The sequence below is a fragment of the Mustela nivalis genome, assembly GCF_964662115.1.
Source record: "Mustela nivalis genome assembly, chromosome: 3".
NCBI classification, from domain to species: Eukaryota; Metazoa; Chordata; class Mammalia; order Carnivora; family Mustelidae; genus Mustela; species Mustela nivalis.
In genome coordinates, this window is record NC_139022.1 from 53,330,838 (window position 1) to 53,402,926 (window position 72,089).

A 72,089-nucleotide genomic window follows, 5' to 3' on the forward strand; every position below is an offset into this window, starting at 1 on the left:
TGAAAATAAATCCAGGGATCACATAATAGCACTCTCACTTATTCACTGGTTCACTTCATTTGTAGGTCTTAATTAATTAACTTTATTTATATAATAAATATAAATACCCTTGTATTCCAATTAGATAGTAAACTTTTTGTCTTTTATTATAACTGGGTACTACTACAAAGATAATAATTTCTAATCCTTTATATCTAACATAAGAAAAATACTTAGGTACAGAATGCCTATGTAACTTGTAGGTGGCCAAGGTTCTTCAGTGACCAAATCAGGGTACAACTCAGCAGGGCAGACTCTAGGCTAGTTCTCCTTTTACTGAAAAATACAGATGCTGGCTTAAAAAAAAAAAAAAAAAAAAGATAAGCTTCACTTATTTAGGCAACATAATTTTGCAGTTCAGTTCAAGACAGAATTGATGAGAAATTAAATCATATTCAAAACAATTTGAGTAAAAATTAATATGCACTATTAAAATATATCCAGTATTAATATTGTCATCAGAGAAAATGTACTAATGACACAATTCATGAAGCTTATGCTAGCAAGAGAAAACTCTTTGGTTTGTCATCTAATCACATGCTTAGAGTGTGATTGATAGAAAACTCAATATACATTTACTCTACAGGTGACATTTGCTTGAACCATCTGCTCTGATTATTCACACATTGGCCAGGAAACCATTCATAAATAGTAACTAGAACGTACTTTAGATTCACACAAACCTTGATTAGAATGTTGGCCACTTCATGTACAATTTGTGTGACCTTGGCCAAATTACATAAATAAGGCCTCAATTTCTTAGCCTTTGAAATAGAGATAATATTGTACATGATAGTTGCTCTCAGTTTAATACATAAATTGCATAACACTCTCTGACTCATAGCACATAATTTAATAATATTATTTTATTGTCTTTGTTGTTGGTCTTAAGTACTCAATAAACAAATGTACTGCAAATTTTTCTCAGGAATGTACTACAGAATTTAAATCAACAGGCAAAGTACTTTTTCCTTCTAGTTGTATAGGTAGTCTTTTGCGGGAGAAGGTTGTGAAGAAAGTGGAATTAGTATAAAGAATCCTGAGTAAACAGTTAAAACTAGAAATTTGAAGTACTCTGGGGAGGTATAAGACTAGAAAATGTGTAAGTTTTCATTCAAGGTATTATGAAATAAGTGTATGTGGGAAATACAAAACATTACAAGAAAAACTGCTAACAAATAAAATTTCTAAAAACTTTCAAAATAAATGCTAAGAGACGTTGTAAGCAAGACAATCAAGTCTGAAGGTAGATCACTTAGAATAGTTTTATGCAGAAGTGATTTGTAAGCAAAATGTAAGCAAAGATGCAATGAGTAGAGTAGGATAGAATGGACTTTCCAAATATAAGAAAGGGCTTTTGAGGACACTTACAATTGTGAGCTGACAAATTCATGACTCACTATAAACTGCCTTTAACTGAAATGGAAACTCTTGCCTAGGGGTTAGAGAATGTAAGAGCAGGACCAATGGTTTTAAAAAAATCTCTTATTTTTTCTTCAATGACTGGAAATATTGAACGAACACACAGCAATAGGATCTCTAATGTCTTTTAAATTTTGGACAGAGAGCCCACTGATAGAGGTAGTAACAATGCCAATGTTGCACAATTTAAAGATTTTATTTATTTTAGAGGGAGACAGAGAGAAAGAGCGTGAGCAGAAGGCACAGAGGGAGAAAGAGAATCCCAAGCAGACTCTGTGCCCAGCTTGAAGACTGACATGGAGCTCAATCTCATGACTCCAAGATCATGACCTGAGCCCAAATCAAGAATCGGATGCTCAACCAACTAAGCTACCCAAACTGCACCCCGCATACTTCATTATTTAAAATATAATTTTATTTACGGAATATCTTATAGACTTAAATCAGATCTGCCATTCAGTTGTTAACCTTTGTGCTAATAGTTGAGATGATTTTGGTGGCCAATATTGGCTTCTTCTGTGCCTAAGATGCTTACTTTTATATACCATAAATGAGGTTTTGGGTTTATGTTTTCTACCAAAGGCATATTATGTTTTAGCTTATAAATTTGTTTGGCAGTCCAATTCATAAGAAGCAAAAGTAAATTCTTGTTTATACAACTCTAATTTCATTTATGAAACAATTTTATAGTGACAAATTATCATTTAAATAAGGTAAACATTTTAGAGGCCCATAAACCACTGATTCACTGATGAGTATTTCCCAGTTTATCCCAAGAGGTAAAATATGGAATGACTTTCAAATTAATCAGAATATATAAGATACAGAGGTACCTAACTAGGGATTTCTATAATTCTCCTCTAAGGAATGTCTCTAATTGTTAGCCAGTACTGCTCTGAGCAGTGCTAACCTTTACTACTATGGTCATGCGTTTGTCCTTGTCCCTGCAAGACATGGTTGAGCACAGTTCAGGCAGACTTTCATCCTTCTCCTTCTTACTTCACAAACTAAATATGCATTGAAAATATTTCAAAGGCAATCATTTAGTAGAAATTTTATTTTATTTTATTTTATTTTATTTTTTTAAAGATTTTATTTATTTATTTGACAGAGAGAGATCACAGTAGACAGAGAGGCAAGCAGAGAGAGAGAGAGAGGGAAGCAGGCTCCCTGCTGAGCAGAGAGCCCGATGCGGGACTCGATCCCAGGACCCTGAGATCATGACCTGAGCCAAAGGCAGCGGCTTAACCCACTGAGCCACCCAGGCACCCTAGTAGAAATTTTAATTGGCACTATAGGCAGAAGTTGTCAGTGATCACATTGCATTGTATATACTGGGCAAACAACACTTTCTTTTGAAACAGAAAGGATGGAAATTTTTTTCCAATGAAAATTCTTTCAGAATTGCTTTATTGAGTTATAATTATTTATGCCTACCATTATGTGTATTTATTAATGAACTTCATAGAATGGTACAATTTGTAGGCAATACAGTACTGTGAATGGACTTTATAATCAAACAGGCAATGGTTCAAATCCTGCCTTTAAATAACATTTTCAATACATGAATCTACATATGAATCTAGAATTATTTACACTACCCAAACTGTTTTTCCCCTCATCTGTAAAATGGAGACCGACAGAAATACCACTTTATTGAAAGCTCTCCATATGGTAGTTACTGTCATTATTATTACTGTTGTATATTCTACGTGTATCCCTCACTATTCCACAGCATCTTGTTATAGCTCTAGCTTAATTCTTATTATATTGCTATGTCTGTCTCTTCTCTCTGAAATAAACACAGAACATAATGTAGCTGCATTCAGATTTTTGTTCAAGGAATAAGATGATGTGAGATAATATAAATCTATATACATATATATCAAATAGGGAACACATATAAATCAAGTAGTGAATATTAGTCATTCTTATTTTGACTATAAAGGAACAAATAAAAACAAAAACTTTCTATATTTGAATATATATTTTTATTTAAAAGAACTCTAAAACTGGCAGGCTAACAACAAACAGCATTCAGATGTAGTACTGCCATATTGTTATATTTTAATTAAGTATGTTTAGAATCATATGTAAAATGATTCACTGTGCTATTTGATAACTTTAAGCATTTTAAAACATGAAAGAAATTGCTTTTTTAAAAATTAGTCAGTAAAAATGCTTATGTGCAGACAGCTGGATAAAGTACAGAGAAAAAGATCACTAAAGTAAGAATGACTTGGATTCATGTCAAATTTTCTAACTTTGACATATACGTGAATGAAGATGGAGTACAGAAGACAGGCATAATAAGAAACAATAAGGGAAGGTTGATGCAAGAACATGAATTGTAAAAAGGAAACAAAAATGGGAAGAAAATACTAATAAGGGAGATCAAGTATGGGTGGGATTGAGCTGAAGATATGGGCAGTGAAACAGTAGAAAAACAGTAAAATAAGAGGAAATATATTTTTCGTATTTTATCCAGAACTACTGTAGGCAACTAGCCTTTGGAAGGAGAGATACAAAATTCAAATCCAAGGGGAAATCAATTTATGTTGCTTTTGTTCCTTCTTGGAAATTGACAGTGAGATACAAGAGAATGACATTTGGATTTTTTTGTGCTAAACAGTAGGTTTGGGAGTCATTGTTTCTCTTATTTTGGCAGAGATATTAGAATATGGCAAAGGAGGTCTAGAAATTGCATGAGAGCAAGAAAAACTGAAGGGAGAGGAAGAGATCCTGAGGCAGGGAGAGAATTGAGCCGTGTGTCCATGTAAACACCCTCTATTGCACTAAAACATAGGTTATATATGTCTACACGTGTGTAAGTGTGGTTTGCGAGGGGAACTCAGAAGACACGAGCTAAGATACACATCTAGAATGATGTGGTAGAGTATCATACCAGCAGGGTAAGGACTGTGTGATGGTCCATAAATGAGCATATATAATCAGCAGTGATTTTGAAAAACACTTTCCCACCTCAGATAGGATAAGCTTCCAGTCAATCATACTGAACAAATCTAAGTGAGACTGGACACCAGAGTTGACATCCAGCTTAAAGGGATTGGAGGTTGGTACACATATTAAGGCTCAAATGGTGTGAGTCAACTTTTTCTAGAGATGAATCATTCATTCAAACAAAGGAAACCTGATTTCTTAAAGGAGTTAATCCTAATTTTGTTTCTCGCCATTTGGCAGCAGTTATCAGTAACATAGTTACCTCTAGAAATTTTTTAATCAGTTCATCTTTTCCACTCCCTTTCTTGCTCAAGAACCCTGCTTTAGTGACTGCAAGAAGGCAATGAGGATGACCCACTCCTATCCTATGGAGAGTGTCAGCAGAGACCACCTTGACTCTCAGCAAACAACTCTTACTCCAATCTCTCAGGGAGTTGGGCTCACTAGAGAATTCAGTTTTCAGAGGCAATTCACCTTTGGCTGTTTTTCTAAAGGGCTGTGTTAACAGACAGGGGCTTTCAGTGTAACTGATTTTGTTTGTTCGTTTGCTTTTAAAGATTTTTAAAATTTATTTTAAAGAGAGGGGCGCCTGGGTGGCTCAGTGGGTTAGGCCGCTGCCTTCGGCTCAGGTCATGATCTCAGGGTCCTGGGATCGAGTCCCGCATCGGGCTCTCTGCTCAGCAGGGAGCCTGCTTCCTTCTCTCTCTTTCTCTGCCTGCCTCTCAGTGTACTTGTAATTTCTCTCTGTCAAATAAATAAATAAAATCATAAAAAATTTATAAAAAAAATTTATTTTAAAGAGAGAGAGAGAGAAAGCATGGATGGGAAGAGTAGAGGAAGAGGGAGAGAATCTCAAGACGACTCCCCGCTGAGTATGGAACCCGGTCCGAGGGGGTCAGGGGGCGGCTCAATCCCAGGGCCCTGAGTTCATGCCACCTGAGCCAAAACCAAGAGTCAAGAGTCAGATGTGCAACTGACTGCACAACCCAGATGCCCCCAGTGTATTTGATTTTGAAATTTCATGTGACCTTACATCTACAGATGGTATTTGGATACATTCTGTCCTAGGTATGTTTACCTGGTGTTTGCTCTTAAAACAGACTGGATATAGTGGCAGGAAATTCTTCTATACATCAGTATTCATTCAGTATGGACAAAACCTGAATGATAATAAAATCATTTTTCTAAAACCTAACCTTTAAAATACCTTTCACTGTCCCGAAAATCTCAAGTGATCTGATTTAAATGAAATGGTTAACACATTTCCATTCTTAATAAGAAACATTTTTTGGGAGTATATCATGTACACCAAAAATGCAGAGATCAAAATTATCACAAAATGAAGTGACTCACTTCTCTTCTCTCCCTTTCTGTATCTATCTATCTTTCCTTCTATATAATACTAGTATGTATCTGGTATATAAAACCATTCTCTCTTGTAGGATACAATAAAAATGTAACTTTGTATTTTCTACCATAAACAATTAAAATGTATTTGGTGTGGGAAATTAAAGATTTTCCCTTGTTCCCTGATGAAACCTAGACTCTGGCTGAGCTTCTCCACAATCTTTTTTTTTTTCCTTTTTAAGATTTTATTTATTTATTTATTTGAGAGAGAGAAAGAGAGAACCCAAGCAAGGGGAGCTGCAGACAGAGGGAGAAGGAGAAGCAGACTCCCCGCTGAGCAGAGAGCCCAATGTGGGGCTCAATCCCAGGACCCTAGCTTCATGACCTAAGCTGAAGGCAGACGTTTAACCGAATGAGCCACCCAGGTGCCCCAACTCTCCACAATCTTATCTTTCTGATTATTCCTTGATATTAAAATACCATCCATCACTTTTAACTATAAAAGAATACAGTCTTAATTTAGTAGTTCTAATTTTATAGTCCCAGAAAATAATCAAAACTGTGAACTAGTTTCAGCATTTGAATTTCTCCCCTCCCCACGGCCAGAGACACAGTGGGGAGAGTGCTTCCCTGTTTTGTTTGGCATTTAGTATGTCATTCTCTGTACTGCTCCATAACTGCTTGGTTCTCACCTTATCAGATGATCAGGTTTAAGCTCAGGGTATCAGAAGTGGAGCAAAAGGTATGATCTTCATGGCAGTGGACATATGTGATTTCTGACTTGGTCGTTCATAGTATTTCCTGGATCCTTCAGAGACTGCTTGCCCACTCCTCCCACAACTCTGCACAGCTGTGATGTTGCTCTTCTAGGTAGTCCTAGCTGTTCCTGTAAACTATGTCCCACAGAAACTTCCACGTAGTCTTCAGGGGCAGTCTTTACAATTGCTCTAGACTCTCTTTCCCATATATTTTCAAGTCTGAGTTGGGAGGGCTTATTCCCAAACATCCTCTTCCTGCCTCACTGCCTCAGGGCAGTAGCCATGTCTCCTGTTCTTCTTATCCTTTTGGCATGTTCCAGAGAGCAGCTGTATGTGCTCTCTTAAATACTGGGGATGAATCTCAAGCTACCTGATGAACCTTTTCAGAGCTCCTGTGAATGGACTTGAGGTAATGGGCAGGAATTTAAACAAAACCAAACCAAGCCCTCTCCACAAACTTTCTTTTTAATTCACTGAATCTGATTCTAACTTTTATCTCTGTCAGGAGAGCCAATAAGAAAGGTCGTCCTGCCATTAAACAATTCTCGAATGTTTATTTTGAAACTTTTCATTTTGTTCTGTCATCTTACTTCCTTGAAACCTCTATTGTATCATGAGTCCTTGAAACATTATTCTGTTGGATAGATATGAGTGTGTTTAACAGTTATAAATAAGATTTTTATACAGTTTCTATTCTTTTTCACTTCCCTAAATATATATTATGATTATTTCCCCCATGTTAATAAATACTTTTCTTTCATAAAAATTTAATGGCTGTAGATTATTCCTTTCTATGAGCACACCATATTTTTTATAAAATATTGTCTTCTCTGGACAAACTGCCTATGGTTATTTCTCCCCAATTTTTACAACTGTTAACAAAGTACTACTAACAAACTCTTCATGGGAACATTCACATTTATTTCCTCAAGATAAATTCTTAGAAAGAATTGCTGAGTCAAATGTATGCACGTTTTTAAGAGTTTTAGTATATATTGCCAAATTGTCCTCTGGAAAGTTTTGTCTCAGCAGCAGTGTATAAAAGTTCCTGTTTAATTTACACTTGGCAATAATGCATATGTAATTTCTTCAGTCTTTCTCACTTGATGAATAAAAATTAAATCTCACTGAGAATTCGTTTTTATTTCTAGTGTGTTTGAAATTATTTATATATATATATATATATATATATATATATATATATACATGTATTAGACACTTTTATTTGATAGAAAACTGCTCATTCTTTACCTATTTTATTGGCACATTAATTTTTTATTTATTTATTTTCAAATATTAAGGACATAAAAACTCTGGCTTTCAGTATCAGTCAGAACCCAGTCAAAAAATAGAAACCACACTGGCTATTTCAAACAGAGAATTTAATACCTGACACAGGGTGTAAAGTTTTGGAAGCTATGAAGGAACCAAGAGGAGAGGGGACTGTTAGAGGAATTAAAAGGATGATAGAATATTACCCTGAGATGAGAAAGGCATAAATGCCCCTGAGCAGAAGCCATGAGCCTGCACCTGCTGCTGCTTGGTTGTAGGTACAGCTGCAGCAGCTGCAGCAGCTCCAGCTCCAAAGTGGCACTGACATCACTGGAGAGAAATCTTCAGAGAGGGCATTCTTATGTAGGCTGGTGCTTTCATGGCTGCTAGAGGCCATGATTATCTCCCTGCCACTATCACTAGTGCCAAGGCCACCAACTGCTGCCACTTTCAGAGCCAGACAATGAACTTGCATTTTCTTTCTCCCTACCTTTTAATATCTATTCTCGATCTTTCACTGACAAAAATTAATTTAAAAAAAACCAGTTATGGAGTCTGGGGAAATGAGTTTAAGTGTCCGGCTATAGAAATACAAAGCAGTGTATAGAACGTGAGGACCAATGTGAGACCAGGAGACAAATGACAAATAATTTGTATAATGTTTATAAATTATAATATTTTTCCAGGTTGTCACTCACTTATCTTTTTGTATTATAATGTCTTGGGAAGATGTAGAAGTTTTCAGTTTTATTTATTAAAAATTTTTATTATTTTCTTCTGTTTTCTATCATTGGCATTTTGATTAAATATATTATATGTATAATTAAACAGGCAAGTATAAACATATATATATATTTCCCCTAATATAAGATTTGCATATGTTTATAAATTTATATTTAAATTTTAATCCTTCTGAGTATTTATTTGTACATTCCTTCTTTCTGTCTTCCTTCTATTTTATTTTTTTTCTGTAAGTGCAAACTAATTGTTTAAGCATTCTTTATTCAATAATTAAAATCTTTCTCCAACAATGATAAATTCTTATCTCCAGAGAATTGCCTAATCTGCTGGCTCTACTTTCTTACAATTCTTTTACTACCCTCTAATCAAGCTTTGGCTGATCTTTCAAAGCCACTAACTTTTTAACATGAACACGAACCCTATTTACCTTACTTATAAATTTCAATTCTCAGTTCTCCTCTTACCTGCTGCAACACCATTGTTTGTAACACTGATTACTCTTTCTCCCTTTCTCTTAGCTCACCAGCTGTGCCCTCTCAGGCTCCTTGACTTCTTTCTTATCTCCCACACTTTTTTTTTTTTTTTTAAGATTTATTTATTTGACAGAGACTACAAATAAGCAGAGAGGCAGCCGAAGAGAGAGACTGAGGAAGCAGGCTCCCTGCTGAGCAGAGAGCCCGATGCGGGGCGCGATCCCAGGACCCTGAGATCATGACCTGAGCCAAAGGTAGAGGCTTTAACCCACCGAACCACCCAGGCGCCCTCTCCCACACTTCTTAATGTTTACACTTCTAGGTTCCAAGAGCTCACCTCTTAGACCTCTTCTCTTCTGTTTCTACATTTACTTCGTTGATGATTTTGTCCAGTCTTTGGTTTAAATACATCTACACAGAGATTTATAATCCCATCACAGAACTTTCCCTTATATTTCAAAATTATATATTCAGATACCTATTTGATGTCATCCTCTGCTATCTAAGGAACATCACCAGTCTAATAAAATAAAGCCAAAATACCTTATCTTTGGTTCTAAATAGGCTTTTCCTATAATCCTACTAATCTTCATAAACAGTAATTACATTGGGTTGCTTAAGACTAATGCCCAGGATTCATCTTAGCTCCCCTCGTTCTCTGAGAGCCCACATCTAGTCAATGATAATATACCATCAGTTTTACACTCAAAATTTATCAAAAACTCACCACTTCTACTGCCACCATCCTAATCAAAGCCACCAGCACCTTTTTTTTTTTTTTTAAGATTTATTTAACAGACAGAGAGAGATCACAAGTAGGCAGAGAGGCAGGCAAAGAGAGAGCAGGAAGCTGGCTCCCCGCTGAGCAGAGAGCTTGACGTGAGGCTCGATCCCAGGACCCTGAGATCATGACCTGAGCCGAAGGCAGAGGCTTAACCCACTGAGCTACCCAGGCGCACTCCACCAGCACCTTTTATTTGGATTATTTCTAAGGCCTCTTAATACATCTCTCCGATCTCACTATATTCCCTCCACATTCAATTCTCAGCACAATAACCAAATCACAGCTTTAACTATACAGATTGAGCTTTGCACTGCCTCTGTTCAAAGCCATCTAAAAGCTCATTCTGAGGAAAATTTCTAGAATCCTTATGATATTCCTCAAGAACATTCACTGTGTCACCACCTTGGTTTTACAGCCATTAAGTACTGGCTTTCTCTTCTTTTGTTTTAGTCACAATGGTCCACTTGCCTGTCTTCAAATCTGCCAAGCATAGGTAATCATTTCGGGGACTTTCACTTTCCTTCTGTATGAAATGATCCTTCCTATTGCTCACTCCTTCACCTTTCTCAGTTTTTTTTCTCAAATTTTATTACCTGAAAGTTAGGCCTTTTTGACCTTTCTATTTAAAATTGCCACCCCAGGGTGCCTGGGTGGCTCAGTGGGTTAAGCCTCTGCCTTCAGTTCTGGTCGTGATCCCAGGGTCCTGGGATAGAGGCCCGAATTAGGCTCTCTGCTCACCAGGGAGCCTGCTTCCCTGCCCATCTCTGCCTGCCTCTCTGCCTACTTTCGATCTCTGTCAAATAAATAAATAAATAAAATCTTAAGAAATAAAAAAATAAAATTGACAACCCAGGTCTGGCCATTTATTTGTAAGTCTCCTTGCCATTTATTTTTATTCAATGTACTTAACAATACCTGAAATACATCATATTTTACTTACTTGTTTATTGCCTACCTATTCAACTAGAAAGTGAGTTTAATAAGGACTTTTTGTGAGGGGATGTAGGTAGGGGAGATATAGTTTGCTCAATGCTTTATATTCATTGCTCAGAATGGTGCCTGGCACTTACATGATTCTTAATAAATATCTATTTAATTAATGATTTAAAAGCTTAGTATATAACTGTAGATGTCTTTCTAGACTGTGTTCCAAAATGTAATTTATTTGTCCAAATTTGTACCAGTGTTACATTCTAGAAATGATTACATCTTTATAGTAAACTTTAAAGTTTGACACTTCAAACATCCTTTAAAAAAAAATCAGCCTTTATTTTAGAATAATTTTAGATTTACAAAACAATTGTAAAGATAGTGGACAGGGTCCTAATACTCTAATACCCTACACCCAGTTATTAACAGCTTATGTTAGTACATTACCTTTGTTACAGTTAATGAATTGTTCTTCATATATTATTAATTAAATTGTTCTTTATATATTATTAATTAAAATCCACACTTTATTCAGATATCTTTAGTTTTTATCTAATGGCTTTTTTTGTGGAGGGGATTCAAGAATCCCTCCAGGATACCACATTACATTTTAGTAATCTTGTCTCCTTAGGCTCTTCTTGACTGTAAACGTTACTGAGACTTTTTCTGCTTTTGATGACTACGGTGGACTGAATGTTTATGTTCCTGCAGAATTCATACATTGAAATCCTAACCTCCAATTTGATAGTATTATGAGGTGGGACCTACTGGAGGTGGTTGTCATGAAAATACAGCCCTCATAAATGAGATTAGTGCCCTCATGAAAGAGACCTGAGAGAAATCCCTCACCCCTTCTGCTTCTGCACATATTAGTCTATGAACCAGGGTATGTGTTCTATCAGACATCAAACTGATGGCATCTTGATCTTGTACTTCCCAGCCTTCAGAACTGTGAGAAATTTCTGTTGTTTACAGACCATCCAGTATATGGTATTTTTGTTACAGCAACCAGGAGGGACTAAGACAACAAACTTGACAGTTTTGAAGAGTACTAGTCAGATATTTTGTAGACTTCATCTTTATTGAAATTCTTCTGATTTCTTTTCAAGATTAAATTAGGGTTACAGGTTTTTGGAAGGAATGGCACAGAGGAAAAGTGCCCTTTTCATATTATCCTATCAAGGGAACAAATTATCAACATGACTTATTTTTGTTAATCTTGATCACCTGGCTCAGGTAGTGTTTTTCAGGTGTCTCCAATGCAAAGAAACTCCCCCCAACCCTCTCCATGCTACATGCTGTAGAATGAAGTCACTCTATGTAGTTCACATTTAAGAAGTAGAGAGTTATGCTCATTCCATTTGAGGGTGGAATATGTATATAAACGGTTTGAAATTCTTCTGCATGGGAAATTTTCTTATTCTCTCCCAATTATTTATTTATTCATTTATTTATATAAAGATGAATGTATGGATATTTATTTCATACTATTTTATTTTGTTGCTTAAATTGTAGTGAGGGCCATTTGAGCTCTTCTATTGGTTCCTGCTTCCTTTTGATATATGACATGTATGTGATTTTATTATTTTTTTTGAGCACTAGTTTTCTGACACTGAAGGATGTTCTAGGCTCTCTCATATATTCCTGCCATAGTCCTGGAATAGCCATTTATGCAAGGGAACCCTACTTCCTTTAATCCAATAATGGCTTTTAAAAACCAAGATCTGGGCATTTGGACTCAAATATCATTCATTGATTCATTCATCAATCTTTTCTTGTCCACTTCTGCCTAAACATTCCAGATGAATGTTAACATTATTACCTCAAATTTTTTTAAAAAATCTGTTGGGGTGCCTGGGTGGCTCACTGGGTTAAAGCCTCTGCCTTCGGCTCCAGTCATGATCCCAGGGTTCTGGGATAGAGCCCCACATTGGGCTCTCTGCTCAGCAGGGAGCCTGCTTCCTCCTCTCTCTCTCTGCCTGCCTCTCTGCCTACTTGTGATCTCTATCTGTTAAATAAATAAATTTAAAAAATAAAATAAAATAAAATAAATCTGTTAAAGTTTTCATTATAATTACTTATTATATACATATTTATATATATTTTTTAATTACTCAGTATTATAAATATATAATTGCTCAGTATTATACATATATTAATGTAAGTCAAGTCTATATATATATTAATATATTTATAAATACAATATATTTATATATTATTATATATATTATATAATATATATTATATATATTATATAAATACAATATATTTATATTATATAAATTATATGAATATATATTATATAAATATATTTATAGTCTTATATATATAAGTGAAGTCTATATATATAGACTTCACTTACATTAATATATTAATATTAATGTATTAATATATATATTAATGTATTTATATATAATGTATAATATTAATATATTAATATATTTATAAATATAATATATATATATATATATAGACTTGACTTACATTAATATATGTATAATACTGAGTAATTTCCTTCAGGACCAAAATTTGTCTCTATTTACTGAAGTCTTTTTCACTTTTCTTTCATATTCACTCTGATTTTTCCTTGTTAAGTTTGTACTCATTTAAAAAATTATATTGCTACTGTGAATGAGTTTTTTTTGTGATTGTTATTATATTTATTTCATAAATGAAACTTTGTTAAAATTACATATTCTAAAAGCCTTTCAGGTTATTCTTTGAATAAAGAATAATAATGTTGTAAACTATTTTAGCTTTAATTTCCTGCTTTCTAATACAGTTATCATTTCTTCATAGTGATAAAAATTCCAAGAAATATACAATATAATAGTGAGAGTCTTTTCTTCTTATTTGTGTTTCTGTTTTACTAAAAAGAAGATACAAAAATGAAAGCATACTCTGATTCGATAATAGAATCCTGTTGGTCTATGTTAAAAAAAATGAGACTTACACAGTGATGGACACTTCAGATGTAATTCTGGTAATATGTTAGCAATTTTAAGAAATCACCTAGAGAAGAAATGTCAAAATGCCATAGGACCTACTCCAGATAAGCTGGTATCACAAAAACTTTATCACAGTCATTATAATTCTAAACCACACATCACTTTTCATTAGGATGTTACTAATGTAACTATACATTTCTTTATATTTAAAACTATGTATAATCATTAGGTTTATAGCTACTCTTTAATTTAAAGAGAAATTGTGGCTTTCATAAAATATAGTGATAAAGGTAATGAAAGGTATCAGATAAGTTTACCACAGATTTAAAATGGAGTCGTATCATTTTTGATAAGTTTTCCTAAAAACATAGTTAAGTGCACACCTGCTTACAACAATTTTAAATTTATTTTACTTTACTTTGACTGCTATTAGTACATATATTTCTTCAAAAAAGATTACCAAGTACTTTGTTTTTATTTAAAAAAATGCATTTGTATTCTTCATTTGTTTGTTTTTCCTTAAAACAGAGGCAATTAAAGGCCTGATGATCCTAGAGATTATTATGGAAGATGTCTATTCCTTTCCAGAGATATTATAGTTCCTAATCCTTTAAACATGCAGAAAAATGGATAGTCTCAATAATATACACTGGAAAGAAAGCTACTAGTTATTGTTGATTTGCTCATTATGGTACTGAATAATAATCTTTGGTTTGTAATTATCGCCTGACAAAAGGAGGATTTACCAATAAAATTAGTTTATGCTTAATGGAAACGTTGAATCTTGAGAGAAGTAGTATCTGAAGTAGGAATGGAAAGGATTGGAAAAGATTTTCTTTCGAGTTGTTAATTTGTTTGACAATACAGACTTACCAAAATTAAGTGCTACTTCATTTGATAAAGTACAATATCCATTCATGATAAAAACTCTCAACAAAGTAGGTTTAGGGGGAACATACCTCAATATAATAAAGACTATATATGAAAAACCCACAGTATCAATCTCCCTTGTTTCCAGAAACAAGACAGGGATGTCCACTCTCACTACTATTATTTAACATAGTACCGGAAGTCCTACCCAGAGCAACTGGACAACAAAAAGAAATAAAAGGCATCCAAATCAGCAAGACAGAAGTAAAACTTTCACTATTTGCAGATGATATGATACTCTATATAAAAAACACTAACGACACCACCAAAAAACTGTTAGAACTGAGCAGGGTGCCCAGTGTGGAGGGCTCAATCACAGGACCCCAGGAGCATGACCTGAGCCAAAGGCAGATTCTTAACCCACTGAGCCACCCAGGTGCCCCCAGAAATTAAGGAATTAATCCTTACACCACTGCACCAAAAACAATAAGATACATCTTCATTTTTTTTTCAATTTTTAAAGATTTTATTTATTTATTTATTCCCGAGAGACAGAGAGAGAGAGAGAGAGAGAGGCAGAGGGAAAAGCAGACCCCGCTGAGCAGTGAGCCTGATGCAGGGCTTGATCCCAGGTCCTGGGATTAAGCTGGAGGCAGATGCTTAACCTACTGAACCACCCAGACATCCAAACAATAACCTCTTTAACATTGGCCATAGCAACTTCTTAATAGGTAAGTCTCCAGAGGCAAAGGAATTAAAAGCAAAATGAACGATTGTAACTTCAAGATAAAAAGCTTCTGCACAGTGCAGGAAACAATCAACAAAATTAAAAGGCAATGTTCAGAATGAGAAAAGATTATCTGCAAATGACCTTTCTGATAAAGGGTTAGTAACCAAAATCTATAAAGAATTTACAGAACTCAATACCCAAAAATGAATAATCCAATTGAAAAATGGGAAGATGATGTGAATAGACATTTTCTTCATCTGGATAAAGACACAGAGATAACCAACAGACATGTGAAAAGATGCTGAATATCACTCATCATCAGAGAAATGCAAATCAAAACTATAATGAGATATTACCTCATACCTGTCAGAATGGTTAAAATCAGCAACACAAGAAAACAACAGGTATTGATGAGGCTATGGAAGAAGAAGAACCCTCTTGCATTGTCATGGAAATGCAAACTGAAGCAGCCACTCTGGAAAACAGTATGAAGTTTCCTCAAAATGATAATAATAGAACTACCCTATGATCCAGCAATTGCACTACTACATATTTACCCAAAGAACACAAAAATACAAATCTAAAGGGAGGCATGCCCCCTAATGTTTACAGTAACATTATCTACAATAGCCATATTACGGAAACAGCACAAATTTCCACTGACTGATGAATGGATAAAGAAATGGTATACACACACACACAGACACACACATACACACTGGAATATTACTCAGCCATTAAAAAAATAAAATAAGACAAAATCAGAGAGGAGACAAACCGTAAGAGATTCTTAATCATTAGGAAACAAGCTGAAGGTTGCTGGAGGGGAGACAGGTGCAGGGAGGGGTAACTGGGTGATGGACATTTTGGAGGGCACATGATGAAATGAGCACTCGTTATTATATAAGACCGATGAATCACTGAGCTCTACCTCTGAAAATAATACTATACTATATGTTAATTAATTGAATTTAAATAAAAAGTGTAAAATCTTTCCATAAGCAACAATATGAATAGAACTAGAGAGTATTATGCTAAGCAAAATAAGTCAGAGAAGATAAACACTGTATGATTTCACTCATACGTAGAATTTAAGAAATGAAACAAAAAAGCAAAGGGGAAGGAAAAAGAGAGGCAAACCAAGAAACAGACTCTATATTATAGAGAGCAAACATGACTACCAGAGGAGAGATGGGTGGAGGGATGGGGAAAACAGATGAAGGGGATTAAGAGTTCACTTGCTGTGATGAGCACCCGGTAATATATGGCAGTGTTGAATCACTTTATTGTGTACATTGGAAACTAATATTACACTGTACGTTAACTAACTAGAATTTAAATTTTAAAAAATTAAAATAAAAAAATTAAGTGCTTCTTAATTCTACCTTTAATGCTGATCCCTGAATAAACTTTAAAAGCTCATCTTCTCTAAAAAAAAAAAAAAAAAAGCTCATCTACTCTCAATGTAACAAAGACTATTTTAAAGCTTGTATATACACTGTGATATATTCAATAAGAAGGCTTATAAGTAATAAAGTAATATTAATGCCAAGAGGTATACGTAATCAAAGGAATATCCTTGAAACTCCCATTATTTCTACACTTCTTCAAGAATTTAAAATTCATCCTCATTTTAACAATTCCCCATCAACCTAAGGATTATCAAGAGCCAAGATATATTCAGGAAGAAGTTTACTTCTTTATGGAAACAGTAACTCTGTCACCTTTCCAAAAATTATCCATTGCATTTTTGTCTGAAGCTAGTGTGTCACTGGGGGATTTGTTCAGGTTGTCTTAATCTCTCCAGGCAATGAAGGGAAGATAGGAGTAATGAAAAAGTTATGCTGTAAACCAGAGACTGGCAAACTTTTCTGTAAGGAGACAGAATATAAATATTTTAGGGTTTGTAGGCCATATCATCTGTCACAAGTACTGAACTTGGCCACTGTAGCATGAAAGAAGGCAGAGACACTACATAAAGAATAACCATAGCTATCTTCATCAAAACATTTTTAGGTTCTGAAATTTGAATTTCATATAATTCTTATGGGTCATGAAATATTATCGGCTTCTGAATTTTTTAAACCTTTTAAAAATGTAAAAACCATGGGGTGCCTAGATGGCTCAGTCGGTTAAGAGTCTGTCTTTGGTTCAGGTCGTGAACTCAAAGTTCTGGGATGAAGCCCTGTGTCAGGCTCCCTGCTCAGCAGTGAGTCTGTTTCTCTCTCTCCCTCTGCCCTTCTGCCCACTTGTGCTCTCTCTCTCTCTATCTCTCTCAAATAAATAGATAAATAAAAATGTAAAAACCATTCTCACCTTATAAGCTATACATAAACATGAGGCAAGATGAATTTGTTTTCTTAGCCATTTGTTTCCATCGACCACTGTTTACTGACAATTGATAAAAACCCATGAATACTGCCTCTGAGAATAGAATTAACCCTGTAATTTAGCAACTGATGGTAACAGACCATCATGTCTTTCAAGAGACACTATCAGTCTGGTTCTGTGCAAGTGTCACAATATTGATCTTCCAAAATGCTTTTTGCCTTCATTTGGAAATAACTTTAAAGACTGTGGGTTAGATCAGAGCAGCAAAGGCATTATTTCTAGAATTCTGAACAAAGTGTGTTACCTTTGTGTTGGTGAGGGAAAAACCCTAATGTGTAACAAGGATATCTCTTGTCCGCCCCCCCCCCCTTACTAGGGATCAATTTTCTACCTTGAAAGGTACAAAGAGCATCTCCTTGAGCAGATGAGGTAAATATATATAAAATACAGTGAAAAAGAAGTTACAATATAATTCAAGGTGACATGTCCAAGCATGTCCTCCCTTCCTCTGCCTAAATTGTATGTCATTAAAGCTTTACCTTAAGAGCAGTTTGAGGTAAGCTAGAAGATGACTAGTTTCAGGAAGCTAGGGAGCTGCATGAAAGCATCAGGGCACATCTACTTTGAGGTAGATATGAATATGATAGAGGAAGAAGAGGTAGAGAGACAAACTGATTTTAAAACTTTTGTATACTGATTCCTTAAAAATACTCTAGATGAGCACAACCTTCTATATACAGTTGACCCTTGAACAACATGGATTTGAACTATGCAGGTCCACTTAGACATGGATTTTTTATAGCACAGAACTGTAAATATATTTTTGCTTAGAATTTTCTTTGTAAGATTTTCTTTACTCTAGCTTACCTTATTTGAAGAATACAATGTACAATACATATAAGATAAAAATATGTGTTAATTTTTTGTTATCAGTAAGGCTTCTGGGCAATAGTAAGCTAATAGTAGTTAACTTTGGGGAGAGTCTAAAGTTATGCACATATTTTCTTTCTTTCTTATTTTTTTAAAGATTTTATTTATTTATTTGACAGAGAGAGACACAGCAAGGGTGGGAATACAAGCAGGGGGAGTCGAAGAGGGAGAACCAGGCTTCCTGCCAAGCAGGTGGCCCTAAGCAGGGCTCAATCCCAGGACCTGTGATCATGACCTGAGCCAAAGGCAGACACTTAACAACTGATCTACCCAGGGGCCCCAATGTACACATTTTCAACTACATGGGGGTCAATGTCCCTAAACTCTGCATTCAAGGGTCAACTGTTGAAGTTAAAGTATAATATTTAGGACAGAATGAATTCTACTGACGGTCAGTCTTCCCTTTTGGTCTTTGAGTAATGCAAGATTTGAAAGCTTAAGCCTAAAAAGAAAAAGTGAGTTACTACTTCAGCTGGAAAAAGAAAAAGAATGATGAGTAGAAATACAAATTCATTTTGAGTAACTTAAAAGTTATTAAAAGTTTTCTATACATATGATACATAGATCCAAAGCACTGATAAGACCCTGTAGTAACTGAAAATAACCTATCTTACGAAAGTTATAATGATATATAAATTTTAAAATGCAATTTTAAATTGTATGTCTGGCATTGGCCATTGTAAAGGAGGAAAGATTTAAATATTGGCAAGAGAGTATGCTGTTACATGTATTTTATCTTGATTTATAGCATGAAATGTACATCCTGAATATTCAGGCACAATGCATGTAGTATAATAAAATAAAATAAAATATGAACAATTTCCCATTGGTTAAAGAATTATTTTACAGATTTAATATAGTTTTGACTTGTTTAACAATATGCCTGCAGCTTAGGCTGAGTATTTTTAATGTATTTGAATAATATGTATTTTACTGTGTATATACATTGAATAAAATCAGTAACATGTCTAAAATATATAATGCCATGCAAAATCCATGACTCAATATAACTGACCTGAAAATAATAATTCCACATTTATCTCCCAAGCTGGTTAGCAGAGGACAGGATAAAAATGTCTATGGAAATGTTTTAATCAGTGTGCATTCTCCACCCAAAATTATAGTTGGATAAAGTCCAGAATGAGTTTCTTTGTCTTCCTCATATTTATTGAATGCTGAAGTAAAATAAAAGAGCAAAAAAATTGACTTGTCATAAATGGAAAACCTTAAAATTAACTATTTTTGTCATTCTGAGGTTTTTCTAAGACCTCACATTTGGCTACAGAAAAGCAAGGTGGTTTCCATCTTTTCAAGACACAATGCAGTACGTTGTTCATTGGAACAGTTGGCCTGCCAAAATTCCTTGGCAAAGGGAAGCCTCTGGCCAGCTAACTGTGATATAATAAATGATCTGACCAGATTGTCAATGAATTGAGATCTGAAGTTAGAGCCGCTTTGGGGATGGGGAAATTAGTTACTTCTCTTTGACTCTTGCCCCTACAAATATGAAAACTCTGAAAAGTGTACCACAAATCTCTGGAGAATTAATACTGTAGCAAGTAGTGGTGTGTTTCCCATTTGTCTAATATTATGAATCATTTATTTATTTACAAGGGAATTTTCATTATTAAATATTTATTATATCTGATTTTAAATATAACACATGTTCATTTGGATAATATGGCAAAGTTCAAAGAAAAAAGTAACAGCCATCAATAATTTCACTACCCACACATATCCGTTGTTAAAATTTGATAAACTAATAGCTGTTTTTTCTCTACATTTGTGGACTGCATTATATATTGTGTGTGTTACTTTGCATTCTACTTTTAATAGCATCATATTATAGCATAAGCACAAATACTATTTAAATATTTCTAAGTATTTAGTCATAACAATTTTGGGTTATTTAATGTATCTACATACCAATATCTTTACACTACAATATAAATTGTTTTAATATCTTGATTCGTTCACAAATACTGCTTTAGTCTTCCACACTTATATTCTAAGATTACATAAACTAAAATCCTGATATGTATGTTAAGTTGTTGCCATTTTTAGTTTTTGTATTTGCTGCCCTGGCAAATTTATTTTTAAAAAGTTCAGAAATCTTTAACAGGGATAAACTTTGATGATCTCCACTGAGAATGTGCATAGAACAAGCGGAGGCTCAGCCAGCATATGAGGCATCTGAGTCTGTTTTTGCGTTCTTTATGATATCTGATGTGAAATTCCTCTGCTTCAGTATGGTTGTTTCATATACTCTCTTCAGTAGAATGTTCTTTAGTTCTACTCTGCCTTGGGTAAGAAAGTTATTAGATAAATTAAATTATATAAATGTCTAGTAATTTTTGGATGGTATTCTGTAAAGATGTGATATGAGCTAACCACTCCTCCCTCTACTGTTCTCATACTATCTTCAGTCATATGCTATGTTTTTAACCGCAGTCCCCAGTTCTCAGTTTTCCATAATTTTAAAACATCTCTACTAGAACTCTAATCTAGGAAAAACATAAATATATTAATTCATTCCCCAGGGGTACAGGTCTGTGAATCACCAGGTTTACACACTTCACAGCACTCACCAAAGCACATACCCTCCCCAATGTCCATAATCCCACCCCCTTCTCCCAAACCCCCTCCCCCCAGCAACCCTCAGTTCATTCAACAAAAGTTTAACAAATACCTAACAAATGACTCTGAAATTTGTAGACAATGAGAATACAGCAGTGCACATGACATCAAAACCTCTTTCCTCATGGAGCTATTAACATGTAGGGAGGGAAGGGAGAAGACTTTGGATTAAAAAAAATAAAAGCTGACCTGTACCCCTGGGGATAAAAATATATGTTTATAAAAAAATAAAAAATAAAAAATTAAAATTAAAATAAAAGCTGAAAAAAACAGATAGTGTCACGTACTATTGATAAATTTGACAAGATGACTACTTATGGTTGTATGTTCAGAGAAGGCACCAATGAAAAAGTGACATTTAGTCTGTGATCTCAGTATCATAGAGGAGCCAGCCTTCTGAAGACCAGAAGGACCAGTCTTTCAGATAGAAGAAACAACTAGTGCAAAATTTTTAAGGCAGCTAGTAGCCTCCTATGTTCAAAGAGTGTAAAGAGATACTGTATGGTGACTAACATAACATAATTTTAAAAAATGAGATTTGTATGACAAGCTTGGTAAATTAGGGAACAAATATGGAAAATAGATAATAGCGGAAAAAGAGGGATAAGATATGATATGAAATATAAGCTATGTTGAGAATTTAGATTTCATTCCATTTGTATGAAGAATCCCACTAGAAGGTTTTAGACAGATCCATCATATGATATGAGAGCTAGCAATACAATTTTGTTTTCTTCATTATGGATGACTTATAGGACATTAAGAGTAGAGCCAGGGGATTAAAAGGTACAAACTTCCAGTTATAAAATAAATAGTTCATGAGGATAAAGAGTACAGCATGGGGAATATAGTCAATAATATTGGAATAACTTTATGTGGAGACATGACACCATGATAAGCATTTCATATGGTACAAAATAATCAAGTCACTATGTTGTAATATGCCAACTATACTTTAATTAAAAATTTTGGAAAATGATACAAAGCACACTCAAAAAGTAGAGAAAGAAAAGACTATTTACCAGTTGTAGTAGACAACAAACACAAAAAAAAGAGGATGGAGGATGGCTTAGACTTATGTTGCAACAGTGGGAATGGAGAGAAAAGAACAGATATGAGACATGTATTTGAAGACAGAAGATAAATTAATGGATTTGACCTAGATGAAGGACATTTTTTGGCCAGAAATACTGCTGATTTGTGTGCTTTTTATTGGAATGGAAAAGATGGAGGGTAGAGCAGGTTTGGAGATATAAATTGAAGAGCCTACTTTGGACATTCCATTCTAACTTCTAGATGTCAATATGCTATCCAAATGGGAGATGTTGAGGTAGCTTAATAAAGAACTCTGAAAAACTGAGGACAGGGAAACACAGGAAATACTGGAAATAAAGACTTTGAAATTATCTTCTGATAAATAACATATGAATACATGAAGTAAGATATGTTATCTACTGTAATCAAACCTAGTTCAAAATATTCCTTTAACTCCCAGTTTATGCCTTTGTGTTTGGTTTGTTCAGTATTCACAGAGACAACACATCCAACTCCTTATCTTCAGATATTTGGCCTTTTCAATACCAAAGACCTTTACCTTACTCTACTTTGTCACTTATTCTCACAGCTTTATCCTGAACTTTAGCCCAGGCATGACTCATCATTTTAACACTCTTACACTTCTAACCTTCCTCCATTACTCCCAGCTCAATCTCAAATCTACTCTCTGTTCTTCTTTGAAATGCCAGCTAAATACTATTCCCATAAAACAACTTGGAAGTATGCTTAAAACTTCCCTCCCCTGTGTTTCAGAGATATTTTTTAATGGATCATTTAGAATTATGTGGCTATAAGTAACAACAAAAAAACTCCACCTTGAAATAAAATGTCATAAATGAAAATTGTTAAAATTTTAATCATTATGACCCTGGAATGAGGAGTCTCTTGGAATTGGTTCAACAAACCAATGACACCACAATCAATGTTCTTAAAATTCTTTTGCACTTTGTCCATGGCTACAGAAAACAGCTCCATCTCCAACCTTTGCATTAACATTCAAGGAAAAAGGATGTGGAGAATGTGAAGAGGCTGCACCAGCTATGCTTGTCCCTGAATCTTAAAGCAGAAGCTTTCTCTTCATCTCTACTCTACTTTTTAGCATTAGAAAATTATTTTCCCTCCTATTTTTCAAAGCAAACACCTCCACAGTAGTTCTTGAATCCATTTTCTCCACTATCATTTTTCTCCATCATCCTTCCTCTCCTCTTCCTCTGCCACCATTAAGCTTCAAGCCTCTATTTCTCTACTCACTTTTCTTCAAAATTTAGCTCAATGCATATAGCCAGGTGTTTTATAATAAAAATGTCTTTCCATTGACCTTTCATCCTTCATAACTATAAACACTGTTTCTCTGACTTATGCTCCATTCAATCAATTCTCAGCTGACCGTGGTCTTTTCTCTCCCTCACCATTTCAAAAACAATGTCTTTTCAAAGGTCCCTGATGACCTCTATAATGTCAAGAGCAAGATCTTGTTTTACTGCCTTCCAACTAACTCAACCCTGTTAATTAATGTTTATCTTTCTTATAAGTGTTTATTTAAAAGTGTTTTGAATTCCATATAAATATTGTCTCTGGCCTCTGAGTGCTTCTAGAACTACTCGTTGATGGTCTTCTTTGCAGATGTCTCTCTGGCACATCAGTATACTCAAATTTCAAATTTGGTTTATTGGTATTTATTTCCTCCGAAGACCTGCCAAATGGGATCTGAACCACTGTCATTGTCTCCACAAAATAGTAAAGGTAGCTGATATAACACTTATCTGCATAACACCTTATTTAAATGTGCCACTATCGAATTCATCGTGTCCAAAGTTAATGTAAGATATTTTCTATCCTTTGCCTTTATATTCCTCTGATCACCCTAAGAAAGAAAACTGGCAAACATATTGGTTGCCTCATTACAGTGCAACCCATAATGCTATCATCAGTATGAATCCTAAATATTTCTTCTCACTTATTGATACCTATGACATCCACTTTAAATTCAGGCTTCATGGGCGCCTGGGTGGCTCAGTGGGTTAAGCCGCTGCCTTCGGCTCAGGTCATGATCTCAGGGTCCTGGGATCGAGTCCCGCATCGGGCTCTCTGCTCAGTGGGGAGCCTGCTTCCTCCTCTCTCTCTCTCTGCCTGCCTCTCTGCCTACTTGTGATCTCTGTCAAATAAATAAATAAAATCTTTAAAAAAAATAAAAAAAAATTCAGGCTTCATTCAGTTCTTACCTGTACTATCTCGATAATAACCTAATAAGGAAAGTCACATGGCTTCAACCCATCTCTCACACTAAAAAAAAATCATCTGCCACCTATAACTATAGCTGAAAATCCTTCTATTGTCCTCTATCACTTATATAATACTTCAGTGTTCCCCATTATTCACAGGATAATGTACGAGAGGCATTTCATGGCAGTGGAAAACATCTCTGCTCTAGTACTTCCTGAAACATGATCCTTACGTGACTACAAAACTTCATCTCTCTTTACTGCTTTTCTCATGCTTTATATGTTGGTAATACCAGAGTGTGTAGAGCTCCTGGAACACACTGCCATGCTGTACAACTCTTACCTCTCCTTGCATTTCTCTGTCCTCTGAGACTATCCTTCCTAGCTTGCTGTCTTGATCCATTAAAATATTGCCAATTCTTGAAAACTTAGTTTGGTACTACTTCTTTCAGATACTTCATATCTGGCTTTTATGTCTCTCCAAATTTTTAGGTTTCTCCAGTTTCTGTACCACCCTCCCTCCAGAAATATCAAAGTAATTTCTCCCAAATGCTATGATCTTTTCACTTCTAGACTTTTGCATAAACTCTTCAGTCTGGTATTTCCTCTTCTTTCCCTTTACCTCACCCTCTTAGCTTCCAACAGCTATCTCTAACACATCTCCATCTGTACCATAGATATTACTTCCTCCGAGGAGACTTCCTGAGCATCAAAGTGTTGATTTGATCCCTTTGGTGTGGTGTCATAGCACAATGACAATATCAAACCCATATAGTATTTAACATGTGCCAGACATTCTTCTAAGCACTTTGTATATATTATTTAAGAATCACAATAATGCTGTAAGTTAAGCATAGTTATTATCCACATTCTAGAGATGAGGAAAATGAGGTATTGGGACATTAATTACCTTATCCATGCTGAACATTGGCAAGTGAAAGAGACAGTTTGCACCTACGCAAGCTGTCTTTACTATAATTCTGCATGCCATTCTTCTATCGTACATACTGCTTACTTGCTGTTATCATTCACCAGATTATAAACTCTATGAATAAACTTACTCATTATTAATTCCCTACAATCCATCCAAAAGCTTTTGAACATATCTGGTGCTCAAAAAAATTGTGATAAATGACAGAGACATAACTATGTGTTTCTCTTCTTCCCATAGCACTGTGGGAATATCTATGCTTTTGCTGACTCTGTGCCATTATTTACTTATAACCCTCTTGGTCTTATTGAATTGTAAACCCCTCTAGGACAGAAAACTTTACTTATCCATCAATGTGTCCCAAGTGAAACACAGGTGCTCAATAAATGTTTGTTGAACAAATCTGTAAATAATACCAGTGGAAGAAATGCATGTAAATTTTTTTGATAGATCTCAACAGTCCCTTTCTATCTGTATGTCTATGTGGCTGTAGGAAAATACTTATGTAATACTCACACTAATCATCTATTTTTGAGACCTCTTTCTATTCTATTGTAAGTAAGGATGATTCTGAAATAAATCTTTCTCCCCTAGAGTCCTAAAACATTTATGATCTTAATTCTCTCCAAGTATTATTACATGAATATCCAAAAACACAGCAAAATACATCTTAACAGTCCTCTAACTGTTGCACAAGGAGTTAAAAAGAAGCAGAAGGTGTATTTCTTGCCCAAAGGGCAATGTAATACAGAAGTTGGCTCCAGCATAAATAAATCTCTGCAAACATAAATGACAGAGTCATGTATATGCTCCTATTGACATGGCAAGATACACACAGGTGCAAGAATATCTGGAAATGACCGAACCCAGATGGATTTAGTCTGACAAGTTTTCTAAGAATTGAATCAAGTGGAAACTTGAAGGAGGGTGATGTGGTTTTATGCATTTAAGAAAGGTGTGCGACCCAGAAAGGGCAGTGAAAACATACTATAATAGCTCATGGAGAATAATTTGAAATATTTTCATTTTTTTCAAAGTATTTATAACAAGTCATAAGGTTGTATATAATAACTTGACCTCCTACCCAGAGATGAACTCATAAACGTCTGCTTTCTTTGACAAATAGTCCAGGCATAGGCTTAATTTTTATTTTTTATTGCCCCACTGTGCTTGTATTTCCACATATCCTCAGCAGAATCCCACATATCTTTCTACCTCTGTTCCTTGAGATTTCTTCCCTTTTCTTTTATCCTCTTTCTTATTTTAACAGAATATTTTTGGCTTTTTATTCCATGGAGAGCAACTTCAGGAACTTTCAGCAATCACCTCCTGCATTTCCAGTACCTTATTAGTTCAACTCACTTAAAAACCTTCTTGAAGCAAGGAAGTAGGTCTCAGTGCTTTGTATCATAAGTATTTTGACATTTAATATTAAATTATATAAGTATGGATATTTTATAAATGTGAAATATATATATATATTCACTATATTTTCACATAATTGGACTAATTTTAAGTGCATATCATATAGCATAGCTAGAAAGGAATAATTTGAATGTGAAAAGGTGATTAATTTCAAAATATGGTAGCTATTTTTAACAGCATTTTTTTATTTGAATCTTTCCCAGGGGCCATTATGAACTTGATTTGAATAAACCAAAATTTTCCCTAAAGAAACCCCAATTTTCTACTTTGTTGATAAGTTTCACTTACATAGTCTCGTAAAGTATTACCTTCAAGCTGAGCATGATGGTTGAGTAGCACTGCCTAACATTCACAATACCTTTTTATTGGATTTGAAATACTGAAACCATGTCTCTAGTGCATGCCTTTACATATAGCAGTCCATAAGAAATGGAATAAAGTCTACAGACGCAGCCTGCAGTATAAAATGAAGAGGAAAAAAAGTCACCCTGTTTGCTTCCACCTGGCCTTTCTTTGCATATACTCGTTGGTATGGATTTTACTCCTTTCCCTTTGTCAGTAGAAGCTAAAATGTGGATTCATTCTCTGGTACACTATCAGGAAAAGACAGAGTTATATTAAAAAAAAAAAAAAATCCAAGCATCGTTCTTCCCCTTTCTGGGAAAGGAAATTCCAGCTGAAACTCTAACTGATTTGATTTATTTTGATTTTCTTATTCTTAACCATCATTTCCCTGTTTTCTATGCAGAAACTGTACAGTGAATTAGGAACAATAGTATGTATGTGCAGCTTGCATTGCAAGAGTATTTCTTCCATTTATTTCTGGGAGAGAGAGATTTTACTGCTCAATCAGAAAGTGAAGAATCAGATACATTTGCAGCTATACTTCTATATTAGCTAATATGAGGGGCAAGAAAGGAAGAAATGTTGACCCTTTGTATAAATAATAAGTAATAATATAAAACCCAACATTTATTGAATGTGCCATATGCCATTTTAGCTAGCGGCTTTACTTGTGTTATCTCTCTATATGTGGTACATATTCCAGCAAGTGGTACTCATCTACGCTTCCCAGATAAAGAAACTGAGGCTTTGTAAGTTTCAGGCACATTCCCAGTCACCTTCAACCACTGGGCAGGAGAGCCAGATTTGTGCTTATGTCCACCTGGTGTCATAATGTATATTCCTACATCATTCTATATTTAATACCCCAAATCTCTAAAGAACTTTGCTATTAAGCATTGTTTAAATTATGTGTTCTACTAAGTTCTCTATAATTACAGTTAAAGTGAAATTTAATAACTTTTGAAACATAATTTAAGGATGAAACACCGAAAAAATAAACTGTATCTTAGGATGTTTCATGTTCAAATGGATCTTTTAACTTGTAAAAAAAATATATATATACTTTTTACTGAAATTTCATGAAATATATCTCCACCAGTCTCCTTAATAGTCTCTTCAACAAATGTCATTCCACTCTGGGTCTCTCCTTAGCTTATCTGTAGTTATTCTCTCTTCATTCTTTTACTCTGTCATATTTGTCCATCCTCTTTTAATCATCTAAAAATGTATTTAAATATTTTGTCTTCTTATGGTATTTTTCCCAGGGAAAGGTTTATTTCTTTTTTCCTATCTTTGAAGGGTCTTAGAAGGGTGACAGAAATACCTATTTGCTCAGCCTAATATCTTGAAACAATGGCTTCATGTATATAACTTTTTAAATGACAATGATTAAATATATTATTACAGATATATTAGATGTTTAATATCAGTATTGAATGATTCAATTACTTAATTCCACTCTTTATTTTTATTTTTGGGTTCCATATTTTCTCACTCAAAAAGGAAAATTAGATTTCATTACATTAACTAAACTAATTTGAACTCTTTCCCCCACTGCCTCAGGCCTCTCTGCAAGATTTATGACTGAGTAGAATATGTATTCCACTCAACAGCGGTAGTAATTCAAATATGAGTAAATATAGTATTAAAAATCATTTAAGATATTCTTAAAAAGAACAGTGTATGACTATAGGAATTTGTAACTTACATGGAGTTAGGTGAAGACTGATTTTTATAGTATGATTGAACAATCCAAATGACAGTTTTATAAATCCACTCTTAGGGCTAATTTAATGATTAATTTAAAAATATTAGTGGGGGCACCTGGGTGGCTCAATCAGTTAAATATCTACCTCTTGATTTTGGCTCAGGTCATGATCTCTGGGTTGGGAGATCGAGGCCTCCATCAGGTTCTGCACTGGGTGGGTAGCCTCCTTAAGATTCTCTCTCTCCTATCCTATCTTCCACCCTCTTTTTTGCTAGTGGGGAATTCCCACTATTCATAATAGTGGGAATATTTCTTTTATAATTTCACATAATTGATGCCAAGTAAATTTATTATCAACTGTTTTTCAGTCATTAAAGTCATATACCTCTGCTTAGGCATTGCTATTTTCTATTGTATTTTCCGAGATCTGAAATATTCCTGTGTCTGAGGATGGCTATGTAATTGTAGCAAGTCTGTGTCTTATGAGTAGGTACACCATTTCTATGTTTTTGTGTTATAGTTTATTTATTTTTGTTGTGAACTTTCAAAAATTACTTATTTTTATTTAAATTCCAGTTAGTTAATATACAGTGTTGTATTAGTTTCAAGTATACAAAATAGTGATTCAACAGGTCCATACATCACTCAAGGCTCTTCATGACAAGTATACTCCTTAATTCCCATCACCTATTTCACCCATCCCCCTCACCTACTTCCCCTCTGTAAACCATCAGTTTTTTCTCAATAGTTAAATGTCTGTATTTTGGGTGTCTTAAACTCCATACATGAGTGAAATCATATCATATTGGTCTTTCTCTGACTGGCTTATTTCACTTGGCATTATACTTTTTAGCTCCATCCATGTTGTTTCTCTATGGCCAGTTTATATGTGAATTAAATCATGGTCCAGGTCCACTGACATACTCTCAGACCTCTGCTGTTACCATCACAGCCATTAGGAGTGCTCCTCCCTTTCTCTTGTACCACTCTCAGATAAAAGTGTAAAAATTACTTTTCCTTAATTTCCCTTCATATAAATAAAGTATTAAGTTTTAATGAGAATTCCTGGAAAGGATCAAACGAACAGACATACGTGCAACTGGCTACTGCTTGTAGTTAGAAATGTTTGCGGAGTTTTCAGACAGTACCCTATTCTTGTTGGTAGTTTACCATCTTGAAGTAGAAAAATAATCTGTTAAAGATTAATGAGGAGTGAAACTCCTCTCCTCAACACCCGTGCCTCCTTCTTACTAAACAAGTAGAAGGGCAGAAATGAGACATATCACTCAAACCAGTCACTATCTTATTTACTTATTTCTAAATTATAGCTGCTTCTGTAACTGATATTGAGAATTTTTTGTTTGCTTATTTAATTTCCTCTTAGCATTTGGAGTCTCTGAAGTCTGTATGAGACCTCTGCAGGCCTCTTCACCACATCTGTATTTGAGAAATCCTACTTGGATACAATCTCATGCACTCTCCCTTAGCTCTTCCCCATAGGACACATGCTGCTGAGATTTCCATGCCTAGCAAATTCTTACATGGAGCACAGGCAGGAGAGTCAAGCACAGCTACTTCTCCAGATGCCCACTTCAACTATGGTAAACCCATACCCATCTTTATCCTGTTCTTGAAACAGCCATCTCTCTCTGCTCTCATATGAAAAAGGGACAGTTCAGCAAGTGCGCAACTCATGTAGATGTCAAGAAGAGAAGGGAATGATGTGCCAGAATCCTCTTGTTCCTATGAGTGCCCTTGTCTCTTTCCTCCCTTGACAACCTCTCCTCATAAACACCTCTCTAAGGGACAAGTCCAAAGACCCATTCCTTTTCTTGGTCTGCTGGAGAGCGACAGTAGATTAATGGCTGCAGGACAAATTTGACATCTTTTAAGCCTTAATAAAGATGGCTAGGCTCAAATGTTTATGGGTTACAAGCAGAATTTCTCTGCACCTACTTTTTCTGGTTTTGGTACAAAACTGAAAAACTTTAACATAAAGTGGTTGAAATATGTCTGATCACTCTCCAAATACTTAGCTGGGTCTCTGATATTCTCCTCATATTACAATTACCGTCATGTTTCCATCCTGTTCATTTTCAACCTTTAATGGATCAATTTTCTATAGCATAAAGTCAGGTGAGTTTGTACATGTTATTCCTACCCAGCCATAATTTCTTGAAATTTTACTATGATGAAAGTATTTCCTTTTTTTCCACAGGTGTTTAAGAAAAAAAAACATTAAGTAAAATATCTTTCTTTTTTGTGCAGCATATACTCTCCAATGTAGAGAAATTATGCATCACCTTGAAAATAATAACTTTGTTATGTTTTATTTTTTCTAAAAATATTGATGATTTAGTTTGTGAGATTCCATATCTAAATTCTATTTCAATATGATTTTTCACAATGAGATTCACAAATGGAGAACTGCCCAAGTAATCATTTACAAAGCACTGTAATCCCAAACTAACTCTGAAAATAGATATGCTCAAATTAAGAGAGAAAGAAAATTTTCACAGAGGAAGGTGGGCTATGTAAAATCACGTGAAATTTTTATCATAGTTTTATGGTATATTATCTTTTTAGTAAAATATTTTAAATAAAATAGCTAGAACATAATATAGTAAAAGAAAGAACAATCTGTGTGAGAGATCATACATTATCACTTGGAAAAAACAATATATAACACACTTCGCATACAATATAGATATGTGGTGTCTTGGAATCGTGGAAGCAACAGAGTTCTAACTTTGTTTTACTTGGTGTTTGATTCAGCTGAGCTATCAAAGTGTGTTCTCTCTCTCTCTGAACATTGTAAGGTTTTGTTTTTGCTCACTAATCATTACACTTCCACTTGCTAGCATTTGAATCAATAGAGTTTCTTCTCTATATGGATTTAAAAAGTGAATCTTGATTTCAATAAATGCTTTGTAGAACCAAGAATTTCTAGGGCATGCCTATGTTAAATACAGGGCAACTTTACAATTGATTCTCATTCTTGTAAACCTTAGAAGTTATTGAGAATGCATTAAAGATAGACAACTCATAATTAAAAGATGTTCTTCTACTGAAAGTAACTATCACTGAGTCTTTAAGAAAAACTCAATTGAGTATCCAGTCATTTTGACAGTATAGGTGTTAGTGGTATAAAACAGAGAAATCTTGTATAATTTTATTAAATTTTAGCACATTATTTTTCCTTCTTGGACTTACTACATAGAGTCAAATATGAAAAAAGTATGAGAATTTGAAGAATCTGAAAAAATATGTTGACTTAGGAGCACTTGGCATTTTGTGTTCTGAGATTCTTTCTTTTTATCAAAGAAAATGAGTATTACATATTAATTATGAAAAAAACATACAATATGATTTATTGTATCTTTTAAGGTTAGTAATAATAAATCGTAAAAATCAAAAGCTGTACATGAATCACCTTGTGAACGGTGTTTTATATCCATCACTGGTTTCATTTTTATATTATTAATATTGCTTATGATAGCTACCATTTTCCAAGTATTTACTTGGTTTTAGACAATCTGTAGAGAAAAATTTAGGATGTTTTCTTTTTAGGAAATTTTTAGGAAAAAGCCAAAACCATAAGGCATAGATACTGTATTCTATACTGTTAATCTACCTTTACAAAGTAGTATGGTTAATATTTTAAACTATACTTTACTGACTCCGCCCAATGTGCTACATATTTCCTATCACTGTTTCTGGGAAGGCAGCAAGATAATTATCACCAGTCATTCAATAGGTGAGACTCCAAGGTTAGGAAGATCTCACAGGCTCTGGATAAAGAATCTAACTTAGTTCAAGCTATACTTATTTTGCCCTTGTACCAATATTGCCCTTCTCCAGTTATGGAAATAGATGTGAGGTTAGATATTATTCAGACTGAAAACCCCAAGTCTTTTATGGTGTAAGTATATAAATAATAACAGAAGACAAATATATCTATTTGCAAATGTGCAGAATTTCAAAGGGAAGTCAAGTCATATAGGAAGAACTATATTCATTCACCTCATGATTTGTTATTAAATTGTGACAAACAATAACATCTTGAGTAGTTGCACTCTTCATTTTTAAAATTCATTTTGCTTTTCTCATGTTTTAAGGAATACCACCATAGAACCACAAAAGTTGTTTCTTTAACTTTTTAGAAAATCTTTTTACAGTATAAAGATCAACTACTCATGCAGCTGCTTTGAAAGAACTTTGGACAACCACACAAAACCCACTTACTTTCCATTTGCTCTTAATGGCTTATAATATAGTATAATGATACTGTTCATCTTCTTTCTTTTCTACTTCATTATATAACAATTCCATTCTTTGTATACAATAAGAATAATACTATACTCTGCCTTTTTCCCTTTAGAAGGCTAGAAGAATATAAATGTTATCATCATCCAGAAAAGAATTGTCTTAAGAAAAAATCTTTTACGTCTTCTATGACAACAATGGTAAAAAAAAAAAAAAAAAAATTAAGAAGTTACAACCATTAAAGAGAATTTTTCTCTGCTACTTTTGATTCTTGTTAGAAGGAATAAAGAAACACCCCTTAGCACAATTTAGAATGCATTCTGATATTCTGTACTTAAAAACGTGTATCTTACTTTCCCCACTGATCCTTCATATTGTGCAATAAGAAGATATAGCATACTGTATTCAGCGTGATAGCAAGAGCCTGAAACCAGGACAGCAGAGACATGAAGCTATTAAGAAATAAAACATGTAGGGATGCCTGGGTGGCTCAGTTGGTTAAGCAGCTGCTTTCGGCTCAGGTCATGATCCCAGTGTCCTGGGATCGAATCCCACATCGGGCTCCTTGCTCGGCAGGGAGCCTCCTTCTCCCTCTGCCTCTGCCTGCCATTCTGTCTGCCTGTGCTCGCTCTCTTTCCCTCTCTCTCTCTGATAAATAAACAAAATATTAAAAAAAAAAAGAAAGAAAACCTGTAATCTTAACAATGTTCTTTACTTGAATGCATTCTTTCAGGGATTTTCCAATACATCTTTCTTTGCTCATTGAGCTTCACAGGAATAGCAGCATGGAGTGGAAAGAGTTACGGGCCAAGAACTTGAAATCTTGGTCAACTTCAAGTTTAGCCATACATTCATTCAAAACTTTTTGAGGGGAATAATTGTACAAGACCTTGTTTTATTTCCCTTTCTTCATGCAGAATTTGGCATAAGGACTAAATATTTGCTGAAAACATGAGCTCAAATTGTTAATATTCTCTGAGTCACAGATTCCTCATTGAAAAAATGGAAATAATAACATTTGAATTGTAATGGTAAAAAAACTATAAGTCTGTTTGATTTTTATATATATGTACATGAAAATATTCTGTAGTTTATGTAAGCTATAAAGTACATGCAAATGTAAAAAAATGTTATTTTTTATTAAAACCGGAATCCACGTTGAAGACAGAGTGACGAAAATGAGCATTTTATGATACTCACTATGATAGACATCAGAAAGCTGTAAATCCAAAAACTAAAGTTTATAAATACAAAGTGAGAATGCTACTATGCTTTTAGTTTGTGATAAACCTTCTTGACTTAAATAGTACACCTCTGCTACCTGAGGGGTAACCTGAATACTATTAAATGCTATCAATAGGATATTCAAGAGAAGAATTTAATGTTTTACAAGTTAAACAGAGAAGTTTCTCCCACAGATCATTACCATTAAATACTGGCATCAATCATTAATTCAGTTCAGAGTTTAAATTTGGATTATTTTTAAAGTTAAAAAACTCACAGTGGTTGGTAGAGGCAAGTCAAAGATGAGGCCAGTCCATCTGCGGTGTAGGCAATCCATGGGGTACTCTGTCTATCGAGAGTTTAAAAACAATAATAAAGTTTGACTAAAGTTAGTATGCTTTTTATTAACACAATACCTTAAGTCAATGATAAAACTTTTCCTTCCAGAAAAAATTCTGCATTGTTCTAATTTCTAGTCAATTGCTACAGTTACTACTGAGTTTTAATAATAAATATGTAATTTTCCCACAGTTCCCACAGTTGTGTTATTACTTATCCTCTAGTAAACATTATATTCTACACTGAATTTAATTTAACTCTCAGTTTTACAGCTGGACCTGATACATGCATTTGTTTCCAGAATGAGTTCATAAAGATTTGGAATCATCTGAGATCTCTCTAAGCACAGTTCAAGTCTCACTTTAAATAACAGAGTAGAAATAAATAAGGATAATCCAGTGATTATAAATGGCACTGAGCCAATGAACTGAGCATCTGGATTTTTACCGGAGTTTAAAATTTTGGCAGCTATTAGAATTGGTCCTGGGAAGCCTGGGTGGCTCAGCTGGTTATGTGACTAACTCTTGATTTTGGTTCAGGTCATAATCTCAGAGTCATGGGATCAAGTCTTGTGGGATCTGTGCTCAGCTAGGAGTTTGCTTGATAATTCTCACTCTCTCTCTCACATAAATAAATAAATCTTAAAAAAAAAAAAAGAATTGATTCTAAAGAAAGTACAATGTAGAGAAATACTGCACTTTCTGGAATTTATTGTAAAACAGGATTTTTAACATTATATACCAAAATTTTCCTTACTTTTTAGATATTTTTAAATGATATATGCACACTGTACTATGTGAACAACTTTTTTAAAATTGAAATTAATGAAATGTTTGCCAATTAACTATGATCAGAATTAAGTTATAAACTGTTATACTGCTTAAGTTATAAATTGTTATACAACTGATCATAAATATTTTAAGAAGATAATCCTGATAGTCATTGACAAATCTGGAGATTTAGACTTGCAAACAAAAGATTTTAAATGATTATAATTTATTACAGCTGAAAACCAATATATGTGTAAGATACTTTCCCATTCTTTAAAAGATACAATATTTACTAAAAAAAAAAAAAAATACTAAACCACTACATTATTCCCTATTTTGTACTATAAAAATTCCAAATTAGTATTCTTTAACATTTTTTAATGACATAATAATATATATGCAACATTTAGTAAAATAAAACCTTTATTGTCTCTGTTCTCTTTCTGGCCATTATTTTTATCTATTTCATTTAATGATTATTGCCTGACAATCATCTACTCAGAATATTCTATCACCTATGCTAGGTATGTCACCGATGGTGATTCCTGTCCCACAAATTGTCAGATGAAGGAAAGAATGTTGAAGCTGGGTAAGACACTTTTCAAACCATATGGAAGCAATGGGTTACCTTTAACAGTAAAGAGATTCAGTTCTCAAATGAGCTTAATATGGTAGAAAGGGAAAATTTTGAAGTTCTCTTCTGTGTTTGTACATACAAGTATGTAAAGTGGGGATGACAGTGAGATAACTAGAAAGGATAATGTAAACCACAAAGGATTCAAATCCAGTATATATGAGGTATCTTTATAAATCAATAGAAAAGAAGGGAACACAAATGAGAAAATATTTAAACAGGATATCCAAATGGCTAACATACACCTAAACAAATGTTCAATGCCATTGATATTAAGGGAATATAAATTAAAACCACTATGTGATATCATTACAAACTCACTACCTTAAATTAAAAGTAAATATAATAACAGATTGACAATACTTACTGTTGGCAGACATGCAGAATAGTTAGAATGTACACATACACTGGTAGTAAGTATAAACTGGTACAACTCTTTGGAAAACAATTTGGTATTCTCTACTGAATCTGATCATATGCATACCCTGTGACTCAGCAATTCCTTATAAGAATGATATAGCAGCGGGGCACCTGGGTGGCTCAGTGGGTTAAAGCCTCTGCCTTCAGCTCAGGTCATGATCCTAGGGTCCTGGGATGGAGCCCCACATCGGACTGTCTGCTCAGCAGGGAGCCTGCTTCCCTTCCTCTCTCTCTCTGCCTGTCTCTCTGCCTACTTGTGATATATCTCTGTCAAATAGATAAATAAAATCTTAAAAAATAAAATGATCTAGCAGCTTCATTCATGGTAACTAAAAACTGTAAACAACCCAGCTATTCATCAACATTAGAATAAATGAATTACCTGTGGTGTATTAGAACTGAATGTTATATAGCAATGAAAATAAATAAACTACTGCTACATGTAATAAGATGTAATATCACAAATATCAATTCTATGGAATACATAAAGCACATATGTATACGTAAAGAACTCCTACAAAATTAATATTAAGTCCAAAACTGGACAAAACTAATATGCAGAACTAGAAATCATGATAGTATTTAATTTGGTGTGAAGTACTGGTGACTGGAAGGGATGTCAGAGAACAATTTTGGTGTACTAATAATATTCAACATGTTAAAGTTTTTCATAGCCATTTTATAATTAAAAAGTATTAAATTAAATTATAATATAATGCATTTACTGTAATTTCAGTAACATAACAAATCTAAACAAGAACTCCATTTGCATAGCAGAGCCACATAGATTTTATCTCCAATCTCCAATCACACTAAACATAAAATGACCTTATAGCAACCCTTATTGTAATGTACTGGTATAGATGTTTACAGACTTTTATATTTTAACAAAAGATTAATGAAAAACTTTTGAATATAAAGGTCATTAATAAGCCATTTAAGTAAAATCAGATTTTGAAATTGTTAGTGTAAAAAAATCTATCATATTTGTTTCTTATATGGTGAATTAGTATCTCATTCACAGCTTAATCATTATCTCACATAGCATTACTAGATTGCCTAGTGGAATTACCCAATTAAAGAGATGTAAAGAATACGTGTGCTACGTTATTCTTCACCTTTCCTTTGAGTTTTCACAGATGTCTTGGAATGTATATTAGGGACAATTTCTTGCCAGACAAATGGTTAATGCTTTTATTTTTATTTTTTAAAGATTATTTATTTTTTTATTTGACAGACAGAGATCACAAGGAGGCAGAGAAGCAGGCAGAGAGAGAGGAAGGGAAGCAGACTCCCTGCTGAGCAGAAAGCCCGATGTGGGGCTCAATCCCAGGACCCTGGGATCATGACCTGAGCCGAAGGCAGAGGCTTTAACCCACTGAATCACCCAGGTACCCCTGATTAATGTTTTTAAATCAAGAACCTATTGAAGTTATATCATACCTGCAGTATTTTGATTTTTTTCTAATTAGATATACACTATTATTTGATATAAACCAATTTTATTTCTTTTTACAAAAACACAAATGGGCAAATTTTCAGTGTAAAAAAATCGCTGAGTCTTCTTCAAAAGGCAGAGAATAAGAAAATGGTAGTAACGTAGTATAATGGCAAGAGGTATACGTGTCTGTTTTTCTTTTTGATTTACTAAAGTTTTGTAGGGTGTTTAATATACACAGGAGTTAATGTTATCATGATTACAAACCATATGTGAAATTTCATCAAATATAAAATTACTATAACTACCAATGACCTAAGTCATAAGCCCCAGACCAAAATTGTTTGAATAAATATACCTACAAATTTATCTACATTTAATAAAAAAATTAAAGCACAGAAAAAATTTTACTAACCAAAACAGTGAAATTCTAAAAGGCCTTACAGACAACTTCAGGTTAATATATTGTACCCATCTGTCAAACAAGAGGTTTTCAAGAAAATGCCTATATGATACTATTAGTTCTCACATCATTTAACTGAAAATAACACAAATAACCATCTAGAGCAACAACTCTCTAAATATGTAATGTTGGCTTCTAGTGTCTCTTTCAGTATAACATTCAGGGGTTTTGTTCCTATGTTCTTTTTTTTCATGCCTTCTTTCTCTTCTTGAATGTAGTTAAGCTACTTTTCTGTTGTTACCTACAAAAAAACACTAAATTGTATTATTAACTCCAGAAAGAATCCATAAATTTGAAAATTCATAGAACTCAGGATTTGATTCCTTGCTCTATTATTATCTATATGGCTTTCAGTTGCACCATATGTCAGTTGATAGGGTTTGAGGGACTCTGTTATGTCCAACATTGCCTCTGAGGTAAGATGTATGCTTCAAGTTGATTCAGAAGATCTCTATTCATAGCTCTGCAATTCTGCTGCTAGTGGGTATCACTTTTCACAGAACACTGGCTGACTATGAAGCCAGCAACCTGGGTTTTTGACTTAATGGATGTGTAAACCATTTAGTCTGATAAAAAACATATTCCTTTAAAAAAAATTAAAAAAAAACCCATATAATGTATTATTATCCCCAGGGGTACAGGTCTGTGAATCGCCAGGTTTACACACTTCACAGCACTCACCATAGCACATACCTTCTCCAATGTCCATAACCCTCTTATGTCCACCACCCTCTTCCTACCCACCTCCCCCCAGCAACCCTCAGTTTGTTTTGTGACATTAAGAGTCTCTTATGGGTTGTCTTCCTCCCCATCCCATCTTGTTTCATTTATTCTTTTCCTACTCCTCAAACCCCCCACATTACATCTCCACTTCCTCATATCAGGGAGATAGTTGTCTTTCTCTGATTAGCTTATTTCGCTAAGCATAAAACCCTCTAGTTCCATCCATGTCGTCGCAAATGGCAAGATTTTGTTTCTTTTGATGGCTGCATAATATATATATATATATATATACCACATCTTCTTGATCCATTCATCTGTTGATGGACATCTAGGTTGTTTCCATAGTTTGGCTATTGTGGACATTGCTGCTATAAACATTCGGCTGCACATGTCCCAATATGTTCCCTTTCGACTTGCCTTCCATAACGTCTTTTATGCTTGTAATACAATGTTCTGTAGAGCTTTAATTACTAACGTTTCTTTTTGGAACTGCTGAAATATCATTTGAAAGTCATCAACTCACCTTCAGAATGCACTTCAAAACATCACTCTAATCATTGTGATTAATAAATGTAACAAAAGGCCTTGAGTTTATGTGTAAGTTATATTTTAAAACTTTTAATATCAATGTATAAAAATCAAGTGAAATTATTGTTGATTTTAGAAAAAGATGGATTTTCATGGAAAAAAATTTTGTCAAAAAACACAGAAAATGTAAAGTTTAAAATGTTTGCTTTGATACCAAATCAAAGTATGAAAATGCTAGTTCTCATTCTATCACACCTGCGGTCATGGAAAGACAACATTTAAAAGATGGAACTAGAGCGTATCATGCTTAGCGAAATAAGTCAAGCGGAGAAAGACAACTATCATATGATCTCCCTGATATGAGGAAGTGGTGATGCAACATGGGGGCTTAAGTGGGTACGAGAAGAATAAATGAAAGAAGATGGGATTGGGAGGGAGACAAACCCTAAGTGACTCTTAATCTCACAAAACAAACTGAGGGTTGCTGGGGGGAGGGGGTTTGGGAGAAGGGGGTGGGATTATGGACATTGGGGAGGGTATGTGTTTTGGTGAGTGCTGTGAAGTGTGTAAACCTGGTGATTCACAGACCTGTACCCCTGGGGATAAAAATATATGTTTATAAAAAATAAAAAATTATATTAAAAAAAATATATATATATATCTACCAGCTACTACTAGAGAAGTATGATTGGATAAAAAGTTCACTTTCTTCCACAGTATGTAATATTGTTATTAAATATAATTTACTTCAATTTCCAGCAATCATGACCTTAGAAAGAAAAATTTATATATACTACTGGTTCAGTTGTAGGTTTCTATTAAGGAAGAACATCCTGCAATGCAAAAGGCAATTTTAAATAGTCTTGAATCTGTTACAATTTTTAATATTGTTATTTTCATGAATTAGATCTCCATCTCTTGAAAAGTATGATATATATCAATCTATCAACTCTATCATGATGAAATAATATTGGTAATTGTTATTTTTAGATTTATTTATTTATTTGAGAGAGTGTGTATGCACAGGGGGATAGTGGCAGAAGAAGAGGGGGAAAGAAACAGACTTCCCACTGAGCACAGAGACTGATGCAGGGCTTGATCTCTCCACCCTGTGATGACCTGAGCTGAAATCAGGAGTCAGATGCTCAACTGACTAAGCCACCCTGGTGTCCCATAATTGTTATTTTTATAGATCATTTTTCCTAATGCCAGTATAAAAATATTAATATATTTTAAAACTTGTTTTTTAAAAAAATTTCGAATTTAAAAATTTTTAGAAATCTAACCAATTTCAAACGTTCCTCATAAAATTCTAAAATTTCGGGATGCCTGGGTGGCTCAGTTGGTTAAGCAGCTGCCTTCGGCTCAGGTCATGATCCCAGCATCCTGGGATCGAGTCCCACATCGGGCTCCTTGCTCCTCAGGGAGCCTGCTTCTCCGTCTGACTCTGCCTTCCACTCTGTCTGCCTGTGCTCGCTCTCACTCACTCTCTCTGACAAATAAATAAAATCTTTAAAAAAAAAATAAATAAAATTCTAAAATTTCAAAATATGCTTGGGACACAAAAAATCTGGCTTTACTGGATTACCCAAAACAATCAAGTATTAACTTATTATTCCTGGAGAAAATCGAGGTATTATTAGAAATAAATTCCCATTAGAAAGTTAGTAAATATTTCCTTCTGTTTGTTTTTCTTATTTTTTTATTTTTTTCTTCCTAAATACAAGCTCATAATCAGGCTCCTCTTGCCTAAAAATTGCTTTGGGAAAAGAAAGGTATGTCTTTTTATCCTGAAATTTACTGGTAGGAAAGTAAAAGACCAAGGTAAAATGGTTAGATCCGATACTCATATAAGAAGGGACTCTGCTCAGGCACCTGGGTGGCTCAGTGGTTTGAGGCCTCTACCTTGGGCTCAGGTCATGATCCCGGGGTCCTGGGATCGAGCCCCGCATCGCGGGCTCTTTGCTCAGCAGGGAGCCTGCTTCCTCCTCTCTCTCTGTCTGCCTCTCTGCCTACTTGTGATCTCTGTCTGTCAAATAAATAAATAAAATCTTAAAAAAAAAAAAAAAAAAGAAGTGACTCTGCTTGGTGTGATATTAAATCAATTGGACATGTTGATTTTGTGTGTTTATTTATCTTTTTGATGATATTTATTTAATTTTATTTAATTTTTAGGTTTAAGTCAATGAACTTAATGAGTTGGATTTTTTAAAAACTTCATCTGCATAGACAGATAGATGGAAATGAACTCTTAAAAACACAAACACAGGGGCATCTAGGTGGCTGAGCTGGTTGAGTGGCAGACCTTTGATTTTGGCTAACGTCATGATCTCAGGTTTCTGGGACGGAGCCCCACCCTGCCCCCCTCAGGCTCTATGCTCAGTGGGCAGTCTGTTTAAGAGTCTCTCTCTCTCCCTCTGCTCCTTACCCCCTCCAATTCTCACATGTGTGCACTCTCTCTCTCTCAAAAAACAAACAAAAATAAGTAAAACAATTACAATATATTATCAGATATGAAAATCAGTATTTTCTAATTTTACCAAATATCTAGATTAAAAAATAATTTTATCTAATTTGGATACAAATGAGATCAATATGTTTCTTAGGTCTCTTTTAATTTCTTCTTTTAAATATTAATATTTAATTATATATTTCTATATTACCTCTTTTTCATCCCTTGTAATTTATTTGTTGAAAAACAATTGAGGCCCTTAATTTGAAGAATTTCCCAAAGCATGGATTTTCCTGATAGTAGACTATAATTTTACATGTTTCTTCATATTTTATAATTCCCGAAAATTGACAGGTAAATCTTGAGGCCTGATCTGATTTGTGCTGAGAGACTTCATACATAGTAAAGTCTAACTTTTTTTAATACAACATAAGCTAGAGTTTGGGGAATTTATTGTTGACCATTATGATCAAATACATTGTCCTTATTCCTGAGTGCAGATTGTTACCCTGAGTGCTAATGAAGTTTCTTCTGGATGAAATAACTATAAATGTCCTGTGGCAGAAAATCTGGGGAAGACAAAAGTCCTTCTTACTCAGGAGCTGATGTTTGGATTAGGTATGTAAGGTGATGACACATCTGTCATTTCACTGGGGAGACTTCCTGGATATTAGCCAAAAGGCCGAGAAGAGATCACTGGGGAGACTTGAGCATAACTTCAACCAATGAGACCTGTTGAGCACTGGGTCCTAATTAGCAGTGCTAAGGTACTCTTTAGGTTTTCTATTATCCTTAATCCTGGAGTTGAGTTTGATTTATCTTGCCCTGTAATAAGCTTTTAGGAATTAAGGATGAATCTCTGTCAACTCAGTGTAAAGTACTATTTATGCAAAGTATAAATGTTCTTTCACTCCCCAAATATTACTTTTAGAGTACTCACAATGAACTAGGCACTGTATTAGGAATTTAAGGTATAAAACACTTGTGAAAACAGACATGATTCCTATTTTTATGATATGGTCAAATGAGGAAGACAGATAATAATCAATTAATTCTCCTAATTAATACATGACTACTAACTGAGAGAATGCTTTGAAGGGAAAGAACACTATTTAATAAAACCATAAAGTGAAGGAACCAAATCTCAGGATGCAGCCAAGATAATGAAGACAGTATAAAGAAGGCATATATTTGGAGGTGATAAATAGCCACCAGGATTTGTTTATGAAACATCCAAATATTTCTCAACCAATCTGAGGGAGGGTATTAGTTGAGGGAGGAAATCCTATTAGCTGAGGGAGGATAGCCTATTCCTGAAAAGAATTCTGAGGGTCTCTGAGATGTAGTCCTCACACATAATCCTCCAATAAAAGTATTATCTACGAAAGTAAGAGAGGTATGGGCTATCTCAAAACTGATTATAAAAAAGAGGCCTTCTCATCCTTCTTGTTTGTCTTGATGTTCCACATTGGAAATACTGGGTAAGCAGAGAAACAGATCTCTTCACAAATGGCTTTGACTTCTGGATAGGCTCAAACGTAACTTTAACTGATGTTTGCAATACAAACTAGATGGTTTGGTGATTATATTAACCTTCCAGTATCAGGCTGACTAACTTGCTTTGTCTAGAAATACAAAGAAATTTCTTATAAGCCACATGTAAAGTAACCATGAATAACCATGTGCAAAACTATGAACACAAGCTGAACAGATTTAAAAATACAATTTTCCCTACATCATGAAGTATTTCTCTACTTCAGCAATTCTTTATGTGAGAGAGAGAGCCACCAAAGACATTTAATATAAAGGAACCACAAAATTTTTTTGGTTATAAATGGGAAACAGAAGAAGTAAGAGAGAATATAGGAAATAATTTATGGAGAAAAAGAAAACAAAAGAACAATTTTTTGCTTGGAAATTTTTGCAGTCTGATACCTGCCTTGCTCACAGAGAAGATAAGTAGTGACAGATGTGGTTTTGTTATAGACAGAACTTAATGTCAAGCAGCTGAGCAACTACACTTCTTAAAGAAAATTAATCCTGAGCTGTCTTAATTGTACTCCTTTCTTCTCCTCTTTCCTCCTTAAATTTCCATCTGGAGTTTTCAGTAAATGATAGCAGTCTTGATGGGATCTAGTGGTCTGAGTGATTTTACATTCCTAGTCTTCCTGCTAGTAGTGTTCATAAACACTTTTTGTAAGTACCACTGTCCAGGGTGGGATGACTCATCTCAAAACACAGCCATTTGTTTCATTAAAAGCTGACTAGGGATGAAATATTACTTACATACATATTCTCCTTTTGTTATGATATCTTTTCTTTCCTATCATAGTTTTCTCCAGGAGTAACGGGTTATATAATGACATTATTAGTAGGGATAATTTATAGAAAATAAAAATCACCATTTTTATGTATTATATCTTTAACCATGAAATTCTGAAATTGCTATAGTATGCAGGCACCATTATTTGAGGTATGAAGGCACCATTATTTGAGGCACTGTTGCCCTTCTCCTGGATGGAGCTATTATATAAAAACCTTTTTAAAAAATTCATAATAAACACCCAGTTAAACAATGACAAGATACCAAATTAAAGAGCCCTCAGGATAAGCTACTTAGAAGAATGGTATCTTCTATACAGGCAAAGCTTATATATAAGCATGGCACCCAGCATAAAAGTCACTATCTTCCTCTTCTACTTCATCATTAGATGAAGTATGTGTAAGTATATAAGTATATACTTATGTACTATATATATATAAGTATATATAATATATATAAGTATACTTATATAAGTATATACTTATGTACTATATATATATAAGTATATATAATATATATAAGTATACTTATATAAGTATACTTATATACTTACACATACTTCATCTAATGATGAAGTAGAAGAGGAAGATAGTGACTTTTATGCTGGGTGCCATGCCTGGCTAGTGATTCTACTGATGCCTCCCTGTTCCGGATGACCCATCTTGCACATGCTAGTGAAATGGTTCCTCATCTCTGTGTGGTCTCGTCTGGTTCTGTGTGTTTAATACTTCACTAGTGTGGCTTTCCATTTTCCCAACCATCAACTGTTCACAAAAACATCAACTGTTTACATGAAAAGTCCTCATGGCATTCTAGATCAGTGTTATCCAAGAGAAGTATTATTTATGCCACATTAGTAATTCTAAACTTTCTAGTAACCATAATAACAAAAGTAAAAACAGTGAAATAAGTTTTAATGTTGTATTTGATTTAACCTAAGGTATAAACATTATTTCAACACATAATCAATGTAGAAGTCATTCTTTTCATCATATTAAATGTACCAAATCTAATTTATATTTAACACTTACAGCACATCTTAATTTGAACTAGCCATACTTCAAATGTGCAACTGCCACATGTGCCCAGTTGCGACCATATTGGAGAGCACAGCTTTAGATACTAGCAACAGGTTTGATTATTCCTCTCCTTTATGTGGCCACAGGCCTAGATCAAGCAATTAAGTACCTTATCAAGAATGTTCTCCATTTGTGCACACCAAGAAAATTAGAAATGAGATGACCATGTCCTCATCTTAGAAAGTCAAATATCACCCTTTCTTTTAAAGTTCATTCTGTCTTGGATCAAATTTGCATGAGTCTCTAGGACTCAAGTCATAAACAGGGCATCTGAATCTTCACTCTCAGTCTTGTTTCATTCCACATCTACGTATTAGGCTTGTGCAATCCTTTCTCTTAGAACTCTTTTTTTTTTTTTTAAGATTTTATTTATTTATTTGACAGAGAGAGATCATAAGTAGGCAGAGAGGCAGGCAGAGAGAGAGAGGAGGAAGTCCGATGCGGGACTCGATCCCAGGACCCTGAGATCATGACCTGAACTGAAGGCAGCGGCTTAACCCACTGAGCCACCCAGGCGCCCTCTCTTAGAACTCTTAAATGTCTATATACTGACAAAGCCCTTAAGATGTCCTTGTTAAATACTAGGCAGAAATGAGCAAATCAGCAGGAAAGAGAAGAGAATTCCAAACTCAAGTGAGGCTGGAAATCATATAATCCATACACTATGTCCATAGTATGTTCATAATAAAAATCAAACACATAATCATTTTTATTCATATAAACATAGATTTGAATCCTGCCTCTATCATCTGTTTCTGTTCCCAACATATTCATGATAGAAACTCACTTTCCCTCAAGAACAGTAATAGCAGTAGTGGATAGAATTATAATTATAACCCTACACTGAATACTTGCTTTGAATCAGATTCTTTGCTATGGACTTTGTATCAGTTAGCTATTTATTAAATGGATAATTAAATAAATTTTATTAAATGAGGTAATATGTAATGCTGCCAAGTTATATTAGCTTATCAATATAATCTCTATAATAAAAATATTAATAAATCATTGCTTTATTATTTTCTGGTCTGTCTTTAATTTTTTTAATCAATGATAACCTTTTATTTTTCATCACAGAAAGAAAACCTCTAATGACAAAACAATGTATATTATTTATTACATGAATCCCCAGGGTATGGTTTGTTAATTGCCTATAAACCTTGGGTGCTCAGATGCTCAAGAGATAATGAATGAATGAGCCAAAAAGGAAGTATTTCTAAATTCAATAGTCACGGTATAAAAAAAGCAAGGGTATATAAATTATGCTTTCTATTTCATTTAGTAAACTGAATTTACAAGACAGCCTCCAAAATTTGTTAAATCAAATCAAAGGAGTTACATACTGAATAGTTACTGAAACAACCCAAATGTTTATTTAAATGAAGAGGTCAGATTCTTTGACAATGAGACCAATTTGATTCCTCATATTCCTCTTCTGCCCTCCTACTAAAAAAAGTCATGAATGTGCCACCTAATTTATTAACAACTGGAACAGCTTGACATACAAAGTGGCAAATCCTGTGGGTGCAGAACAGATCTACATACAAGGGCTCTGCTATTTATCAGCTTTCAGATTTGATGATTCATTGAATCTGCTTCCTTTTTTCCCCAAAATTAAACAAAAAATTAGTTTTTGCATGTGCCATATACATGCAAGTTGAATATAAAATATGCCAAATAATTTCTGAGCAAATGTGGAATTAATGCCCTTTTGTATACACACTTCTAATTTAAATCTAATTCAAAAGTACACTTTTTATAAGAGCCATCAAAAAGTACTGACAGCTATCAGCATTTCAGGAAAATTGGATATTCATGTGTAAAAGAATGAAACTGGATCCTTATCTTATGACTCTTAAAAATTAACCTTGGGAGGAGACAAACCATAAGTGACTCTTAATCTCACAAAACAAACTGAGGGTTGCTGGGGTGAGGGGGTCTGGGAGAAGGGGGTGGGATTATGGACATTGGGGAGGGTATGTGCTTTGGTGAGTGCTGTGAAGTGTGTAAACCTGGTGATTCACAGACTTGTACCCCTGGGGATAAAAATATATGTTTATAAAAAATAAAAAATTTAAATAAATAAATAAATAAATAGCCTGTAAAAAAAAAAAAAATTAACCTGTAATGAAGACTTAAATGTAAGAACAGAAATAGTGTAACTCTTAGAAGAAAACAGGAAAAAAGCTTCTTGACTTTTTTTTTTTCTCAAGGCAACACTTTTTTGCAGATGAGACCTAAGGCACAAGCAACAAGAGCAAAAAAAAAAAAACAAGTGGGACTATATCAAACTAAAAAGCTTTTGCACACCAAAGAAATGATCAACAAAATGAAAGACAAGCTACAGAACTGGAAAAATATTTGCATAATTTTCATATGATATCATATGGAATCATAAATCTGATAAGGGGTTAATATCCAAATATATAAAGAACTCATACAATTCAATAGCAAAAACGCCCCAAATAATCCAATTAAAAATGGTCAAAGGACCTGAATAGACATTTCTCCAAAGAAGATATAAATGGCCAAGAAATACATAAAAAATGCTCAGTGTCATTAATCATTAGGAAAATACAAATCAAAACCAAAATGAGATATTACCTGAGCCCTGTTACCAAGGCCATTATCAAAAAGACAAATGCTTGTAAGGATATAGAGAAAAGGGAAACTTTGGGAGTGCCTAGGTGGTTCAGTTGATTAAGCATCTGACTTAGGCTTGGGTCATGATCCCAGAATTCTGGGATCAAGCCTGAGTCTGGATCAATGCTCAGCATAGAGTCTATTTCTCCCTCTAACCCTCTTTCTTTCTCTCTCTCGAATGCGCATGCATTCTCTCTCAAATAATAAATAAAATCCTGGGGCGCCTGGGTGGCTCAGCTGGTTAAGCCGCTGCCTTCGGCTCAGGTTATGAACTTCGGAGTCCTGGGATCAAGCCCCACATCGGGCTCTCTGCTCAGCAGGGAGCCTGCTTCCTCCTCTCTCTCTGCCTGCCTCTCTGCCTGCTTGTGATCTCTCAATAAATCTCTCTCAAATAAATAAATAAAATCTTTAAAAATAATAATAATAATAATAAATAAAATCTTTAAAAAAAAGAAAAGGAAACTTAGTGCACTGTGGATGAGTTTGTAAACTGGTACAGTCACTATAGAAAACAGAACGAGTTCCTTTAAAAAATTAAAAACAGAACTACCATGTAATCTAGCAATTTCACTTCCAAGAATATATCCAAAGGAAATGAAAAGACTATGTCGAAACAATATCCACAACCCATATGTTGATAGCAGCATTATTTACAATAACCAAACATGAAAATAATTTGTGTCTATCCATGCATATATGGGCAAAGAAATTGTGAGATATACGTGTATACACAATGGATATTATATAGCCATAAAAAATGGATTTTTGAAATCTGTGGCACAGACAGACCTTGAGCACATTAGGCTAAGTGAAGTAAAGCAAATAAAGAAAGATAACTACAGTATGATCTCACTTATATGTGGGATCCAAAAGCAAAACAAAACAAAGCAAAAAACAAACAAGCAAAAAAGGAATGAAATGAAAAAAAAAAAACAAAAACAAAAAACAAACAAACAAAAAACACCAAACTCATAGAAAAAGAGATCACATTTGTGGTTACCAGAGGCAGTAAGTGGGGGTAGGTAAAACTGGAAGAAAAGTGATCAAAAGGTAAAAACTTCCAGATGAAAGATAAATGAATGCTAAGGGTGTAATATATAACGTGACAGCAATAGTCAATATTGCTGTATGATACCTCTGAAAGTTGTTAAGAGACTAGATCCTAAGAGTTCTTTTCTCAAGAAAAAACATTTTCTTTTTGTATCTATGTAAGATGATACACACTAACCAAACTTACTGTGGTAACCACTTCATAATACATCGAAGTCACATCATCATTGTACAGTACCCCTTAAAATTATACAGTCTTTTATGTCAACTACATCTCAATAAAACTGGGAAAAACTTGAAAAGGGTAATCGTCATTTTTGTATTAAAGGCTATTTTGAATGACGATCATTGCCTTTAACTTTTCCTGTCCTTTCAAACTTCATTTCAGTGGAAATGTTTTTATGTAGCTATATTTCCTTTTTATATGAATAGCAAAATAATTGCTAATTTGGATGCAAACTTATTTCAGAGTTGCACATCACCATTTTACATTTGGGCTGTTCATTGAAATAATTTCCACCTTAAAAGGAAAAAAAAAAAAAACCACTAAAGGTAAAATTTTTATTATAATGGTTCAGGAACTTCTTGTCTAAAAATTATCAGGATATTTCCAAAGCTTGTATTAGGGCTTCTAATGTCAGGCTTATGCCATATAAGAGATTACAATTCAGGGTGCCTGGGTGGCTCAGTGGGTTAAGCCGCTGCCTTCGGCTCAGGTCATGATCTCAGGATTCTGGGATCAAGTCCACCATTGGGCTCTCTGCTCAGCAGGGAGCCTGCTTCCCTTCCTCTCTCTCTACCTGCCTCTCTGCCTACTTGTGATCTCTCTCTCTGTCAAATAAATAAATAAATAAAAATCTTTAAAAAAAAAAAAAGATTACAATTCATTATACAAGATCATCAGGGAGAGATTTTAATATAAAGTTTTGACTTAAAGAAATAAATAAACTTCAAGGTTTTCACCTCAAAGGGAAATAGATGGATGTAAAAATGTGACCCATTATTCACTTTCTCTTTCTTTCTTTCTTTCTTTCTTTCTTTCTTTCTTTCTTTCTTCCTTTCTTCCTTTCTTTCTTTCTTTCTCTTTCCTTTCCCTCTTCCTATTTTCCTTCCTTCCTTTATTTTTAATTTATTTTTAATTTTTATTTTTTTTTTTTTAGCAGGGAAGTAGAGCTTCAAAGATTTGATGTCTTATTAGTACAAGAATTGAGATCCCTTCTTTGGAGTCCTAAAGGATGAAAGGCTATTGCCTGAGGGGTAAATGAACTTGTCTTAGAAGGTTTTGCAACCACTTAAAGGAAAAGATATGTATAGACCTGCTAAAGTGTTCCCTGGGAAACCTGTCTGATCTTCACTACATTAGCAAGATATCCCATATGTAGGAATGCAGGCACAAGATTTACAGACATACTGCTCTCACCTTTGCTGCATGAGGATTCAGCAGACATGATTTGGGTTATGAATAACACTTAATGAAAACAGCCCAGAAAGACTGGTCTTCCAGGAAACTGATAAAGACCTTAGCTTGAAAAGCACTGAAAGACAAAGGCATTATATAAAAAAATGAAGGAAATCATCAAACTTATGAACATATCATAAGTCATCCAGGTTTCAGGACCTAATGAATTAGAAGATTCTTGCCATGAAAGTTTATAAATTCCTAATTCTGTCTTTAAGCTATTTAATTACTTACTCCAACTATTTGTTAAATGAAAATCTACAGAGAATTAAAAACCCAATCCAAACAAACAAACAAAAGAAACAAAAAAGCAGAAACTCTGATTTATCAGGCTTTGTGTGTTCTCAGAGTTACTTATAAAGTAGAAAAATCTGGGTGAATAAATGAAGGTTAACTCATCAACAGCAAGATCATTATTTCAAAAGATCTATGGAAGGGCATAGTGTAGCCCTCATTGTGTTAATCTGCAAGCATAAATATTTGAAGAAAAAAAACTTAGAATGCGCATCTGGTCAAAAGTTACAACGGTAAATGAAAGCTAACTTCTCTTTGAATCTATCTTTTGCTAGAATGTAAAGCCGACCAAATAAGGATTTCTACTGAAAGGAACCTCACATTTAATATTTGTGACATCTAGCCTATCCATCAAAATAAATAGGAATCATGTTACTAGTTATTCTCATTGGTTTTACTCTATACGCACTATGAACCAAATCTGGAATATGTAGTTATTACGCAATTAGCACTACAAATAATTACACAATACATTCTATTGAACCTAGAGGTAAAAGATTTCTGTATAACTTCTGATAAAGATAATTTCCTGGGCCCTAGTGTCTTATTTGTAAAATGACTGATTAAAAAAAAATAAAGGGCCAGAACTAGACATCAAAGGAGTTGTATTTTTTTTAACTTAAGCATAAAGAGATATATGATATATATAGATATATTTATCTGTTTTATTCTACTCTTCACAATATAAAAAAGTTCATTGATTTGCTTATTTTGCTGATACATAAAGATACATATTGTTGCTCATAGTAAAGTCTGTTTATTTTTTTTCTTCAGCTTTTGCTTTGAGGAGTTGGTTTGTTTCATAGTAAGGTATTAGGTACTTCTGTGAGGCTGTATTAAGAATAAACCAAAATTGTAAAATAGTTTTATATTAAGGTTCAACAATAAGTAAATGCCTTTGGCTCTTTCTTTCACCTTTTGAACTATTCACAATATTATAACTGATTGATCTGGTTACCTTGAATTCTGGTTTGTCCCCATTAGAATCTAAGCAATTATCTGTTTAGATGAAGTAAAGAAATAAATCATCTCCATTTTATATGAGGTGTTGACATTTATTGATTTAATGTTCTCTTAAAATCTTTTGGGGAAATGGCTTTTAAATTATAATAATAAGTGGACAGAAATTAATGGACCTACTCAAACTAGAGCAACATGTTGGAATGTAATTCATTGTCAAAATTTTGTGAGTGAATTTTAGCAAGGAAAATTGTAGCTAAGAGGCCCAATGTAGGTGTTCTTTTGTAACCTGCACTGCTTCTCTGTGAGCTAGTGTTTGAGAATTCTGCTCTGAAACATATAATTATTTCCTTTCACACAACTGACCATGCACTGTGTTTTCTGGCTTCAGTAGAGTAAAAGTCCTTCAAAAGATAATCTTTAAAAAAAGACTTTACTCTAAATAATTTAGAAAGAATAGATAAACTATTATGAATATAATAAATGATTAACAATCAGACACTTCTGCATTAATATTTAATAAGAAAATGTGTTATAACATGCAACATAAACTTTACTAAATATATAAAAACATCAAGCATAAATCATTCAGATTACCCTTCTTATCAATCTCCAAGATAGCTGTAAGTACACATAAATGGTGCCTGTCGAAAATACATAATTAGCCCTATTCCTTTTACCTCATAATTCTTTGCATATTCTTGATCTTGTGCTCTATAAGCTTTCCCCAGCCATTTATCTGTTATTTATCTTTCTTATTATTTGGGGCTTTTTTATTTGTTTTTATTTATCTTTACAACAAGAGTACAGTTTCTCTTTACCAATGTGCAAGTAAGTCATATGCCACTTCCTCCATGTCAGTTTCAGCATGTTTAACCAAATCAAGGTTTTTATTGTAAAATCAGTTAACAATAAAATTTTGTTGTCAATTAAGATTAGGTTAAAGGGGTAACTGATGGATCAAAGCTAGTTCACTTGAAAAGTGAAGGGGGCACCTGGGTGGCTCAGTGGGTTAAACCTCTGAGTTTGGCTCAGGTCATGATCTCAGGGTCCTGGGATTGAGTCTCACATCGGGCTCTCTGCTCAGCAGGGAGCCTGCTTCCCCCTCTCTCTCTGTCTGCCTCTCTGCCTACTTGTGATCTCTCTGTCTCTCTGTCAAATAAATAAGTAAAATCTTAAAAAAAAAAAAGTGAATGAGCTCAATTTGCCTTAGAAAATATAGAAATTATAGAAAGGATACAAGTATCAAATTTTACCTTCAGCTTAATTCTTGCTTTATCTTAAATCATAGTGGATGATTATCTCTTTTTAGAAGCTTGTGTCTAACCATACTGTTTTTTGATATAACTGTTTTTCTTCTGTTACAAGTATCTATGTAACATTGTTAAATCTGAAGTCTGAGGTCAAAGAATATAGCACCACCTCATGTTGGACCATAAGTGGAATTCTTGCATACTTGTGACTCTAGGATGCTCGAGTGCTCTTATGAGTTTCCACAGCTTTGTTTTCTAAAAAACCTAAGACACGGAAGGGATAAGTGAATCTAAGACAAGGGTTAAAATAACTGGTGATTTGCAGACCTGTACCCCTGGGGATAAAAATATATGTTTATAAAAAATAAAAAATTTAAAAAAAAAAACTGTTAGGTTCTCGATACTGCCCGAAACAAACTTCTGGCTTAAAATTGTATTTTATATTGATTAGGAAAATGATGCTTGAAAAAATAGATTTTACTTCAAAATCATTGGCTTTTATATAATGTTTTCAACTTGACTTGTGAAAAATTTCTCTTCCCTGCCAATTGTGCTACCTCAAATGGCTTTTTGGCATTATTTATCTGTTAGGTTATTGTATTTTACTGTGTAATTTTACGGTACCTGAAAAGCGAGCAGGTAAAACAAACAAACAAACAAACAAAAAAAAACCCATATTTTATGTTAAAGGGATACACTAGTTTTTACATGGAGGGGGAAAAAAAATGTCCACACTTCCATTAAGTGTGGAAATCACTCCAAAGAAAGTACAAACTTGACTTAGACTGAGCTAAACTGACTTTTTAGGTAGATAGTAAAATTCAGGAAATATAATTATTGTTGGAATTATATTGGTGCCTATTGGGATTTGGCCTTTGAAGTAATTTTGGTACAAACCTTCTACAAAACATCTATGTAAAAATCTGCCCTTACATTTCTGGTATATAGGTCATGACACCTAGTCATTTCCTACCGAATATCCATCAAATCTTATCCTTTTACTTCAAGAATTTAAAGTGGCAGATATCCATTGGTACACTCATTCAACATTCCAACTGCTCTCACCGTGATTGTTCACATTTCTGATTAACCCCTGAAGCATAGGAGAACTCACTTAACTAACTGCATGAAGAAACAGAAAATCCATAGCAGGACAGAAACCTCATGATATACAGAGGAAAGCAATTACTCCTACGGTCACATTTTTTGGTAGTACATGCGCTATCACTAAAAAACAAGTCATATTTTTTTGTTATTTGATTGGTAGACAGGCTTTTGGCCAGCAGCTTATAACCCCTAAATATGTAAGCTAACACATTTCATAAATCACCAAACAGTAAGAATGCAAGTGATTCTGTACAAGATATATTGGGGGAAGTACTTTTTAAATATTGAGATGAAACTGAAGTTCAAATTTTATTTTATTTCTTATCTTATAATTTGTACTTACAGGTCACATAATTTAAACATAATTAATTATTGTTAGCATATGCAATGAGGTATGTTTAATACTTTCTAATGGAAAATTTGTGGTGACTGTAGGTTTTCTTGCAATGATTAGACAATGCTGGAGAGGTAACTGATGTTGAAGGCAAGCATAAAACTCATATAATAACATTCACATTAATGCCTTTAGAGTGTGCTCAATGTATATACAATAAGATGACAAAGAATCATTCAACCATTGGAGATATATTACACTTCTAAGTTAGGTACTACAGGTTAAAGAGCTTAAAAAAATAAGCTTAAAAAGACTGGAACTTCTTTTCAAGAAAACTGCAGTGCACTAGGTTTTTCATGTCATTTTAAGAGTTATCTGTACTTTAGATTGAATATCACTAGCTTATATGGAGAGTATTAAAGAAAAGTGTTGAGTCACCATGAAAAATTTTAGTAAGGTCAATAACATAATGAAGACAGCTGTGTTGAGAGAGAGAGAGAGTTTCTTGTTGAAAATGTCTTTGAAAACTCCAAGTCTGTGCTACTTTAGAATTTTGAGTTGTCCTATAAAACTGATTTTCTTTAAAAGGTGATCAAGTGAAAAAAATTATGAATTATGCAAAATTTCTGTCAGGCTTTGTTTTGGCGCCCCAGCCCTCCGCCCCGGTCAGGCTTTGAATGAATGCAGTTTAGATAAATGGTGAGTCATCATAAGAACTGAGCATCTTGTAATCTCAGAGTTGGAAATAAATGGTACAGAGCCATGATTATTCAGTAGAGTATTGAGAGAGAGTAAGAAATTCTTGATCATACCAAGTTTTGGTCGGGGAATAAACAACAAAGAACAGAAAAATGGAAAACTGAAATATGACTTCAGTGGGTTTTATCAGAGATCCCATTCTTTGCTGTATAGCTCTGCTGAAATTGTTATATCAGAATATTATCTGTTCTATGTCTATGAGGACCTATAATTTACATGATTTGTCTCCCTTTGACATTTGTTTTCATGGCTCTGATTGGATTTCTGGCACATAGAAGATACTCTGTTAATGAATCAATCAAGTAATCAATCAATGAAATATATCATATATCAAGAGTTAGTGGTTATTTTGTTTTTCATTTTTTCCATAAAGGGAATATATAAATTATGTGACTCATCTTTTTTTTTTTTTTCTTACCACTTTCCACATTTAGTTTAAGAGATGGCTAACCTGTTGAATGGCTTCATCAGCCTATTATAAAATCAAGGACCCACTTGTATTTCTCTTCTAATTTCCTCCCAGATTCTGCTTAAGCATATAAGCATATTGATTTTGACATATAAATTTAAGTGGATATTAAATAACCAACTAGAAAAATCAAATAGATGGTAGGATCTGAGTTTGAAACCACACAGAGAATGGAATTAGATGTCTAAAGTTGGAAGTTTTCAGCATATGAGTAAAATTAGACAACAACCATTGGGTCTTGAGGGCTTCTTCCCCATCTTAATATCCTAAAAATAATCAGAAGTTTATTCAATGCAAAGTTGCCACTTATGCTCTTTTTTTATTTCCTAGAGTGAAGACATGATTTTGCTTCTTCTGTTTCCACTCACCCTAACTGTTGATCGCAAGTGGTCCCTCAGGTTTTGAGGCTATCATATCTACTACTTTAACTTTTCTACTGAAGGTTTTAAAGGGAAGGAATTTTGTTTTGTTTTGTACTGTTTTTTAAAGAAATCTTCTCACTTTACTTTCAGCTGTGATTTGCTTCTAAAACTTCTTAAACTTTTACATGTACGCAATTCAGCAGGAGATAATTCTAAAATGCAGAATATGACTTAGTGACTCATTTGAGAGTCCAAGTTTCTAGACAATGGGCCACACTTTGAATAACATGGCATTAACTGTTTTCTTGCATTTTAGTTTAGTTGCCCAGCAGCTGTTACCCCTACTTTAGTTCAAATCATTTCAATTACCATTTTTAGAATTACTTCTACCTCTACTGTATGAGGTTAAGGAGAGTCTTTAAATCAGAATTTTTAGTTTTTCCTTAATGAAAGGGTGGATTTGCAACATAGAAACAAACTGGACTTTTTCTAGTATTTTCCGGTAAGAATGGAGTACAAAGAGAAAATAATTTACATACTTTTATTCCAGGGAACTGTTTTGATGAAAATCTTGAGTAGTTCCTACCAGAGAAATATTTTATCCTTCCCAAGCCTTATTATTCAATTATTACTTATGTCATTTATATCCCTTCATAGCTTTCAAATAAATTTCATTTTTATTTAGATATTCAAATTTGGTTTATAAATTCCATAGACATTGAAATTTGGAAATTGTGAAATTGTGATACTTTCAATTTGTGAAAGTTTCTTTTATGCTGAAAATTTTAGTATTATTAGTTTTGATGAAGAGAAGCTTGTGGTGTTGAAGTATATTCACAAAAAATATTCCTAGAATAACAACTTTTTACAAAGTCACCATGTAAAAAAAGTAGTAACTAAGAGAATCTCAGTAATTGGGTTCCTGATAAAATATTGCTAGAAGTTACTTATTATTGACACACCATAACAGGGTCAACTCCAGTTCATTTAGACTATCATTTACAAGAGCTGAAAACAGCATAGTATTTAAAGAAGAAGTTTGCCTAGAAATTCAAAAACATAAAAATCCATTTAACATTTTATTATATATAATAATATTAAATTACTTGGTCATATATGACATCTTTCACTGTTGTAGCTATTTTACTCAAACAGGTAAATTTTGAATGGCATACTCCTTCAGTGAAGTACTTCATGTTAACAAATATTCTTTATTAGTAAATTTTCAGAAACAGCTCTAACCTCTATAGCCTGTATAGGCCTGCATACTCAATCAGCATGTATTCCAAAATACATTTTCCAGAAATTTTTTTTAATACAGTTGACATAAACTCTATCTGGATATTCTGCATGTTCTTGTATAGTAGAACTACATTTCAGGAGCCTGAAATGATGTAAAGCCATTTTAATGCACTATGGATCTTGTAAAAGCATGTACCTTAATACTTTCAGAATTTTCAAAGGCATATGTATTTCTGTTTTCAATTTTTATTTTTTTTGATTCAAAATAAAATGAATACCCTCAGCATATGAATCCAGGTAACATCTGACTGGCAATAAACTCTTCAGTATATAATAAAAGCTTTATTTTTAATTACAAAGCTTTTGCTTTGAGAAACAGATTCATTTCACTGAAATTGTCAAACCTATTAGTGTAATATTATTTGTAGTATTCCTTTATTATTTTTATTATTGAAAATAATAATTATTATTTTTTACATCTTTAGTAGTATCTCCTGGTTCATTCCTGATATAGTATTTTTTGTCTTTTCTTTTTTGGGCAGTGGTGATGGAGGTTTGCCAATTTATTTGGTAGTTTCAAAAAAATGGCTCTTTGTTTCATTGATATCTTCTGTTCTTTTTCTATTTTCAAATTCACTGATTTTGCTCCTCTGAGTAGGTCTTTCTTTTATGCATAAATTGGGTTATTTTGCTCTTATCTTTCTAGGTCTATAGGTGGGAGTTCAGATTATTCACTTGAGAATTTTCATCTTTTCTAATATACTAATTCAGTGCTATACATTTCTCTCAACACTACCTTTAAATTTTGATACATTTTATTATCATTTATTTCAATGTATTTATGTTACCACTGAGACTTCTTTAACCTAAAAATCACCCAAAGGGTGATTTAATAGTTTGTTCTTTAGTTTTCAAGTATTTGGTGATTTTCCAGCTATCTTCCTGTTACTGATTTACTGTTTGAATTTTTGGAGATAAAAAACACACTGTGTTTGACTTTGGTATTTCAGATTTTTTAATATTTGTTCTGTGGCCTAGGATATGGTCTTTCTTGGTATATATTCCCTGAATGCTTAAAAAAAAAAAATCATGTATTGTCCTGCTATAGAATGTTGTATTCTAAAAATGTTGATTAGAAACTACCAGTTGAGGGGTGTTTTAAGTTCTAATTTCTTGATGACTGGCTATCTAGTTGTTCTGTCATTTATTTAGAGAGGGGGTTAAAATCTCCAATTATAACTGTGATTTTGTCTATTCTACTTTCAGTTCTACTAGTTTTTATTTCACACATTTTGCATCTTTTTGGTTCACACACAAATACTATTGCTATGTCTTCTTGGTATATTTACCCTTTTATCATTGTATTATATTCTTCTGTAACTCTGGTGATTTTCTATGCCTAGAAGTCAACAATATATGACATTAATATAGTCATGCCTGGTTTCTTTTGATTAATGTTTCCATAATATAAATTCTAATACTCACACTTTTAACCTGCCTATATTATATTTAAAATGTCTTCAACACAAACCATAAGTGACTCTTAATCTCACAAAACAAACTGAGGGTTGCTGGAGGGAGGGGGTTTGGAAGAAGGGGGTGGGATTATGGACATTGGGGAGGGTATGTGCTTTGGTGAGTGCTGTGAAGTAAGTAAACCTGGTGATTCACAGACCTGTACCCCTGGGGATAAAAATATATGTTTATAAAAAATAAAAAATTATAGTAAAAAAAAATTCACTCTCCAAAAAAAAAAAAATAAATAAAATAAAATAAAATGTCTTCAACATAAAAATCCTAGAAGAGAGCACAGGCAGTAATGTCTCTGCCATCAGCTGTAGCAACATTTTTTTCTAGATATATCTTCCAAGGCAAGGAAAATAAAAACAAAAATAAACTATTGGGACTACACCAAAATAAAAAGCTTCTGCACAGCAAAGAAAACAAAACTAAAACGTAATCTACTGAATTAAAGAAGATATTTGCAAATGACATATCTGATAAAGAGTTAGTATCCAAAATATGTAAAGAACTGATACAACTCAACACCAAAAAAATGAATTAATCCCATTTAAAAATGGGCAGAAGACAAGAATAGACATTTCTGGAAAGAAGACATACAAATGACTAACAGATACATGAGAAGACATGCAATGTCACTCATCATCAGGGAAATGCAAATCAAAACCACAATGAGATAGCACCTCACACCTGTGAAAATGATGAAAATCAAATACACAGACACAAGTGTTGGTGAGGATGTGGGAAAAAAGGAACCCTTTGTACTGCGGTGGGAATGCAAACTGGTGTAGTCACTCTGGAAAACAATATCGAGGTTCCTCAAAAAGTTAAAAATAGAACTACCCTAAAACCCAGTAATTGCACTACGGGGCATTTACCTCCAAAATACAAAAAACACTAATTCAAAGGGATACATACAGTCTTAATGTTTATTGTAGCATTATTTATAAGAGCCAAATTAAGTAGCCCACTGTTCATTGGTGAATAAATGGATAAAGAGTATTTACACACAACACACACACACACACACACACACACACACATAAAATGGAATATCAGCCAGCCATAAGCAAGAAAGAAATCTTGCCATTTGCAATGACATTGATGGAGCTAGAGTATAATGCTAAGTGAAATAAGTCAGTCAGAGAAAGACAGATACCACATGATTTCACTCATACACAGAATTTAAGAAATAAAATGAATGAGCAAAGGAAAGAAGACAGAAGAAGAGAGAAACCAAGAAACAGACTCTTAACTATAAAAATGAAACTGATGGTTACTGGAGGGGAGTTTGGTGGGGGTTGGGTGGGTGAAATAGGTAAAGAGGAATAAGGTGTGCACTTGTGTAATGAGCATTGGATGATGTATGGAATTGCTGACTCACTATATTATACACCTGAAACTAATATAACACTGTACATTAAGTATGCAAGAATTAAAATAAAACAAAAATAAATTAATTAAAAATAAAATGAACTTCAACCAACAGCATATACTTGAGTTCATGTTTTTTATTTGATTATGCTACTATCTCCCCTTTAATTGGTATACTTAGGCCACTTACTTTATTAGAATGATCAACATGGTAAGGTTTGTTGTACTTCCTTCTTTTATGATTGTACTTTTATTTGTTCTGCCATTTCTATGTATTCTTTTTCTTGCCTTCTGGAGGATACTTGAAATTTTTTTTAGATTCCATTTTGCTTTATTTATAGCATTTTTGAGTATAACTCTTTGAATAGCTTAGTCATTTACTCTAAGTTTTTTATCATATGTCCAAAACATCATGTTCTCCTGATGTTAACATTCTACCCATTTGAGTAAAATATAGAAACATTATTTCCCTTACCTATTCTATTTTAAAGTTCACTGATTCCCTCCTGTGTGCCCTCCACTCTGCTCTCTCACTTTTTTATTTTGGTAATTGTATTTTAAATTCTAAAATTTCCATTTGGTTCTTCTTTATATGTTATATTACTTTGCTGAATTTTAAAAAAATCTTTTGCTTCATGAGTTTGTATAATGCATGGTTGAAGTCTTTTTTTCTGAAGACTTCTTTTAAAGTTTTTGTCAGATAATTTAAACATCTCTTTCATCTTGATGTAGCCATCTATTGACTGTCTTTTTCATTCAGTTTAAGTTCTTCTTAAATCCTTTATTTTTTTTTAGATTGTATTTATTTATTTGACAGAAAGAGATCACAAGTAGCAGAGAGGCAGACAGAGAGAGAGGGGGAAGCAGGCTCCCTGCTGAGCAGAGAGCCCGATGTGGGGCTCGATACCAGGACCCTGAGATTATGACCTGAGCCAAAGACAGAGGCTTAACCGACTGAGCCACCCAAGCACCCCAAGTTCTTCTTGATTCTTGATATAAGTGATTTTCAACTGAAACCTGGGAGTGTCTTGTAAAGAATTTAATTTTCATTTGATGACTAATAAGATTGAGCATCTTTTAATATATTTACTGAAATCTGGATATTCACTTTTGAGAACTATTTATTTAAGTTTCCCACTAAAGATTTTTAACATGAATGGATGTTGAGAATCTTCAAAGACCTCTTTAGCACCTATCAAAATTATCTGATTCTGTTTTTCTTCTTTATTCTGTATAGGGGTCATTTATATTGACCTATATTCAATATTTAATAATTAATATATAATTAATATAACATAATATGATAAATTATATTATAGTTTATTCTATTATTAATTATATATGACATGATATAATATAATAATTAATAATAATAACATTAATTGCATTCCTTCAATAGAACACTTATTTGTAATCAATTTTTCTTTAATAGATTGTTGGACTTAACATGCTAACATTTTCAGTATGATTACTGCCACTTTCTTTCATCGTAATGTCCTTTATAATCATCTCAGTGTAATTAGCTTTGGGTATCAATAATATAGTGGAAAGATTTGCCTCCTTCTTCTATTTCATGAAAATGTTTAAGTTTGGGGATATTACTTTGTATATTTTGGGAGAATCCAATAAGAAGCCATATAGATTTGTTGCTTTTTACGTGGTGAGACTTTTATTTATGGTTTCTTCAACTGACAGAGATATTTTGATTTTCCAATTTAGTGTGTGTCATTCCCTCTAATGAGTTTTTAAACATAAAGAAAAGTCAAAAGTCTTATACAAGGAGCACCTACATAACCACCACATAAACTACCATAAATATTTTGCTCTGTTTGATTCCTAGTATATTAGTCCATGCATTCATCTTGCAAGCATCTCTCAAGCTACCTTATTTTTTTTTATTCATTTCAATAAGTCATATATTTCCATAGGCTTTAGCCCTAAAACTTCTAACACTTAACACTGCTAACTACTTTGACATGTTTTTCATTTTTAGTTAAAAGTCACATAGATTGAAAAGTACAGGTCTTAAGTGTACTTTGAACTGTTGTGGCCATATCTTAAATATGTGTGCCATTTTAGGTTGGAACCCTCAAAGCTTGTCCAAATTTTTCATGTACAAACAGAAAATAGGGGATTTATAGTAATTACTGAGGCCAAGAGTAGGGGGATTTGAATAAGTCCTGTCACTTAAAGAAGTCAGTCTGTCTTGTATTTGTTCAAAGCAAGGCCTTTGGAATATCAAATTTTGTGAGATTATACAAAGGGATAGCCAGAGCAGACAAGTTAAGAATCAAGTATATAAGATATCCAATGTTACCAAGATATCCTCTAAGTGGTTTTTTATATCAGCCAGTAAAAGTTACAACTAGAATACAATCTTTAAAGGGGAAAATGACTTTCTATTTTGTATGATATCATCATAGCTTAGATCAGGGTCAATAAACTTTGTTTCTCGAAAGGGGTCAGGCAGTAAATATTTTGCCTTTGAAGGCTACCTGTTCTCTGTCAGAACTACTCAAATCTATAATTGTTACAGAAAAACAACTGTAGAAAACACATAAGTGAATGGTGATAACTGTGTTCTAGTAAATATTTTCCAAAAAAAAAAAAAAAAAAAAAAAAGCTAACAGGCTGATTTGGCTGATTTGGGCCCACAAGACACAAGAGAAATCCTTTCTGGAGGTCTGCAGATAGATGAAACATAATTAATTTAATTTAACGTAATCTTTTAATTTTTTATTGGGTATTTGGTCAGTTTTAGTAAGGGTATAGCTAGGCCAACTGAAATTTTAAAATTTAATCCTCTTTCATCTCTCCCACTTCCGTACTGCTTTCGACAATAGGGAGTAGTTGAGGAAAAAGCACAATTTGAGGAGTATTTGAAATTCCAACAACTGAAATCATATTTTTACCCTAAGGAAGGAATAATGGAATGGTGATGGGGCTGACGATAGAATCAAATAGAAAGGGAATATTGTTTTAGCAACTATGTGGACATGTCCTGCTTATATTAAGTACAATAATAATAAAGAAATACTAACCCAGTCAACACAAAGACAGTCATTTGTCTCTTTGAATTCTATTTTTTTTCTGCTTAAACAACATATTTTTTCTTCTAGTGTTTCTTTTCTGTATAATATTGACGAACATCTTTGTTTGGACTAGTATAGAGAAGATTTATTATTCATGGATTGTTCCAATTGCTTAACTTAGAAGATATTAATTTGGTCTTCAATTTTTCTTTTTCTGAGCAAAGTTTATGAAGTGCTCAGTAAGCTCTTATAATTCCAAGAGGGTACTATATGCCTTCTAATTTTTTGTTTTCTAACTAAATCTATGACCTCAGGTTTAAGACTTTAACCAAAAATGTTAACAAGACAGTTAAGACAGTTGTAATGTCTTCTTCCTGAGACTAGAATTTCCTCTTAAAGCAGTAATGATAGGACCTAGAAAGTCTAACATGATTTTTTTTTTATTTATAAGACTGCAGTTTTAAAAATATGCATTGTATTTTAGAAGTTTTATATTTTAAAAAAATTGACAATAGACTGCAGAGTTCCCATATATTTTGTACCCAGTTCCCCATTATTAACCTGACATTAATATGGACAAACCAATATCGATACATTATGTATTCACAAAATTTCCTACTTTATTCAGATTTCAATTTTTTTATGTAATGTATTCTTCTGTTCTAGAATCTCATCCAGGGTCCCTCATGTCTTTAGCCTTCTCATAAGTTACTTTTTGGACTTCTCTTGTTTTTTTATTAACTTGGCAGTTTTGAAGGTCAATTATTGTGTAGAATGCCTCTCTTTGGAATCTTCCTATGTTTTTTCTCGGGATTAAATCAGAGTTATGGGTTTTGGTTTGGGGGGAGGAACACCAGAGGAAATGTAATTTTTATCACATCTTTCAAGGACACAGACAATCAACATGGTTTATCACTGTTGATGTTGACCTTAACTGCCTAGCTGAGGTGGTTTGTCATGTTTCTGTACTGTAAGATTTATTTATTTGTCTGAGAGAGAGGGCAGGCACAAGCAGGGGGAGCTGCAGGCAGAGGGAAAAGCAGGCTCGGGCTGAGCAATGTTTCTCCATCATAAGGTTACTCTTACTTTCTCCCTTTCCAAATTAGACTCTTTGGAAAGAAGTCACATTGTGCAGCCCACACTTAAGGAATGGAGAGTTATATTCCCATTTATAAAGATCATGTATCTACATAAATTATTTGGAAGTCTTCTGTATAAGAGATGTTTCTCTCCTCCTAACTTTATTTATTTATTTATTTATTCAAACAGTTATTTAAGTTCAGACCCATAGGTATTTATTTTATGCTTTGGGTTATAATGCAATACTACTTTATTTTCTTACTCAGATTATTCCAGTTCCATCCAATGGGAATTCTTTTAGTTCCCCTTATCACAGTACCCCCATCAAACTGTGTATGCGTGTGTTTTTAGTTGCCTTCTATTATCATTTTGTACATATTGTGCTCAAGTCCTTAAGTCAGTCATTTCTCCAGAAGACTCTTTTTTTGGTTTTTGGTTTAAAGACTGGTATAGACATCAAGATCTAAGAGCTAGGACTGGATTCTTAACTAATCATGTTTGATAGGAAATCCCTTGGGGAAACTGTCTATTCAAAGTTATCCAAAATATCATTAATTGCCATTGGCAAAATCCTGCCAGAGTTTCAAATATTTAGTTATATTTACACTATAATATTTGTACATGTAAGGTGGACAATGAATCAGAGTTTCGTTGATGAGATCCACATAAAATAACACTAAACAACAGACATAAAAGAGACAAGAATCTTGGCACTACACCTTACCCTATTCTTCAGTGCCTTGTGCAGTTAAGCAGATTTCAATCAAGAGGCTATTCTGAGGTCAAAAAAGATAGGAGTAAAATCATAGGCAGCACTGGAAGTAAAAAATAGACATGCTCATCATAAGTAAAAACTAACTCAACTTTCCAGACTCTGGGATTCTGAAAAGGCAGTCATTGCAAGGTCCTGTTGTATTCTACACAGAGTGACCTGGGCTAAGTATGATCTAAGTGGCAGCACCAAAAATGGTGCAAGAAAACTAACCTCAGCACCATTAAGGAAAGCATTTATTTGAAAATGCTACAACAGGTTCAGCTTTGAAAGAGTATTTTATCTTTAAGAAAGAGCGCAGAGTTTTTGTAGTTTTTGTAGTCAGAGTAATAAAATGACGTAAATTTAGGAAATGTTGGTTATAAACATTTCTTGGAACAGGGAGAGATTGTTCTTGTAGTTTACCAGATGATAGCTAGGGAATTCTGGCATAGCAAAAGCGACAACGACAATGCGCTTACTGCACATGAGGTCTACCATGACAGTTGGGAGGAACAGTTTTGGGAGCTCAAAACATAGTGGGAAATTTTTAGAGTTTATCATGCATGATGATAGTAAGCAACAGTGCTCTTCAACTTAGAGCACTGTTAAGTATTGTACTCCCCACAAGTATTATTTTCCTTAATTTTAAAGTATTAAGTAAATGTAGTAAGAAAACTGTATGAAAGTATTAGGTACTTTTAGTATATATCTTTCAGAATGCCTCCTTGTACATGTTAGGTCCTTTTGAGAGAAAATACTGATGCTTAGCACTAATAACTAAATATTACTAGGTAAAATATCTTTAGGTATAATGGCTAATTGCCTACCTACTTGCTAATTTTGTGGGATTTTCTGATTCCATTTTTAGTTTTATCAAGAGTTTTTACCTTGGAACTTAGTAAAATAGTAATATACATTCTTCATTCAAATGTAATATGGTAGAAAAAACTGAGAGAAAAATTTTTCAGCTTCTCTAACTTTCTACAGAGAGAGCTGGAGGATTAGGTAGAAAGTATGTTTCATGCAAGCTGCATGGCCCTTATCTCAATGAGCTGTACACTAGACATGGAACTCTTGCCTTTCTAAATGAATGATCAACTCCAGCCTCAAAAGTTTATATAATTTTCTATGCCTCTGCAGGCGTTAAGCCATAATTCCTGAGTTCATACCATGCATACAACCATCAGTCTCTGTGTTTACAGGCACACACAGCGGGCTTATTTGTTTATTTTTAGATGTAGTGCCCCTTTGAGTATCAATGTGTATAAACATGAATCAGGAAAAAAAAAAAGTGTGACAGAATACTAGAGGGCAATATTTAATTTTGCTTTAAAAATGAGCTCTCACCTATTTCTCATGTGTCAAAAATGAAGCTTGTAATTTCCCAAAGGTGTGTAGTGGGAAATAGATAATATTTGGAAATTCATCAGTGGGCCTTTTTCCTATAATGAAAAATATGGACGTGAAAAGATTGTTCCTGATAGCCAGGGTAGCATTTAGGAAAATATGGAAAGAGATCTTAATAGTAAACTGAACATAAACAAATATGCCATTAAAAATTCAGTCATTTCTCTCTCAGCTTTCAGTATGACAGAAACATGGAAACACATATATAATCAGTGAATCAAAGGGACAGTGGCTGCATTTTCCCCCCTCAGCTCCTAGAATTGTGGGCTCAATTTTGTTTAAGCATAGAAAAGGGCATCAAAACCCAAGAATGAACAAAATAAAGGGAAACAACACTGGCTTTTGGAAGAACTCTGATCAGATATGTTCTTCCTCGGTAAGTATCTTTATTTATTTAGTGAGAGACTTCTGTCTGGACACTAGGACATTTATTATTTACCATTATTATCCACTGTGCCTTCTAACTTCAGTTGGGAGTAGCATTCAAAAAAATAATAAATCAATTAGTTGAAATGATTAAAAATAGTAAGCAAGCATACACAATTTCACTTTGAAAATTTAACAAAGAGATCAATTTCTATTTTATTTAGGCTACTATGTAGTCATTTGCCAATATACTTTTTTTTTGTCCTTAACTTGTCAAGAGTAATTTACCTCATTACCTTGTGTTTTTAATATCCCTTTTTGTAGACAATCTGGAATCCTTTTAGTCTTCATAAATTTGAAACTGTTCTCTAATGATAACACACAATAATTAATTATGTGTAAAATAGAGACTCTATCTTCTTATGTTATACATATGTGTTCCATTTTACTGTTCTTGGAGTGAATTCTGTGTTGCTATTTAAAAAATATGAAAAAATTACATAGCAACATCAAAAGTAGAACAGACTAAGATACTCTGTCATTTAATTCATTTTTCTTTTTCTATTGCAAATAAATCTGTCACATGGCTAAATTATGGCTCAAATATTAGATGAGTCATTCCACATATTAAGATTAGACAGATTCACTGAACTGGGAATTCAGAGCAGGGAGAGAGACAAAGCACAGACTGGAAGTTTGATGAACTAGACTTCAGCAGGTAAAGACATGGTGAAAGATGATTCAAATAAAGACCTTTACTGCATATGACATGGATTCTAGAGATCTAGCAAAATTGGATCAAATACACTGGGAAGCTATAAACCACTATTTTTAAATAACACTTCAGGATTGGAACATGGCTAAGGGTCAGAAAGAAAACTCCAGGCTTAGCTTATCCGTCTGGGCATTTGGAAGGAAAATATCATTAGTAATTTTAAATTATCTTAAGAGAGAAGGACTCTGATAACAACCATAATTTTCTAAGGCATAAGACGTACCTTTACTCAGGACAGGGAAGTTTCCTGAAATAAAAAATGAGACGACATATTCATCTTGATCTTAGTATATCTTTGGATTCCCCCCCTTATGGGATAATAATGACTTTAGAATATATAAAATAGACCACACAGCTATCCAGAAAGCATACAGTAGCTTGATAATAATATAAGAATCACAATGTTAATAAATAAACTTTATTTTCCTTCTGGAATTAATAAAAAATTCCTCTAGGGAACTTACTGACTCTGAATCCTTGATGGTCCATTTAAGACATAGGAACAGTATTTAATTAAAAGTGGGTTCCTAAAAGGGATATAAATTCTTCTTACCTTGTACTCATGTCTTTTTGACTAATTTCACAATAGGCTTAAATTTGGCCAAGAGGAAAAGAAAAAAGGTCTGAACTACCATTGCAGCTGTTGCTGCTGGTATTAATGCTAATACTTTTACACACTGCAACCCCTAGGCAAAAGACAAAGATTCAGGGTTATTGTCTCTAGCACTCACCAGCTGGGCAGTCATATGCAAGGCACAGTAAGAGATTACCATGGCCCTTTTTCCTTGCTAATTAACCATACTGGACCCCCTGATTCACCCAAACATGAGTTAACAATGTTCTATATGAGAATATTGGGGATGTCTGATGGATTCACTGGTTGAACCATCAAAAACAAAACAAAAAAAGTTGATTATCAAAAGTACAACCTAATGTGAAATACAGACCAAAACCATGATGAGATACCACCTCACACTAGTAAGGATGGCTAAAATTAACACGTCATGAAACAACAAATGTTGGTGAGGAGGTGGAGAAAGGGGAACCCTCTTACACTGCTGGTGGGAATGCAAGCTGGTACAGCAACTCCTGAAAACAGTATGAAGCTTCCTTAAGAAGTTAAAAATGGAGCTACCTTATGACCCAGTAAAGGATATAATAGTAGTTATCCAAAGGGGCAAGCACCTACAACCCGATGTTCACAGTAGCAATGACCACAATAGCCAAACTATGGAAAGAGCCCAGATGTTCATTGACAGATGAATGGAAAAGATGTGGTATATATATAAAATGAAATATTACTCAGCCATCAAAAAAATGAAATCTTAGCATTTGCAACTATGTGGATAGAGCTAGAAGGTATTATGGTAAGCAAAATAGAAGTCAGTTAGAGAAGACAGTTATCCTCTGATTTCACTCCTAGGTGGAATTTAAGAAACAAAGCAGAGGATCATAGGGGAAGGGGGGGGAATAAAATAAGATGAAAAGAGAGAGGAAGACAAATCATAAGAAACTTTTAACAGGAAATAAACTAAGGGCTGCTGGAGTGGAGAGGGGTAGGAGGATGGAGAAAATGGGTGATGGGCATTAAGGAGGGCAAGTGATATAATGAGCACTGGATATTATATAAAACTGATAAATCACTGAACTCTATCTCTGAAACCAGTAATACACTGTGTGTTAATTAGCTGAGTTTAAATAAAATAAAATTTAAAAAAATTTTTTAAAAGTTCAACCTGATGTAAATAATCTCAACACATGCACGTAAAAAACAGGGATAGACATGAGATAAAAACGTTCTGTTTTGTTAGGAAAGTTATAATTTAAATACACTTTTTCATCAATTTTGGTAACCTCCATAAATTTTTATATATTCTCCACTGTTAAAACTGATGAGAGAATACACATGCAATGGTTGAAAGGTTTTTCTCCACAGCTATTTTCTTTCCATGGGATATTTTGATATAGTAAAAGAATATCTGAATTCCATCAATGATAGCAAGTTGATGAAAAATCATTTCAGTAAATACTGAGCTCCTACATAAATCAAAAATGGCGTTTAAGACCCTTCAACTTGACTATTTCTGAGGTACTCAGTTTCATTTCCTGCCTAACAAAGATGAGGCTGGTACTCATTTTGCTATTTTGACAGCATATTTTTGTGTCATGACATTTCAAATCACCTGGGTATACCAACACAAGACTCAGAAAAAAACTTAATTGTGAGTGAGAACATATTTGCTTCTAGTTTATAAAAATGTCTTATGTCTCCAAAATAGGACAAGAATATTATTATAAAGATAACACAGTTCTTATGTATTTGGGATACTTTTAAATATTTATATTATCATAAAAGAAAACGCTCATTTTAAAAGAGTACAAAAGGAAATACACTAAAATATGAGTCTCACAGGAGTTCTACTTCCCAAAGGTATACACACTCTCAATATGTCTATATGTACATATGTTCGTATATCTTTTCACACAATTATAGGAATAGTCAATTAACTAATGGAAAAAGAAATACAGATAGCTATTAATACAAGAAAACAGATTTTTCACAATATAATGATCAAATAATTTTTTACCCATCAAATTTGAAAATGCATAATGTAGGGAAGCAGAAACTCTTAGATGCTACTACTGGAGTCAATGATTTAGAACTACCAGTTACCATCTTTTTTTCCCCCCCCAAAGATTTTGTTTATTTATTTGACAGAGAGAGGGAATACAAGCATGGGGAGTGGGAGAGGGAGAAGGAGGTTTTCTGCTGAGCAGGGAGCCCAATGCAGGGCTCAATCCCAGGACCCCAGGATATGATCTGAGCTGAAGGTAGATGCTTAATGACTGAGCCACCCAGGCACCCCCCAGTTACCATCTTCAACACACACAATTAAACAAATTTTTGTTTTATTATTATTTTTCTTATTGGCTTGCACATGATATTTATATAGAATAAGCGTCTTATTGTAGAATTTGAGGTGTTGATTTTTTCCAATTTATAATTTATCTTTTGACTGTGCCTTCAGTACTGATTTTGTACATAAAAGTTCAAATTTGAATCATTTTATGCCATCAAATTAATTAGTTTTTATGGTCTTCTTAGTTTCTGTCTTTAAAAGTTTTTCTCTAGGGGCACCTGGGTGGCTTAGTGGGTCACGCCGCTGCCTTCGGCTCAGGTCATGATCTCAGGGTCCTGGGATGGAGTCCCGCATCAGGCTCTCTGCTCAGCAGGGAGTCTGCTTCTCTCTCTCTCTCTCTCTCTCTGCCTGGCTCTCTGTCTACTTGTGATCTCTCTCTGTCAAATAAATAAATATAATCTTTTAAAAAAAAAGTTTTTCTCTATACAAATCATAAAAAAAAAAGGCTTACTCTTGTTTTTATTGTTTTACATGTGATTTTGTGTACTGGTTTAATTAAAGATTTTATTACCAAATATTAATCATAAAGTAAATGAGAAAGACTTATATAATAGGTCTATGCATATTTAGACAAATTAATTTTTGCTCTATTGGCTTCATTTTTCTTTGATTAAATATTTTAAGTAAGTTAAAAATATCACATTTCAGCTTCCTATTTTACCTAAAAACCCCAGCATGCCTACCTAAAAAAAAATTTACACAGTTACTGAGCTATAAGAATTTCAAATTTTTGGGTACAAATTATTTATTAAATGAAATATTGAAACAAGTTCCAGTAAGGTTTCTATAAGAATAATTAAGAGACAAAGAGGATCCACTTTTAACAAAGAATCCTGAAGATGAGTTCTTTGAAATCAAAGCCATCAACCCATCACATATCATTATTTCCTATCCTAGTTTAATAATAATCATTGTACTATATATTTTGAGAGATAAAGATTTTGAAAGGTTAATTGTTTTCAAAAATTAACCATTTTGCAATGTTCAGATCCAACCTGGTTAACTAATGATTTTGTATGATAAATGAAAAATTTCTATAGACATCCTAGCTACACTTATCTCTCTTCCAGTAAGTATACACTAATGGCAGAGACTTAAAAGTTATCAATATCAGAAGTATTGTCATAAGCAGCTAAATTCATAATAATCAATGGAAGTAATTGAAGAAGAGCCTTAAAATTATTTAATCAAAGTAGCATTATTCAACTATGAAACTAAAATAATACACTGTCCAATTTGCAATACAGTATTGATAATGAAATTTTTTAGATTTCTGGAAAAAAAATGTAGTTGTTATTGATCTTAACATACTCTAAAAATAGAATTCAGATATATCCACTTAGGAAGTATTGACTGATTCCTTCTCTTTTCTCCTTCCTGACTACAGATTCATACATATGTATACTTT